At 37.3% G+C, this 72,089-nt stretch overlaps 3 protein-coding genes and 1 long non-coding RNA gene across 6 annotated transcripts; 1 reads left to right on the top strand and 3 right to left on the bottom strand.

Moving 5' to 3' along the window:
* Positions 1 to 20,390: 20,390 nt before the first annotated feature.
* LOC110790722 (uncharacterized) lies at positions 20,391 to 24,852 on the bottom strand. Of its 3 annotated transcripts, XR_008924009.1 has the most exons (10): positions 23,404 to 24,852; positions 23,211 to 23,296; positions 22,697 to 22,786; positions 22,506 to 22,572; positions 22,041 to 22,096; positions 21,703 to 21,820; positions 21,454 to 21,577; positions 21,126 to 21,230; positions 20,587 to 20,689; positions 20,395 to 20,496 (listed from the first exon to the last, which is right to left on the bottom strand). It is a non-coding gene; the product is annotated as an uncharacterized lncRNA (long non-coding RNA). The 3 variants fall into 3 exon arrangements; XR_008924008.1 differs by lacking the exon at positions 20,587 to 20,689 and having other exon boundaries at positions 20,391 to 20,496; XR_008924007.1 differs by having other exon boundaries at positions 20,416 to 20,689.
* A 9,888-nt stretch (positions 24,853 to 34,740) lies between these two features.
* Positions 34,741 to 36,893, bottom strand: LOC110776243 (berberine bridge enzyme-like D-1). The gene has a single exon (XM_056833013.1). It carries the CDS (start codon positions 36,803 to 36,805, stop codon positions 35,183 to 35,185), a length of 1,623 nt encoding a protein of 540 aa, XP_056688991.1. The 5' UTR covers positions 36,806 to 36,893; the 3' UTR covers positions 34,741 to 35,182.
* Positions 36,894 to 38,506: 1,613 nt separating this feature from the next.
* Positions 38,507 to 40,265, bottom strand: LOC130463340 (berberine bridge enzyme-like D-2). Its single transcript, XM_056832435.1, has one exon. It carries the CDS (start codon positions 40,208 to 40,210, stop codon positions 38,588 to 38,590), a length of 1,623 nt encoding a protein of 540 aa, XP_056688413.1. The 5' UTR covers positions 40,211 to 40,265; the 3' UTR covers positions 38,507 to 38,587.
* An 11,915-nt stretch (positions 40,266 to 52,180) lies between these two features.
* On the top strand, positions 52,181 to 55,344 carry LOC110778068 (peroxidase 56). The gene is made up of 4 exons (XM_021982629.2): positions 52,181 to 52,450; positions 53,061 to 53,246; positions 53,862 to 54,027; positions 54,554 to 55,344. Exons 1-4 carry the CDS (start codon positions 52,220 to 52,222, stop codon positions 54,967 to 54,969), a joined length of 999 nt encoding a protein of 332 aa, XP_021838321.1. The 5' UTR covers positions 52,181 to 52,219; the 3' UTR covers positions 54,970 to 55,344.
* The last annotated feature ends 16,745 nt before the right edge of the window (positions 55,345 to 72,089 follow it).

Here is a 72,089-nt window from a genome sequence, read left to right as displayed (position 1 = left end):
TCATATGTATCATAACCTGACAGTGGTATCACAAGCCCCTTATTATTTTCATAATCTAAATTGAATGAACATGGTTAAATATTACAAATTTGCAAGAATTAAAAGGGGTGATTAATTTTCGTAATTGTTAATTAATTGCAAATTGCGTTTATTTAATTATACGTACGCAGTTTTTCGGCAGTTTCTTCGTTACTCATCCAAATCGAGTGATTTTTGTGACAATTCCGCATGTAAATGGCATTCTAAAATTTTGACAAAAATAATACTTTTCTGCCGAACCCAGAATTCTCAAATTCGAAGCAACTATGACTTTTCGAAGGTTTTAGTTTTTCGAATGCAAAATTTCGTAAATTTAAGATGTTAAATTAAATATTTGCGATTCTTGTTGATAAATCTTGAATTTTTGATTGACCTACTGTATATGTTTAACAAGTTTGAATGCCTAGCCTTGTTAATTATGCAATCTAATTTGTAATTATGATTAATTTGTTGAAAATTAGAATAATTTAGAATTAATTTGATTTTCATAATTAATTATAATTTAATTAGAAACCTATGATTAAAAACCACCATAAAAATTGTAAATTTATGATAAATTTTAAATTTTTATGACCTAGGCTTGAATCCATAATAATCGGAAATCAATTGAATAATAAATTTTCGATTTTTCGCCCTAAAATTATGAAATTAATATTATTTATTAATTTGTCATTAATTTTAAATATAAATTTTAAAATTTTATGCGATTCGTTCATATAACTTGCACGCACAAAGCAATGGACGCTTCGTGTTACCCTTAAGGGGTGTTGTATAGTGCGGGCATGCGACGACGAGCAAGGGAGCTCGTCGCCCGTGCGGCACGAATGCAATGAGCAAGGCATGGTGCACGAGCACAAGGCAGCAGCCCTGCCTTGTGTCGTGGGCCACGAGCTATGGACGAATGGGCATGGGCGAAAGGCGAGCCATGGCAGTCGCGTGTGGGCAGCAAGCGAGCTGCGCCACGACGCGCACTGCCTCGCGCAGCGAGCGCGCAGCGAGCGCAAGCTCGCGTGCCACGAGCGCTGCGCCCAGCGTTGATCGCGCGCGATGGCTCGCGCGCACAGCGAGCGATGTCGCGCGCACAGCGAGCAATGGCTCGCGCGCACAGCGAGCGATGTCGCGCGCACAGCGAGCAATGGCTCGCGCGCACAGCGAGCAATGGCTCGCGCGCACAGCGAGCGATGGAGCGCGCGCACAGCAAGCGATGGCTCGCGCGCACAGCGAGCAATGGCTCGCGCGCACAGCGAGCGATGGAGCGCGCGCACAGCAAGCACCACAGCGTGCGATGGCTTACGATGGAGATGCAGCAGCTATGCGACGAGCGCATGGGCTGCGCGCACATGGCCAGCGATGGCTGTGTGCGTGCGGCCCATGGGCGTGCGATGCGTAGGGTGTTTGCGTTGCGATTAGATCGTTTTGAATGTTTAATTTAAAAAAAATTCAGTTTACGTAATTTTAATTAATTTTAAAATTAATAATTTAAATTATTTTCTTGGATTTTGATTTTGAATATTGTAATTATAATAAATTTTATTTATTCTAATTATTTTACTAAAATTAAAATCATGAATTAATTTAAATACGACTGAAATTAAATTAAACTTTTGGATTCAATTATAAATTTATATGAGCTTTAAATTTTAATTAAATTTGTATGTTTCCGGTTAGACTAGAAATACATTTTTATGTTTAAAATTAGTAAAGCATATGAATTTATTGGTTTAAGTGGGAGCCCTTTTAGTCATAAACTCTTGATTAGGTCTACAAATCCTTAAGGTTAAAACAACTTGATTAGAATTAATAAGGACTGAATAATTGGTAGATTATTGGTGCCCTTGATTAATTGCTGCAAATGTTTACGTGATGCATAATGTGTTTTACTAACCAGCTATGTGGGCCATTCATGATAATGAATGGGTGAATGGTATATATTGTATATGTACTGTTTTGCAGGTTATGAAGTGACTAGTATGGCCCAAATAGGATAGAAAATATGGTCTGCGTACCATTAATTTGAATGTAATTGGTCTAAAGTACCAAAGTTATTTTTCAATTCAAATATGGTCTGCGTACCATCAAATAGTTGTAATTAGTTATAGCTTATCCTATTTGAAGAAAATGGTGCCTCCCACGGAGATTTTCAAGACGGACTTTGAAGTTAAAGCTTCAAGATGAAGTCGGGCCATACTAGATCACATTTATCTTATGCATGTTTTAAGTTATTTATTGATTTTAAATATGTCTTAAAATGCATGAGATCAAAAGCTTGATTATGTTGCATGATTAAGGATTTTAGTTCACTTAAAATCTAACCAACATAGTAAGAGCCTTAAGTTCCAAACTTAAAAATTGAGTTAAAAGGTGCCATGCCAAAATATACACTTGCTTGGATATCCTTTACATCAATCTAGTAATAGTTTTCGCTCAGCAAGGTGTTACTTATTGGTCCTAAAGGGGCAAGGTACACAAATAATTGTGAGTACATGTTAGTTTTGGTGAAACTCAACGATATAAGTAAGGAGTCCTTTTATGTCGTGGCAAAATCGATAGGTTTACCTAATAAGTTCTTAGACGTACCTATCAACCAAGAATAGTTTCTAGACTATTAGCAAAAGGCTTTTGCTTACCTAAGATGTTCTAGGATTAAGTCGACAAACTGTGCTTAGTTCTTCAATGATTTTAGGATCTTGGAATCATTTTATTCACACCTGCCGGAACACATAACTTGAATAAAATGCTTAATAAACATTGAATTATGCATGTATGCTAGAATTTAAGTTTATTAAGAGAAACTGTGAATGGTTATTTATTTGTTTATTCTTTTCAATTGTAGTTTTTAATATGGCAAACAACAATTCATTCAACATTCGATCAATTCTCGAAAAGGAGAAGTTGAACGGGAAAAACTTCCTTGACTGGCAAAGGAACTTGCAAATAGTTCTTATGCAGGAAGAAAAGGAGTATGTCCTAGATGAGGCGATGCCCGAAGCTGCAGGCGACGGGGTCACTCAAGCAGCCCTCAATCGTTGGATTGATGCCAACAAGGATGTGAAATGTCTAATGCTCGCCACCATGAGTGCGGATCTGCAGAAAACGTTCATCAACTCAGATGCTTTCACAATCATTAGTGAGTTGAAGAACATGTTCCAAGATCTGGCTCGAGTCGAAAGATTCGAGACTCATAGGCAAATTCTTGAGACCAAGCTTAAGAAAGGCGAGCCCGTAAGTCCACATGTTATCAAAATGATTGGACTCATTGAGAATATGAGTCGGCTGGATCAGCAATTTGCTCAGGAAATGGCTATAGACACCATCCTCCATTCTCTTCATAGCGGGTATGATCAGTTCAAACTGAACTACAGTATGAATAGTCTGGAAAAAAACGCTCACTGAGCTTCACGGTATGCTGAAGACCGCTGAAAAGACGCTCAAAAGTGATAAGCAGGATGTGCTTATGGTGCGTGGGGGCAAGTTCAAGAAATCTGGAAAGAAGAGGAATGCTAAGAAAGGTGGCAACAAGGCCAGCCCAACTAAGCAAACTGGCGCCAAATCTGTAAAGAGGAAGGTCAGTCAACCCACTTCTGAATCCGAATGCTTCTACTGCAAGAAGAAGGGGCATTGGAAGAGAGATTTCTTGAAGCTAAAGGAAGATCAGAAGAACGGAACAGTCGTTCCATCTTCAGGTATTTTCGTTATAGACTGTATACTTGCTAATTCAACTTCTTGGGTATTAGATACAGGTTGTGGCTCACACTTATGTTCCAATCCACAGGGACTAAGAAGAAGTAGAAAGTTAAGCAAGGGTGAAGTCGACCTACGAGTGGGAAATGGAGCACGGATTGCTGCATTAGCTGTAGGAACTTACTATTTGTCGTTTCCCTCCGGGCTAGTTTTGGAACTGGAAGATTGTTTCCATGTTCCAAGTCTTACTAAAAACATCATTTCAGTTTCTTGCTTAGATGCTAAGGGATTTTCCTTTTTAATAAAAGACAATAGTTGTTCGTTTTATTTTAAAGAGATGTTTTATGGATCTTCTAGATTAGTCAATGGACTTTATTTATTAGATCACGACAAACAAGTATATAACATAAATACCAAAAAGGCCAAAAAGGATGATTAAGATCTCACCTATCTGTGGCATTGTCGATTAGGCCATATAAACTTGAAACGCTTAGAAAGACTTCAAAAGGAAGGAATTCTAGAACCATTTGACTTAGAGGATTATGGTAAATGCGAATCATGTTTACTTGGCAAAATGACAAAGAAACCTTTCTCTAAAGTTGGAGAAAGAGCAAATGAACTATTGGGTTTAATCCATACAGATGTATGTGGACCAATGAGTACAAATGCTAGAGGTGGTTTCAGCTACTTTATCACTTTCACTGATGACTTCAGTAGGTATGGTTATGTCTACCTAATGAAGCATAAGTCTGAATCCTTTGACAAATTCAAGGAATTTCAGAGTGAAGTAGAGAATCAATTAGGCAAGAAGATTAAGGCACTGCGGTCTGATAGAGGCGGTGAATATCTGAGCTATGAATTTGATGACCATCTGAAAGAATGTGGAATTCTATCAGAATTGACTCCTCCTGGAACACCACAATGGAACGGTGTGTCGGAACGGAGGAACAGAACCTTGCTACACATGGTCAGGTCAATGATGGGTCAGGCCGAACTTCCATTAGAATTTTGGGGACATGCACTAAATACAGCTGCACTCACTATAAATAGAGCTCCGTCTAAAGCTGTCGAAAAGACTCCATACGAATTATGGTTTGGAAAGCCTCCAAATGGGTCTTTTCTTAAGATTTGGGGATGTGAAGTATACGTCAAACGATTAATTTCAGACAAACTTCATCCAAAATCTGACAAATGTATCCTTGTGGGCTATCCAAAGGAAACAAAGGGGTATTACTTCTACAATACATCTGAGAACAAGGTATTTGTTGCTCGAGATGGTGTCTTTTTGGAGAAAGATCACAATTCCAAAATGACAAGTGGGAGAAAAGTAGACCTCGAAGAAATTCGATTCGAACAACAAACTCTAGAGAATGCTCAAGATGACATTCAGGATGAAACTCAGAGATCTTTAGAAGAATCTGGTGAGAATCATGGTCAATCTAGAAATGTTACCCCGCGTAGATCGCAAAGATATAGATCTCAACCGGAAAGGTACTTAGGTATTTTGACGAACGAGAGCTATGACGTTCTATTACTTGAAAGTGATGAACCTGCGACTTACAAACAAGCTATGACGAGCCCTAGCTCCAAGCAATGGCAAGAAGCCATGCAATCTGAATTAGACTCCATGTCTGAAAACCAAGTATGGGATTTGGTCGATTTGCCAGATGGCTACCAAGCCATTGGAAGCAAATGGGTTTTCAAACTGAAAAAGGACAAGGATGGGAAACTTGAAGTTTTCAAAGCTAGATTGGTTGCAAAAGGTTACAGGCAAGTCCACGGTGTGGACTACGATGAAACCTTTTCACCAGTTGCAATGCTAAAGTCTATTCGGATAATGTTAGCAATCGCTGCATATTACGATTACGAAATATGGCAGATGGATGTCAAAACTGCTTTCTGAAACGGCGTTTTAACAGAAACTGTGTTTATGACACAGCCTGAAGGTTTTGAGGATCCAAAGAATGCTAAAAAGGTATGCAAGCTAAAGAAGTCAATCTACGGATTGAAGCAGGCATCCAGGAGCTGGAATATACGTTTTGATGAAGCAGTCAGTGACTTTGGTTTCATCAAGAACGCAGACGAATCTTGTGTATACAAGAAGGTCAGTGGGAGCAAAATTGCTTTCCTAGTATTATATGTCGACGACATATTACTTATCGGAAATGACATTCCTATGTTGAACTCTGTCAAGATTTGGCTTGGGAAATGTTTTTCGATGAAGGATCTAGGAGAAGCACAGTACATATTGGGCATCAAGATTTACAGAGATAGATCTAAAAGGATGATTGGACTTAGTCAAAGCACTTATATCAATAAGGTGCTTGATAGGTTCAAGATGGCGGACTCCAAGCGAGGCTACCTACCCATGTCTCATGGAATGACTCTAAGCAAGACTCAGTGCCCAAAAACACTTGATGAGCGTAGACGAATGAATGGGATTCCATATGCATCATTGATTGGTTCAATAATGTATGCTATGATATGTACACGCCCGGATGTTGCGTACGCACTCAGTGCTACGAGCAGATACCAGTCAGACCCAGGAGAGGCGCATTGGACTGCTGCCAAGAACATTCTGAAGTACCTGAAAAGGCACAAAAATGACTTCCTGGTCTATGGTGGAGATGATGAATTAATTGTTAAAGGCTATACGGACGCAAGTTTCCAAACCGACAAAGATGATTTCAGATCACAGTCTGGGTTTGTCTTCTGCCTCAACAGAGGAGCAGTAAGCTGGAAAAGTGCTAAGCAAAGCACCATTGCGGATTCTACAACTGAAGCGGAGTACATTGCTGCACATGAAGCAGCAAAGGAAGCTATATGGCTAAGGAAGTTCATAGGTGAACTTGGTGTAGTCCCCTCCATTAAAGGACCAATAGCCCTGTATTGTGACAATAACGGAGCTATTGCACAGGCAAAGGAGCCTAGACACCACCAGAGAGTCAAGCATGTACTTCGTAGATTTCACCTTCTACGAGAGTTCGTTGAAAGAAAAGAAGTCGAGATAAGCAAAATTGGAACTGATGACAACATATCAGATCCATTAACTAAACCTCTGCCGCAGGTGAAGCACAACTCGCACACTGCAGCTATGGGAATCAAGCATATTGGAGAATGGCTTTGATGTCTCTGTTTAATGTTTTGAAGTTTTAGAGTTTAAATCTTTGTAAAACATTATTGGTTAATCATTCACAATAAATGAAAAGAATTCATTTTTCCATTTAATTTGTGGTTTATTAAATGATGAGTCCCTTCAATTTGACGATATATTCAAGATAGACTGTCAGGACCAGTCCTGTGACTAAGAAATGTCTATCAAGTGAACTTGAATGTCAAAGGTTGAAAATGGTCCCTAGTCGAAGTTTTCTATAAAATTGGACGCATAGAAAACGTTAGACGACTAGAATGCAAGATGACTAGTAGTTCTGTTTCTTGAACTATGTGGACATGGCAATGTCATAATCATTTGCATAGATACTTACTTTGGGAAGACTAGTATCGGACAAGACCTATGAAACTTTACTGTAAGAGATGAAAGTCTGTCCTAAGTAAATTTCATTAAATTATTAGACACTAAATCCTCAATACCTGAGTGATTTGAGATTACTTGTTTGAGAACTGGTTGCTTTGACGTTGACCAACCGTCGCACCGTAAAAGGAGGCTATAAAGGCAACGCTCAGGTAATCACCTATCAAACGAAGTCTAATCTCAAGATCGCAAGATTGGGATTGTCCTCCCATAAATCGGGATGAGATGCTTAAAAGTTGTACAAGGCCACTCGGAGAGCTAGAAACTGTGAAATGCATGGCCGTGCTCGGATGAATCATAGGCTATGATTATCTGTTTATTTGATCAGTTGAACTCTGAAACCGAGAAACACCTCTGGACATAATAAGGATGACAACTCTTACCTTATGTTCAAGAGCAAGCATCGAGCGACAAAGGAATTAGGAAATGCACACTTGTCCCTAAGGACAAGTGGGAGACTGAAGGAAATAATGTCCTTGGTCCAAGTATGCATTCTATGTTAAGTCTAATAAATGCGGTTCAGTATTAATTAAACAAGTTAATAATTCAGTGAGATCAAGTGAGCTGAATGCCTAGCTAGAGGCCGCATCAGTTCAAGTGGAATTAATAATATTAATCCACAGCTTACTCTTGACTGAACCCGTAGGGTCACACAAATAGTACGTAAACGGATCAAGTATTTAATGGCATTAGATACTCCATCTATGGATATTCGGAATCGACGGATCTTGGTTTCAGTGGCAGCTGAGATCGTCAAAGGCAAGAAATGAATACTCCGGAAACGATGATATTGCCGGAAACGGAAATATGGATCGTATCGGAAATATAAATATTATCCAAGTCGTAGATGTTGCCGGAAACGGAAACATGGTACGTATCGGAAAATATTATCGGAAATGGAAATATTACCAGAATCGGAAATATTGCCGGAAACGGAAATATTGTCAGAATCGGAAATATTATCGGAATCGGAAAATAATTCCGGAAACGGAAATATTAAATATTTGTTCGAAACGGAAATTGATTCCGGAATCGGAAATATTAAATATTGTTCGTATCGGAAATGAATTCCGGAACCGGGAATTTAATCGGAAGCGTATCGTACGAATTAGCATCGGACGAGGCCTGCCGGACGAAGGCCCAGCACGAAGTCGGGCCATCGCCCAGCAAGCCAAACGCGCGCCCAGCCAAGGCAGCGCCCAGGCCCACCGCAAGGCAGGCCCAGCGCGCGCCTAAGGCCATGGGCCTCGCTGCGTGGGATGCTGCTCGCACGCACGCATGGGCGGCCCTCGTGGCTGCCGTGTGTGTGTGTGTGAGTTTGTGTTCATGCACGATTCCTAAAACTATTAGAATTAGTATATGATTAAATTCCTATTCCTAAAAGGATAAATTAATTAATTAGAGTTCTTGTAGGATTCTAAGTTTAATTAATTCGTATCCTACTAGGATTCCAATTCCCTTTCCATAACTCTATAAATACGTGCCTAGGGTCACATATTTTCAGATAGATTAATTCAAGTATTCAAAGTAAGTTTTGAGAGAAAAATTCAGCCACATTCCTTGCTCAATAGTGCCGAAAATTCTAGTACCTTAAAGGCGATTCTAGTTGGTCAATCTTAAGGCGGATCCGGACGTGCTGTGGACTATCTACGGAGGGACGACACTTGGAGTCCTAAAGACTTGTTCTTGTTCGGTTCGGGCGCAGCTAGGGAAGGCACGCAACAAAGAGTATGCATCTAAATTATGCTATATGATTATGTGTAAATAATATGTATTCCTGGCTTAATGGTTGTTTCCGCATGATTTATGTATTGTCATATGTATCATAACCTGACAAAAACAACCAAATAGCAAGAAAGTTAATATCTAGCAGTGATTTTACTTAAAAAGTGAAGCCAAGGAAAACTACACTAAAGCCTGAAGGTGTTTTCCCTTAACATAAACAAGTTGCTCAATCTGTTAAATAGCATAATAGCAGAAACTAAAAACTGGGTACAGATGGTGCAGTATAATACGAAGTATATTAAAACTTCTTGCTCAATCTCCAGGTGATTGCAGTTCGATATACCAATGGAATGGTAGATCATGTTTCAACAACATCAACTGCTAATCATATTCATTCTCTATAACACAAACTGCAAAGAGCTTTAACTAGCCAAGGTAATCTATATGATCTTTCAAAATTTCAGTAATTTGACAGGCAAAGGTAATCTATCTTCTTAAGTAAAATAGCAATTAATGCGTGTAAACCAATAAAAATTGCAAAAACATTGAAATTGTAGAAAACCGCCATACATCTCAAAAATTGCAGAAAATTGAAATTGAAATCGGAAAAAGTAGATGATACCAGTAAGCAGAAATCGGTCTCATCTCGAAAAAATCTCAGCAAAAATCGTTCTTCTCTTAAACAAATCTCAGCAGAAGATCACAAGTTCGAACAAAACCCCCGAGGTTATGAACTAAGCATAAACAAGTTGAGAAATTCAATCATTTTTTACTAAATTAGGATAATCTATGAAGAAATTAGGGAGAGAATTAGAAGCAACGAAATATCTTAGCATCTATTGATTTATTTTTTAGGGAAAACGAATTTGGGATTTTAGGGAAAACGAAGAACACTGGCTCCTGGAACGCATTTGGTGATTTAGGGGTTTATGTTTTGAAGTTTCTTTTTTATGTTTTCTTATTTTCGTATAGTTGAACACTGGCTTCTTTTTTATGTTTTGTTATTTTCGTATAGTTATTTGATCAACCAGGGCGACTTTTAAAACGCGTCCTTGTATTATTACCAAAAAGGGCAACCTCAAACAAGTTGCCCTATTTGTTCATATATAAGACAACGACAACAACTCGCCCTAGTTGCTTGTTCATTTAAAGGCGATTATACATTCTCCCTCTTTGCTCAAATAATATCGCCCTTGTTGATCTTTGTTTTTGTAGTGTTTTTCCAAAAAAAACTAGCAATTTGTTTTGAATAATATAGCCGTTGTTATCACTGATTTCCCTTACATATACCCCCCATTAACCCATTCCTCCCCTTGCAGAACAGCAACTTCAGCAACTAAACCCCCAACATTCCACCCCAATCCCCCACCTGCAACAACAATAATTATACAACAGCAACACCAACATCAACAAGATAGCAGCAACAACAACCAACGACAACACCAACATCAACAAGACAACAAGAACAACAACAACCAACAACAGCAACAACATCAATAAGAAAGCAACTAGAACTGCAACAACAACAAAAAACAACACCAACAATAACCAGACAGCAACTTCAACAACAACCACACAACAGCAGCACCTCCCCCTCCTCTCCATATTCAACATGAGTTCCTCATCCAATACATCATCATCCAATCTATTTTCCTACATCATTGTTCCAAAAAAATATTGTCCTGTTTGTGTAAAAAAAATGTGCAATAAAAAGCTCGGAGACATCAAAAAATCCACAGAGGCCATATTACAAGTGTGATCTTTGTAACTATTTACTGTGGTGCAAAGGCAATGTGCAGCAACCAAATCAACAACACCAGCAACAACAAAGAAACATGGAGTATGAAGGAACATTGGAAGACAACAACAATATGAGTGACGAACTGAAGAAACTGAAGAAGAGAGTGAAAGAGCTCAAAAAATTCCAAGCTAATGCAATTAAAATAGGAATTGCAATGTTTATGTTTCTAATGTTTGTAATCAGGAAGTAATGAAGCCAAACCATGATAGTTGTAATGGCACGAGAACCTAATTTCATTTATCAATAATAGAGTAACTGATTGTTTCCAAAATAAACCGAACATCAAGTTGTCGGGAACTTTACAAAAAATAACCAAAATGTGCCACAACTTAAGCTTGTTTCCAAAATGTGTCATAACTGAACATAAAAACAGAAATGGTAAACTAAAACCTAAGCTTACTAATAGTTATGCAGCTCTGGCCTTCTTTCCCTTTGATGCAGCAAATGTTGAGCCCTTCCTCTTTCCAGCAGTAGATGTTGATGCACCAGCAGCAGCAGCAGCATATTCCTTCCTCTGTTTGGCAGTGGAGCCTCCCGTAAAAGTTCTTGAGTTGTGCCCAACTTGCTTGCACTTCCCACACTTCACAGTAGTGCTTCTTTTCCCCTTTTTCTTCTCATGAGCACCCCTTCTGCTCTGCTTGGCTGGTCTGCCAGCTGCTCTTTTCATTATTGGGGGAAGAATCCTAGGTAGGTCAAATGTGGGCCACTATGTTGAGTCAGGCATTGGGTGAATGTGTTCTGAGTATGTGAGCTTATATGTTGCCCCTTTGAAGTATGGACTGACAAAGTCAGCAGGCTTGAATCTCTTATGGTATATGACCCTAAGAGCATGCTTGCAAGGTATGCCACACTCTTGCCATTTACCATAATCACACACCCCAGCAGTTAGCCTAATTGGGAACTTCACATGACCATCTGTAACCTCAACTCACCCCCCCAGCATTACTTGCAGAACAGAACCTTAAGTCAGAACTCCTCTCTTTCAACATCTTAATAGCATATGGTGTCAATTGATCGGGTCCATTGTCAACAGCTTTATCAAATCTGGTCCCTATTTTCTTCATGCACCAAGACCTTATTTCTAACATAAAAGAATAGAACAGCTGAAATTAGACACTTATATCCAAAAAAAACTCGACTCGGACACTTGAACACAAACCCGACTCAGACACTTAACAAAAACTCGATTCGGACACTTGAACACAAACCCGACTCAGACACTTAACAAAAACTCGATTCGGACACTTGAACACAAACCTGACTCAATCACTTAACAAAAGCTCGATTCGGACACTTGAGCACAAACCTAAGTAAATAAGTTCCAATTAAACAAAATTAGGATAAAATGAGAGTGATTACCTTCAAGAAGTGTCATAACAGGAAGATCCCTAAAGGGTTTGGTGCACGCGTTGAAGGATTCCACAAAGTTGGTGGTGTTGTGATCACAAGTGACCTCAACATCAAACTTGTGTCTGGACCACTGTTCAGGGACTTTGCCAAGATATGCCACTGCCTCTGGCATGATTTTTAGGGTCTTTTCCATGGCTTTGTTGTATACATATGGATTGTATGCATCAGCAGCAACCCATAACAAGTCATGGAAGGTTGTGCCATTGTATCCAGCTTGTCTGCAGTTCACATACAGATGCTGAGCACAGACCCTCCTGACTGCTCTTGGAAAAACTTCAAAGAGCAGCTTCAACACCCTGCAGAACACAATTGTATTTCAGTGAGCAGGGAATTGAACCAATAAACCAGAAAGCTGCAAAAAATGGGGGAAATGCAAAAAAAACAAGAAAAGGGAGGAGTAATTACCCTCATTCTATCACTAATAAAGGTCCAATCATCCCTTTGGCATCCATGTTGAACAAATAAAGCCCTCAAACTTCTGAAGAAATAGGACCATGTGTCCATACTCTCCGTACTCACAATGATATACGCAAATGGGAAAATCTCATTATTTCCATCAATAGCTACTGCAGTGAGAAGAATCCCCTTATAGTATCCACTCAAATGTGCACCATCAATGCCTATGATAGGCCTACAACCTCCTAAGAAACCCTTAACTTGTGCAGCAAAGGAGGAAAAACAAGCCTTGAAACGGGGTGTCACATTACCAGAATCTGCAGTGCAAGTGACCAAGGCATAGCTCCCGGGATCGGTAGACTTGATCATTTCTGCATAGGATGGTAAAAGGGCATGTGATTCATCAAACCCACCATAAATTTGCTGCCTCCCGAGGCTTCTGACCTTGTATATCAACAGTTTCTTCACCTCTATCCTATAAGTCTCCAATTCTTTTATCTGAAGTGTCTTAATCGGGATCTCTGGATTTGCTTCAATATCAGGTAATAACTTGTTGCATAGCCATTGAGATGTAACAATGGGATTCTCCTCAATCCTCCCGCATGGCTTGTGCTCACTGACTAGGGTTTTAATGGCCTAACTGACCCCATCCAACATTACACAAGCATGAATCCTCCAATTGCATGACTCAACCAGACATACTGAAGTGAATCTGGTTGTATCAGCCTTCTCTACACTCACAGCAAACCCCTCTTGAACACAGAAGTCTCTGAAAACCTCCGTGAAATGTGCCTTGCTTTGGAAAATCTTCCAAAGGTTGTAACTTGATAGTCCCGTATGGCATGTCTCCCACAACTTTCCCATTTGCATACAAGTTATCCATCTTGTTACTCCCATCCAAATAATCCTCAAAGGTCCTCCCAAAATTGACCTCCCCAAGAACATCAAGTTCTTCTTTATCTTCAATTTCTTCATCAATGTAATCATCGGAGTTGAAATCAGCACTGCCATTGTCACTTTGACTCTCCACAAAGTCTTCATCATCACTTAATTCATCATCCCACTGCTCTTCTTCCTCATCATTGTATGCAGTGGGTGTTCTCACCCTAGAACCAGCAGACCTTACCCCCCTCTTACTAGGAACAAACGTACCCGTCTTCTTAGAATGACTTCTTGAAATTCTGAATCCCCTCGCTTTGTTTAACTCGGCCCTATTAGGTTGTTGTGGTGGTGTCTAATTTGGTTGATGATCTGGTTGCTGAGGTGTTTGTTGAGGTGTCTCGTAAGGTGGTTGATGTGTTTGTTGTGGTTGTGTTTGTGGTGAGACTGGTGGTGGTGATGGAGATCTTGGTGGGGGTGATGGCTATCTTGGTGGGGGTGATGAAGCAGTTGGTGGTGGTGAGGCAGCATGTTGTGGTTTTTTTGTGTACTAGGTGGTTGGGAACTTCTCGAGGAGAAGCAATAAGCAATTTTTGAAGTGAAAACCCGTACGTACTCCACACTTATGTCCTCAACAGAATAAACAGGCACCTCAAATGCCACTGTGTCTTTCAATTGCTCCTCCAATTCCCTTTGAATCTCAGCCTCCCTTTCTAACCTTCTCCTTTCCTCTTCCCTCTCCTTCTCAAACTCCTCAGCTTTCCTTCTAAGTTATGCAGCCTCCCTTTCCTTGCCATCCTTCCTTTTCTTAACCGCAAGCCTAAACTGAATTGAAGTTTCCTTCTCATTTGCCTTCTCTATCCATATTTCCACATTATCCTTACGCAAAAAAAACCCCCACATTCCCATCAAACCAACATCATTTACCAATTCCACTCTCTTCTTCGTGTTAGGATTTACATAAAACAATCTAAAAACCTAGGGAATAAAAACATCTTTCTTAACAGAATCATCAAACAGATCATCAACCAAATCCATGTAGTTGGTTTCATCAGTATCAGTCACCCTCACATCAAAACTACGATCATTGTAATGACATAACAACCAAATTGCACCCATCCTATACAAACAGTAAACACAACATAAAACTTAAAATTCATGAACTAAAGCATAAGGAAAACAACAAAGCACAACCACATACTATGTTCTACCATTAACACCCCAAAATAGAAGTCGTGTATATATATATATATATATATATATATATATATATATATATAATCAGGATCTGGTGAGAACCACCCCTTAAGATGAGAACTGAGAACTAATCTTAGCCCTCGGATCAAATTAATCCGACGTTCTTCATTTCACCCGACCAAATCAAAAACTAAGGGTAAAATTGTAATTTTAAGGCTTTGAATGACCGCCCCTTATTTCCCCAATTTTCTTATTTTTTTCTCTCTCATCCTTCCGTTTTCTCTCTCCTTCCGTTTTTTCTCTGCGATGTTTTCACCTTCTTCAAGTTTATCCTTCTGAATCTTCTCAGTTTCAATATTCGCCAAGTAAGTAAATTAATTTGATTTAAAATTGTTGTCTTTTATTCTGTTAGATCTTTAGTTCAATTATTTCGATTTTGATTGTTGAATTCTGGGTTTCAAAATGTTTTATGTTTTGCGATTTCGGTGGATAAAATTAGGGCTTTTAAATTTGCAGTTTCATTGTTGTTTTTGCGGCTTTGATTGCTAATATTAGGGCTTTTATATTGCAATTTTTTTGTTGTTTTATTTTGATTTGCTTTATTTAGATTACAATTGAATTTTTTGCATTTTATTTAATTTGCTTTGATGAGGTTCTCAATTATAGAACCTATGAGTTGTTATTTGGAACATTAACCCATTTAATTTTGCATCTTGTTATTTAGTCAAGAATTAGCGTAATGGTGGAATTAGCTATAAAGTTCCTTTGATTTTCTGTTATGCTGTAATTCGTTTTTCGGCTACTTTATCACCTTTAATCTCTCACAAACTGACATGATTTTAATATAGGTTTGAAAGCGTATTTGTTCCTATTGTTATTGTTCTTGCATTGTTTACACTATTGGGTTTGGTAAGTCAATGCTGATTGCTGGCACTTTTGCATTTAGTTCATAATGGTACTTTCAAAGCATTCTTGGTTCCAATTATTATTTCTTTTCGCTACTAATAATTCTAGGTACATTGGTGGAGTGATCGGAGCTTATCCACAAAACTGGTTGCCAGAGAATGGCAATTATTTTGTGTTTGTCTTAATGTTTGCAATATCAGTTGTATTGATTGCTTATCCATGTGCTCTGGATTTGCCTACACCTAAAGCTATCATGGTTGCAAGTTTGCAACTAGGTTGGTGCAAAAACATGGCGTGCTTATAAAAGTAGGAGATGCATTGGAAATGGCTCAAAAGGTCAGGTATATCATCATCTATAAAACGGGGACTCTTACGCAGGGAAAAGCCACAGTGACAACTGCTAAATATCGAGGAGAATTTCTTAGATTGGTTGCTTCAACTGAGGTGAATTTTCCGCAGTTACGACTGCCAGACTGACAATTTTCTATTATAGGTGCATTTGTAGGTTTTTAGTTTGATCTAACTGCCTTAAAGTCATACTTTTGTTGTTGTTTTGTTCACCTATTAGAATAAAATCCTTTTTATTAAAGCATCAAAATTTGACATTGAGTCAAATCTTCTTGTTTGTATGTTGATCTAGTATTTAGTTGTAAGCTGGTGGATGTGTGTCTGACCAGTTTTCTATTATATTGTGGCTAATGAAGGCTTGATATGATATGTATTGCTGCAGTATGTTCAAGTATCATCCATGTTGTCCATGACATGTTTAAATTATGCATGTGTCGACATCTGATTACTATGAGATTGTTTGCAAATTGCAACCAACTCCATGGAAGTCTTTCTGGAAAAATAAGAAGCCATACCATGTTCACAGTGTTTAATTTTCATTTAGGTTGTTCAAATGATATTGACGTACTTTCAATCATCTTGAAAACATTAGGGTTCTGTTTCAACCTAACATATCGGGTTGGCTATTTTAAGGGCCCTGACTGTATAATTAGATATCTTACTCTAGTCATGTTGTTTGGCACCAATAGCTGTCATGACAAACACACACACACACACACACACACACCTTTTAGAGCATGCTTCATCTCTAAATAAGCTGAATAAATTCTCATTTTTGATGATCTTTACTTTTTAATCGATTCTATTTACTTTTACGGGTTTTCTATCTACTTTTAAATTACACAGGAGGAAAAATATGTGAATGCATTCTAATTACCCCGACTCTATGTTTAGATAATAGCCTACTAGCTCAATTGGAAGAGCATTGTGCAAATGCACAAAAGACGTGGGTTCGAATCCCACGTAGGTTCATGTTTACTTTTTGTGTTATGGTATTTACTTTTAGTTTGAAAACCTTTACTTTAACATATACGGAGTATACTCCAATAATTAGTGTTTAGGTTCATTAGAGTTTAGCTAATTAGTTTTCTATTTTTATTTTTTACTTTTTATATTGTTTTATTTACTTTAAATTTAAAACCTTAACTTTTTTATTTATTTAATTTACTTTTTGTACATATAATTCAGAGATATATTTACTTTGTAGTTATTATGATTTACTTTTGAGGTACTTTGATTTACTTTTTAGTTATTTTGTTTACTTTTTAGAGGGATTTAGTTTACTTTTGATTAATTTTATTGTCTTCATTTCCTCTTGTAAATCAAGTGGATATCCATGTATCTTGATATGTCTCTCCATACTATGACCTGACACTTATTATAAAAGCTAAAATGCAAGTTCTCATTCACAACATCCCAATGAATCAGTCTCCCTTTATACCTTAAAACAACATATTTCATCCTCTTTTCCGCTGCATCTTTCAACTTTTGTGGACTGGTTTCGCTATTTATCCATGTGGGTTGGCACGTTGGATCATCCCATATAATGTTGTGACCTCGAACATCAATGTTGTTCTGCACACAAAGTTGTAGCATGGCATCGGGTATGGTATATGTTAGGTTATGATAAATATGACAATTCATAAATCATGCGGAAACAACCATTAAGCCAGGAATACATATTATTTACACATAATCATATAGCATAGTTTAGAAGCATACTCTTTGTTGCGTGCCTTCCCTAGCTGCGCCCGAACCGAACAAGAACAAGTCTTTAGGACTCCAAGTGTCGTCCCTCCGTAGATAGTCCACAGCACGTCCGGATCCGCCTTAAGATTGACCAACTAGAATCGCCCTTAAGGTACTAATAATTTCGGCACTTTTAGGCAAGGTATGTGACTAAATTTTTTCTCTCAAAAACTCACTTTGAATACTTGAAAACTCGTTATAAATTGTGAACCCAGGCCACATATTTATAGGGGTATGGAAAGAGAATTGGAATCCTACTAGGATATGAATTAATTAAATTAGAATCCTAGTGGAACTCTTATTTAATTAATTTATCTTTTAGGATTAGGAATTTAATCATTAAACGAATTCTATACGCTTTAGGATTCGAGTAACACACTTCGAGTAATACGCTAGCACCGCACGCAGGCCTTGCGGCCCACGCACAGCGCCAGCCCACTCGTCGCAGCCCCGCGTGCGCGCCCAAGCTTCGGCTGGGCCAGGCTTTTGCGCTGGGCCTGGTCGCATGTTTGGCGTGTGGTTGTTGCGCTTGGCTTGCTGGGCGATGGCCCCGGCTTTGTGCTGGGCCTTCGTCTGGCAGGCCTCGTCCGATGCTAATTCGTACGATGCGCTTCCGATTAAATTCTCGATTCCGGAATTCATTTCCGATACGAACAATATTTAATATTTCCAATTCCGGAATTAATTTCCGTTTCGAACAAATATTTAATATTTCCGTTTCCGGAATTATTTTCCGATTCCGATAATATTTCCGATTCAGACAATATTTCCATTTCCGGCAATATTTCTGATTCCGGCAATATTTCTATTTCCGATAATATTTTCCGATACGTACCATGTTTCCGTTTCCGGCAACATCTACGACTTGGATAATATTTATATTTCCGATACGATCCATATTTCCGTTTCCGGCAATATCATCGTTTCCGGAGTATTCATTTGCTTGCCTTTGACGATCTCAGCTCCCACTGGAACCAAGATCCGTCGATTCCGAATATCCATAGATGGAGTATTTAATGCCATTAAATACTTGATCCGTTTACGTACTATTTGTGTGACCCTACGGGTTCAGTCAAGAGTAAGCTGTGGATTAATATCATTAATTCCACTTGAACTGAAGCGGCCTCTAGCCAGGCATTCAGCTCACTTGATCTCACTGAATTATTAACTTGTTAATTAATACTGAACCGCATTTATTAGACTTAACATTGAATGCATACTTGGACCAAGGGCATTATTTCCTTCAGTCTCCCACTTGTCCTTAGGGACAAGTGTGCATTTCCTAATTCCTTTGTCGCTTGATGCTTGCTCTTGAACATAAGGTAAGAGTTGTCATCCTTATTATGTCCAGAGGTGTTCCTCGGTTTCAGAGTTCAACTGATCAACTAAACAGATAATCATAGCCTATGATTCATCCGAGCACGGCCATGCATTTCACAGTTTCTAGCTCTCCGAGTGGCCTTGTACAACTTTTAAGCATCTCATCCCGATTTATGGGAGGACAATCCCAATCTTGCGATCTTGAGATTAGACTTCGTTTGATAGGTGATTACCTGAGCGTTGCCTTTATAGCCTCCTTTTACGGTGCGACGGTTGGTCAACGTCAAAGCAACCAGTTCTCAAACAAGTAATCTCAAATCACTCAGGTATTGAGGATTTAGTGTCTAATAATTTTAATGAAATTTACTTATGACAGATTTTCATCTCTTACAGTAAAGTTTCATAGGTCTTGTCCGATACTAGTCTTCCCAAAGTAAGTATCTATGCAAATGATTATGACATTGCCATGTCCACATAGTTCAAGAAACAGAACTACTAGTCATCTTGCATTCTAGTCGTCTAACATTTTCTATGCGTCCAATTTTATAGAAAACATCGACTAGGGACCATTTTCAACCTTTGACATTCAAGTTCACTTGATAGACATTTCTTAGTCACAGGACTGGTCCTGACAGTCTATCTTGAATATATCGTCAAATTGAAGGGACTCATCATTTAATACTAAACCAAGATTAAATGGAATATGAAAAATACATTTCATATATGATAAATGTTCAACCCCTAATGTTTTACCACCATGGGCCTCAAACCCATCTTCTAAAACAGTTCATGGAATTCAAAGCTATGCTTGATTTCCAGTGCTACAATGTGAGTGTTGTTTCTCACTTGTTGCATAGGTTTAGTTATCATGCTTTGCCAATCACTAGTGGAAAAAACCCCTGTTGAGGGGGGCATTTCGGGCTTGTTGAGGCGAACATGGCCCGCTTCGACAGAGGAGGCTTCAACAGGTCAGAGATCTGTTGAGGCGGGCCAAGCCCGCCTCAAAAAGATATCTGTTGAGGCGGGCTTTTGAAAGCCCCCCTCAACAGACAACCCTATTGAGGCGAACAATAAATTGCCCCCCTCAACAGACAAGCCTGTTGAGGCGAACAATAAATTTCCCCCCTCAACAAACTAGCCTGTTGAGGCGAACATTAAATTGCCCCCCTCAACAAACAAGCCTGTTGAGGCAAAGATTGTGTTGCCCGCCCCAACAGCACATAAGCTGGCTACATATTCTGCTTTAATTTTCTTTGTTAGGTAATAGAAGAACTATAATACTCATTAAATAGACAATTATAAACAATAAATACTTCATTCACATTAATATTGAAATAATATTGTTTAATGTAATTTTACAATATAAATTCACACAAAAATAATCTTTGAATCTACAATTCGATTATTCGGCCTACGCTTCCCTTTACCATTACCAAAATTACGCCATGCCCATTTATCATTTCTTGACAAGTCTTCCATAGTAAATTTCACCACCCTTCTATCTTCAAACTTCCTGCAAAATAAAATAAAATAAAAATTAAAAAAGCAAATTAAGTAGCAGGTGAAGAATGCTGCATGTTTTGAGACAGTGGTCATGAGCTACCAGCTGACTCAGCTGATGGTGAATCAACTGATTGTTCTGAATAGCTCAATCTGTTCAACTGATTTTCTTCTAGACGGCGGTGATCAGTTGCTTCGTGGCTTCCCTATATCCACATGTTGCTGAAATCAGTATCTGTATTCAGTATTTTATTTCACTGATGATTTTGCAAGCACTAGAACCGATCTTATAAATCACAAGTAAAGCCGTAAAAGGCATGCTGCTGTTGAAATTTTTGTAAAATCATGTCATATTTGTTCCAAGTTTTGACAAGTTGGAATAATGCGACAACTGATTCTAGTCAGAGGGAAAACAATGTAATGCTTCTTTGAGATACAGGAAAATAATTAAAAACCTTTCTGCAAAAGAATACTTATTACCCTCCTTGATACAAAACTTGTGTCTAGTAATTTCTGATACCACACAAATTAATCAATTTAAGAGATATGAAGCTAGTAGACACAATAATTATCAATTTGAAGTAACACCAAGTCACCAAGAGAATGAACATGTATTGATTAAATTTAGCAAGCAAAATATACCTTGTATATATTAGACGACCCTTGTATACAAACCAGATATGACAGAAATCAGGAGCTTTATTAAGGACTTCATTAGACTGTTCTGAGGTGGGTTTTGGTTTTATCCTGCAATATCAAGGCAACAAAACAGGACATGTCATCCTATAGATTGAGGTGCGTTTTTATCAGAACATGTACGATATGATATTTGTCGTTGCTCAATATAATAATGCCTAGAACATGGTCACTAAAATCAGAAGTAGTTATAATAAAATCAATTACTGTAAAATTATAGAAACCGGAACAGAACAAAAAATGTGGAAGTGCATTTCAAAATTTGTATCTCCACCTCAAAAAAATCTGCTGTTAGATCCTGCACCCATCACCAATTTCTGTATCCCCAATTCAGATATGAGTTCCAAAATTCCATCAGTTATAGACTCTTTCTCAATGCATATTTTCTCAGAGGGAACCTGCAAGAAGGAGCTCAATCTTTATTCTAGTTTACATACCTATGATAACTCAATTTGTACTTGGTACTATTATGATCTGGGAAATAAACTGGTGTTGTTACAGACGGGGAAGAAAGAGATAGTACCTGTTTAAGGGCATACATTTTAATACAATCATCTAACATTTCTTCAACCTCTTGTCTTTCCAATTCTTGATTGACCTCGATTGTGTGACCGCCTTTAAAGGAGATCGAAAACCATACCCTATATATTCAAATTGGATTGTAAAACAAATGAGAATCCAGGCAAAAAGATGGAAAATAGAACATCAAATTGGAAAGTGGAAAACCATAAACAAAAGATTATACAAACAACCACAAGAAGGGTAAATCAATCTAGCAAACAGTGAGAGACATGTAGATATTAAATGGTCAACGTATGCACAACTTTGAACATCATTAGGGATCCTGACTTACAAACTAACCTTCCTTGAAACAAGAATGTCATGACTCCAATCCTTATAGCATCCATCATCAACGCCTAAGAGATATAACAACAACCAAACTCAGGATACCTCTACTTAAAACAAGACATCTAAAACAAGAAGTCAATATGTGTTTCGAAAGCGTACTTAGGGTGTAAACAAACTTAAATGTGTAGTTTATGCACTCGGACAAACACAAAAACAATCCAATATTTTGTTTTCACCACAAAAATAAAACTTTGAATTAACACTCCCTCCTATGCCAATTCAGACCCTAGGAAAACAATCTACAAGACCACAACTCTTCAATGTTATATAAGACACATATGAACAATAATTGAACATCACTGAAGCTGGAACATGCTGAAGCATATATACACTGGCACTGTAACATTAGGCTAAACTTAACTTAGAAAAGCTTATATCATCAAAAATACTTCTTAAGAATCAACATGGAGGGCTTACCACCCTAACTGTTGAAAGTCCAATCGATTCCAGCTACACTCTTCATGTTGTTCTTCCTTACGAGAAACTAGTTCAAAAGAGATGTTACCTAAAAATCATTGCTTAAAATCTAGGAATAATTATAAATGGAAGGAAAAGAAAACTCCTTGATAAAAAGTAATCAAGCTGTAAGGAGAAAGGATAAGACTCACAGTAGGTCTTGAATCACAAAACCAGGAATCATTCATACTCATTTCCACAACCCTAACATTTGGAGGCAATAGACTCCTTGCATTTTCCCACTGTACAGTTCATACAAAACAGCTCTCATTGGTAAGCTATTCAGTGTCTACTGTCAAATATTTCATCATTTACAAAAACAATTAAGTAGAATAACATGATATCCATACATTTAAATTATACTATAAAGTTTTCATTCCCAGAATTTCTGGAAAATCCACCGACTGATAGAAAATTTCAGTTCACCAAACACGAAAAGTTCATGTAGTATTCAAGAAAATGCCAAATCGACACTCCAGCGAAAAATTGAAAACGAACCCACAAAAATTCATAAATTGATATTATCCGGAAAATTAATTAAATAAAATAACCAATCTCTATTCCCAAGAAAAATAATTCAAAATTAACAGAAAAATTCAGTCGAAACCCAGAAAAGTTAAACAAAAACCCATGAAATTTAAAGAAAAATCCAGATAGGAATCAAACCTTCCAGTAGATGAAATAACAGGGTCCTTCACAATTTCTTTAGAAATGGGGCAACGATATTCATCAGGAACAATCAACTGATCAAACTGAACGAATTCAACACCCATAACATCAATTTTTCGCAATATCAGCATAAAATTAAGAAAAAAGAAAGCAGAAACGATAGATCTTGAGAGAAGAAGAGAGGTTATACCTGAATACCATGCTCGACAGAGTAAAGCTACCAGCTTGACCGATGCACTCCCTCGTTTTCGCTTGAAATATCTAGATCTAACACGAAATTTTTTTTGAAAGAGGAGAGAGAAAGAAAACGAAATCGAGGCCGTTTATGAAGACACCTTCTTTGAAATTATAGAGAATGGGGGAGAGGGAGAGAAGATAGACCTTCCATGGAAAGGGGTGGATGGTTTGAGGAGTTTTGAACCGGGAGAGAGGAGAGGGGAGAGAAGAGAGAGAAATGAATCTTTCAGGTTAACAGAAGAAATGAGGAGGAGAGAGAATCAAAAGTTGGAGTATATGCGACTGTTATTTGTTGAAGCGAACATTTAATCCCCCCTTCAACAACTGCTATTGAAGCGAACAACAAAAATGTTCGCTTCAACAACAGTTTATAATGTTTGACCCGCGTTGACCGATTGGTTGTTGAAGCGTACTTCTTTATGCCCCCTTCAATAAGGGGGCTGGAACAAGGGTTTTTTCTACTAGTGAATCTTAATATCCTTTTCATCGAATGTTCTTCGAGATATGATGATAAGAACTTTTGAGTATGTTTATTTTGTGATCTAGTCTTTCTTGCTACATTAGTGGTTCTAAGCATTTTGCAATGAAGAACCATTAAGTCAACAGACATGTGATCTTCCCAAGTTCAATGAAGAACTCATATAAACAACTCTATTTTATTGCTTCTTAGGCAATAAGTACTTTTACTTCAACTTTATAGGTTGCTAGTGATGCTTTGTTTGGAATTACTTATCCAAGCAGTTCACAGATATGTGGAAGACTTTCCAGCTGTATCTTAGAACATAGAAATTAATATTTTAATTTCCCACGCAACAACTCATGGTCTCCAATCCATGTTGCCATTTCGAAACACGATGCTCTTTAGCTCGTCCTTGTCAATGGTTAACTCCAAAGGGTCTTGCTTGATCCTTTGCCAGTGTTTATGCGTGTAGCATCAATATTTAGCATATCTTTATTTCCTTGAATCAAGAACTATTCCTATGTACCTTTTCAAGTACCATAAGTGTTCTTGATCTCAATCTAGTTGATCTTCACTTAGATCAATAGAGATTGGTATATGTTCGTCATGCCTAAAGTCATACGATACGTTTTTGGCGATCCTCATATTATATCATACATGATAAATTCTTTTGCAGAATAATTCTCAATTGAATTCTATTCATGTAACTTTAGCTCATTCAATTTCAGTAGATACTAAATCTAGCTAAATTCTTTGACATATAATATAGGTTAAGAATCTTACTTAGATCCTTTGATGTTTAACTTAGTAAATCCTTATACATAGTTCAAACATTCTTTACTTAGATTTATTCACATGGGTCGAATATCTCCAATGGAGTCTTTCGTGTTTGATTTAGTAAATGCCATTACTAAACAATATCATAAGATCTTTGTAAATAGATCTTAATACCCAGTATGTACTAAGTTTCGCCTTGGTCCATTATTGATGAATAATTTCAAACCTAAGTCATTAGCATTTGAATGTTATTTCACAATAGAGAGATATGTGTGATACACATAGGACCAAATAAGTTTTACGTACTCCCACTAAACTTCTTATATATCTATAAGAATCATGTATATTTTATGAAACTAAAATGCTTATTAGCTTCACTAAAATACAGTTCCAATTCCCAATTGCTTGCTTAAATCTGTACTTAGATTTTATAAGCTAGCTTTCTCTTTCAAGCATTTATTCGGATCTACAAATCCTATGACATACCATGTACATAGTTTATTCCAACATTTGATTGAGGAATACGTTTTGTCATCCAATTGCTATATGTACCAATATGCAATCATTGCTTAAATTATAGACTTGAGCATTACGATTATGCATGAGGTTTCAACACAATCCACACCGTGAATTTGCTTGTAACCTTTAGCAACTAATCTAGTTTTGTGTTGTGAACACAATTTCATGTTTGATGGTTTTTATCCTTAAAACAAACTTGCAACCAATAGGTGTGAACCTATTCTTGCAAATCAACAAAATTTCAATTTTGTCATCAAAACATTGAGTATGTTTTATGGCCTCTAACCATTTAAAACATTTGAGTCTATATATGGCCTCTAACCATTTTAGGGAATCTAGGTTTCGTCATAGCTTTCTTACAAGTCACAAACTCATTAATCTACATGATAATAGTTTGACTGCAAGTTGTAGGTTTCTTCACTATCTAATAGAAGAATTGCATAGTTTCAGTGACCTGAACTCCATGTTTCTTCACTATCTAATAGAAGAATCTCATAGTTTCAGTGATTTGAATTCTATGCCTACTTGGGTATAGAACATCAAACAATAGAATATCAATAGCCACTTGAAATTCCTTTGAATATTCTGTTCTCCTTGAAGCACTTGTAAAGTCTTCTAAGAGATGTCTATTCTTTAAAGCCACTTCTAAAGTCCTTAAAGAATAAGTTCGGTTTTTCTGAAGCACTTCGAAAAAGCCTCCGGAATGTCCGTTTATGTTTGTTGTTCGCCTCGAAGACTTTCGAGGTCTATTTTCTCCCACTTGTCATTTTGGAAACGAATCTCCAAAAGGACATTATTTCGAGCAAACAAACATTATGTTCTCAAAAATTCGTGGTAGAAACAATACCCTTGTGTCTCATTTGAATAAATCACAATGAAACATATATCTATACTTGGGCCTTAGTTTGTCGAATGACAAACACTAAGCTCCCACTGAGTTTTGCAACTCTCTAGATATATATTATCGAAAAGATATTCTGAAATTTCTTTTCTATAGCTTTGACGAATTTAGTTTAGTTTGGTGGTAGTTGACCATTTTGTTTTAGAAATTAAAGGAAAAGTCTTTATGATCCATCATTGATCGAATCAAGTACTAATCGACTTCGATCATTCCAACTTAGATATGCCATATCTTATGGAGCTAGATTGTGAATTTTACTACACAATCATTGATGATCATTCTTGATTTAAGTAATCATCAACATGATCTAACCTAGATCTTTATGATTTCTTACCAAGTGGGATTTATACTTCTGAATCTTTGAACTAGCCAAACAGATTCAAACTTATATCACATTGAGTAAATAAACCTATATTCACTCAAATCTGTGTGAAATAATAAAGTCATAAAACCTTTCTTTAGCTTTGAACTCTATTGTCTAGGCGTTCTAACAATAGTTCATATCTTTTGTTACTTTCAACAAGTAAGACTAGCTTGTCTTAAATTGATCTAGAAATCAATGTACTTTCAAAAGTCCATCAAAATAGAGCTTTTGAATGTTAACTTGTTGATATGGTCTAAGCAACAATGCCAAAGATTAGTGGAACTCAAATCAAGGGGTTGATTTGAACCTAGTAAAATTCTTTAAAGAGTTGTTTGTTTTAATCAAGCATATTGACTCAACATGTAATTGACCATTTCATTCGAATAAACAAACAAACATTGTTTTTGTTTTTCTTGAATGTGAGTCTTTCTGTGTTTGAAAACAGAAATTTAGGTATGTTGATTATGGAACAAAATAGCCATTAAGTTCCAGCCTTTGAAAGGACTTAAAACAAACTAGATGACCCTACAACTAATGTAGCATTGCTATGCTTCATTTCCCACTTGTAGGTCATTAGTGTATCCTAGCTTCCATTGTTTGAGTTATTATCGAAGTAAGAACCTCAAGCGCTATATGATACCAAGGAGGTTTGATTGCTAGGTCACTTCTCTTTAAACATAAACTTATAGGTAGAAACGGAATTGTAAATTCCTGTCATCTGTTCCTTTGTTTCCTATTTCTTGTACCCTTTCTTATAGTCTTAAGAATTGAATTCTTTAGTGTTGACTTTTATACTTTGTTAGACATGTCCAATGTCACCAACAAGGTTCTTTACCATTTTAATTTATGTTGAATATTTTGTTTCAACTAGATGATCTTACTAGAAGCTTCTAAAGTTCTCTAAGCATCGATCTATTCGAATGTCTAGGGACTAGACTCATTCGAGAATTAAATGGACAAAGATATTAGGTTGTTAACCATTGGTAAAGCTGAGCGTATTAAACTCAATGCTTTATGATCTCAAAACTACATTGTATTTTGAATTCACAAGCACCAATTGGTTTGCCATTCGATTTTGATATTCGAAAACAACCGTAAAAGTCGCTAAAAGAAACGTACATTTTAAATTGTTCATTTTCTCTCATTTCCGTGAATCGTTCTTGGATTCACTACCAATCGAGGAAATTTACTGTTACCTTTCTAAAAGGATTTATTGCAGTGCAAGATATTTAATTATAAACAATAATTAAAACATATATTGAAGCATGCAAAGTCTACACATTTATCATGAATAATAACTTGAAATTAAAGCAATCATGCAATTCAAATAAGTTATTAACATTTTATTCGAATTATGTGTTCCGGCAGGTGTGAATAAAATGATTCCAAAATCCTAAAATCATTGAAGAACTAAGCACAGTTTGTCGACTTAATCCTAAAACATCTTAGGTAAGCAAAAGCCTTTTGCTAATAGTCTAGAAACTATTCTTGGTTGATAGGTACGTCTAAGAACTTATTAGGTAAACCTATCGATTTTGCCACGACATAAAAGGACTCCTTACTTATATCGTTGAGTTTCACCAAAACTAACATGTACTCACAATTATTTGTGTACCTTCCCCCTTTAGGACCAATAAGTAACACCTCGCTGAGCGAAAACTATTACTAGATTGATGTAAAGGATATCCAAGCAAGTGTATATTTTGGCATGGCACCTTTTAACTCAATTTTTAAGTTTGGAACTTAAGGCTCTTACTATGTTGGTTAGATTTTAAGTGAACTAAAATCCTTAATCATGCAACATAATCAAGCTTTTGATCTCATGCATTTTAAGACATATTTAAAATCAATAAATAACTTAAAACATGCATAAGATAAATGTGATCTAGTATGGCCCGACTTCATCTTGAAGCTTTAACTTCAAAGTCCGTCTTGAAATTCTCCGTGGGAGGCACCATTTTCTTCAAATATGATAAGCTATAATTAAAACTAATTACAACTATTTGATGGTACGCAGACCATATTTGAATTGAAAAACAACTTTGGTACTATAGACCAATTACATTCAAATTAATGGTACGCAGACCATATTTTCTATCCTATTTGGGCCATACTAGTCACTTCATAACCTGCAAAACAGTACATATACAATATATACCATTCACCCATTCATTATCATGAATGGCCCACATAGCTGGTTAGTAAAACACATTATGCATCACGTAAACATTTGCAGCAATTAATCAAGGGCACCAATAATCTACCAATTATTCAGTCCTTATTAATTCTAATCAAGTTGTTTTAACCTTAAGGATTTGTAGACCTAATCAAGAGTTTATGACTAAAAGCGCTCCCACTTAAACCAATAAATTCATATGCTTTACTAATTTTAAACATAAAAATGTATTTCTAGTCTAACCGGAAACATACAAATTTAATTAAAATTTAAAGCTTATATAAATTTATAATTGAATCCAAAAAAAAAATTTAATTTAATTTCAGTCGTATTTAAATTAATTCATGATTTTAATTTTACTAAAATAATTAGAATAAATAAAATTTATTATAATTATAATATTCAAAACTAAAATCCAAGAAAATAATTTAAATTATTAATTTTAAAATTAATTAAAATTACGTAAACTGAAAATTTCAAATTAAAATTTCAAAACGATCTAATCGCAACGCAAACACCTCACGCATCACACGCCCATGGGCCACACGCACACAGCCATCGCTGGCCATGTGCGCGCAGCCCATGCGCTGCGTCGCATAGCTGCTGCTTCTACCCTTCGCAAGCCATCGCGCGAGCTTGTGCTCGCTGTGCGCGCGCCAGCGCTCGATGCACGCGAGCATGTGCTCGCTGCGCGCGCGCCAGCGCTCGATGCACGCGAGCCATCGCTCGCTGCGTTCGCTCGCTAGCGCTCGCTGCACGCGGGCCAGCGCTCGCTTCGTGCGCTCGCCAGCGCATGCTGTGCGCGCTCGCTAGCGCTCGCTGCGCGCGGCATCGACGCTGGGCGCAGCACTCGTGGCACGCGAGCTTGCGCTCGCTGCCCGCGAGGCTGCGCGCGTTGTGGCGCAGCTCGCTTGCTGCCCACACGCGACTGCCGTGCCTTGCCTTCGCCCATGCCCATTCGTCCATTGCTCATAGCCCACGACACAAGGCAGGGCTGCTGCCTTGTGCTCGTGCACCATGCCCTTGCTCATTGCATTCGTGCCGCATGGGCGACGAGCTCCCTTGCTCGTCGTCACATGCCCGCACTATACAACACCTCTTAAGGGTAACACGTAGCGTCCATTGCTTTGTGCGTGCAAGTTATATGAACGAATCGCATAAAATTTAAAAAATTTATATTTAAAATTAATGACAAATTAATAAAATAATATTAATTTCATAATTTTAGGGCGAAAAATCGAAAATTTATTATTCAATTGATGTCCGGTTAACATGGATTCAGGTCTAGGTCATAAAAATTTAAAATTTAACATAAATTTACAATTTTTATGGTGGTTTTTAATCATAGGTATCTAATTAAATTATAATTAATTATGAAAATCAAATTAATTCTAAATTATTCTAATTTTCAACAAATTAATCATAATTACAAATTAGATTGCATAATTAACAAGGCTAGGCATTCAAACTTGTTAAACATATACAGTAGGTCAATCAAAAATTCAAGATTTATCAACAAGAATCGCAAATATTTAATTTAACATCTTAAATTTACGAAATTTTGCATTCGAAAAACTAAAACCTCCGAAAAGTCATAGTTAGGCTTCGAATTTGAGAATTCTGGGTTCGGCAGAAAAATAATATTTTTGTCAAAATTTTAGAATGCCTTTTACATGCGGAATTGACACAAAAATCACTCGATTTGGATGAGTAACGAAGAAACTGCCGAAAAACTGCGTACGTATAATTAAATAAACGCAATTTGCAATTAATTAACAATTACGAAAATTAATCACCCCTTTTAATTCTTGCAAATTTGTAATATTTAACCATGTTCATGCAATTTAGATTATGAAAATAATAAGAGGCTCTGATACCACTGTTAGGTTATGATACATATGACAATTCATAAATCATGCGGAAACAACCATTAAGCCAGGAATACATATTATTTACACATAATCATATAGCATAGTTTAGAAGCATACTCTTTGTTGCGTGCCTTCCCTAGCTGCGCCCGAACCGAACAAGAACAAGTCTTTAGGACTCCAAGTGTCGTCCCTCCGTAGATAGTCCACAGCACGTCCGGATCCGCCTTAAGATTGACCAACTAGAATCGCCCTTAAGGTACTAATAATTTCGGCACTTTTAGGCAAGGTATGTGACTGAATTTTTTCTCTCAAAAACTCACTTTGAATACTTGAAAACTCGTTATAAATTGTGAACCCAGGCCACATATTTATAGGGGTATGGAAAGAGAATTGGAATCCTACTAGGATATGAAATAATTAAATTAGAATCCTAGTGGAACTCTTATTTAATTAATTTATCTTTTAGGATTAGGAATTTAATCATTAAACGAATTCTATACGCTTTAGGATTCGAGTAACACACTTCGAGTAATACGCTAGCACCGCACGCAGGCCTTGCGGCCCACGCACAGCGCCAGCCCACTCGTCGCAGCCCCGTGTGCGCGCCCAAGCTTCGGCTGGGCCTGGCTTTTGCGCTGGGCCTGGTCGCATGCTTGGCGTGTGGTTGTTGCGCTTGGCTTGCTGGGCGATGGCCCCGGCTTTGTGCTGGGCCTTCGTCTGGCAAGCCTCGTCCGATGCTAATTCGTACGATGCGCTTCCGATTAAATTCTCGATTCCAGAATTCATTTCCGATACGAAAAATATTTAATATTTCCGATTCCGGAATTAATTTCCGTTTCGAACAAATATTTAATATTTCCGTTTCCGAAATTATTTTCCGATTCCGATAATATTTCCGATTCAGACAATATTTCCGTTTCCGGCAATATTTCTGATTCCGGCAATATTTCTATTTCCGATAATATTTTCCGATACGTACCATGTTTCCGTTTCCGGCAACATCTACGACTTGGATAATATTTATATTTCCGATACGATCCATATTTCCGTTTCCGGCAATATAATCGTTTCCGGAGTATTCATTTGCTTGCCTTTGACGATCTCAGCTCCCACTGGAACCAAGATCCGTCGATTCCGAATATCCATAGATGGAGTATTTAATGCCATTAAATACTTGATCCGTTTACGTACTATTTGTGTGACCCTACGGGTTCAGTCAAGAGTAAGCTGTGGATTAATATCATTAATTCCACTTGAACTGAAGCGGCCTCTAGCCAGGCATTCAGCTCACTTGATCTCACTGAATTATTAACTTGTTAATTAATACTGAACCGCATTTATTAGACTTAACATTGAATGCATACTTGGACCAAGGGCATTATTTCCTTCAGTATAGTCTTCTTGCCCTCTTATTTTTTTTCCCTTAAGTACCATCTCATTTCGTTCCCAAAAGCAGTGACCGAAAATCTTGAGGCAAACCAATCTTGATACTTTCTATTGTTTAGGATATTCTGGTTTATTACACATCCTGTACTGATTTTATTTGCTTCAGAGTAACTTTTTCTCATGCTACTAGGGTGTTATCTTTATCTGTCACATTGAATTTCACCTTACTCTTTCTCACCTACATGAATGATGAACTTGTGCAATTATAGACCTACAACAATGTACCATATAACTGTAATATTGTTGGTGCTGCTACATTTTCTTACTTTCATTGTAGATATAGTAAAATTGTTCGTTACATTTGTTGTTACATTACCAACAAATCAAGGAACTGCTGTCGTCTTTTTATTTACTTTTCAGTTTCTTTAATTTACTTTTGAGTTTTTTAATTTACTTTTGGGTTTTTATTTACTTTTCAGTAAACCTATGTAGGATTTGAAGCTACATCCATGTGCAATGACACATTGCTCTACCATTTGAGCTAATAGGTTTTCTTTTTGAAAAAAAGTTAAGAAAAGATTACGATAGAACTCCATTATTATTAACTTTACTTTTAGAGAAATTTAGTTTACTTTTGCACAATTTTAGTTAACTTTAACATCTTCACGAATTTACTTCTGATCTTAATTGATTTACTTTTACCAAACTTCGATCTACTTTTGAAAGAAGAGGAAAAAAATACTTGATGCGAGACTCTAAAAACCTCAAAAGCACACCAGAAACAAAGCAAAGAAAAATCATGCTGCAAAACAGTCCCTAGCAGACCAAAATATACACCCAACAGGAAACAACTAAACAACTTACCCAACAATCAATGTCGATCTACTCAGGCATAATAAGAAGGAACTACAACTGCAACCTTATTGAACAAACCAGGTTGCTACACCACCAAACAACATTCAACAACCAAACCAAAAGAAGACCAGAAGCAACCATCCATCTCACACCCACACCAACCCAACACCTGAACTCCTTCAGGATAGAGAAAACAAGTTGCAGCACCTAACAAAGAGAACACAACTCTCTGACTATAAGCTAACAGCAATCAAAACGAATACACAAAGTTCCTTGATGATCAAGCAGCAAGGTTCGTATAACACAAGAAAACAGGTTGCAGAAGAACTCCAGTCCAAACGACATTAGGCCACAACAAGAACAGATCAACTATCCACCAAGAAACACAAGGCAACACTGGCATCAGTTTGTTATCATTGATTTACTTTTAGAGAGGTTTTGTTTACTTTCACAGAGATTTGTTTACTTTCTATATTGGCAGCCTTTACCTCTCTATATTTGAGAAATTTGGAATGGGGTCACGAAATTATACAACAATCTTGACGAATCCAAGGGTGAAAATCACAGAAACATTCACTAAAAAAATGTTCGTATCTACCCTCAAAATTAGAACAAAATCGAGCTCCAAAACTTATAAAAATATCAGGTAAAATAATTAAAATAAAAAACAGCCAATTCTTTCGCAACTAATTGTTCAATAGCTTCGAAATTTTTGCTAAAAACTCAATGAAACGTAGAAAAATCGATTAATACCTAACTTCGAGCTTGTATATGCAGCTGCGTGGGAGGAATTGAACATCGCAAATGAAATTGTAGTCAAACGTTTGATGGAACCCTAAAATTGCAGTAGGAAATTACAATAAAATGTGAGTAAAATTAATTTTGCTAAAAATCGAGTGAAATTGTACAATATACACCCTAATTCGATCAAATCAGAATCTAGAAATTTAAATCAACTAAATTCATATCTTTTACCTCTATCTTTGATAAATGTTGCAGAAAATTCATCAACTTATGCAAGAAGCGTCCGAATTTGTAGATAATTCTTAATGAACACACAAATTCGAAGAAAAATTGATGAAAATTAAGGTGAGGAATCTGAAAAATGTTTCGAAGGGAGAAAAGTTGGTTGGTTAGCTTTTCTGGGAAGTTGAGTGAGAAGGAGGTAGAGAGAGAAAGTTGACGTAAAAAGATTAGGATGGGAGAGGATTAATAACATCGGTTGATCTTCTCATGATCCGACGGTTCTCATAGGTTCTCATTTTAGGAGGGGTTCTTATCTTAAGAGAGGTTCTCACCTAAACCTGTTCCTATATATATATATATATATATATATATATATATATATATATATATATATATATATATATATAGTTTAGAGGGTAAACTACCTTTGTACATTATTAGATTCGAACTTGTAAAACTAGAGTGTCATTCAATTGAGCTCTGACATTTTACGTGTTATTTTAACAAAATTAATATTAATATAATATAGAAAATTCATCTTGTGAAAAAAAATATCAAACATAATTTCATTAAAGATTAATATTTAATCGGTGTTCATATAATAATCTGGGGCATTATCCATGCCCCAAGCACAAATACTAATTTTGACATTATAACGGGGTAAACATTATGACTTGATTTTTATTCTAATGTACAATATTAATTGCACCATCTTTAAGTACCCTCCACTCGGACCACTCAATTCCATTCCGCTTCGCTTTTTTTTGTGATGAGGAAAAAATATCATTATTAACAATTCATATGACATTCCTGTTCTTTTCTATGAAAAGTGAAAGCACCAATCAATTAATTAACCAGTATAGCTAAAGGTTTCTCAAAACTGGTTATATATAAAAAATGGTAAAATAATGATTTTAAAATATCCATGTACGGGATCTAATTTGGTTAAAAGTACTACAAGACACATGCTTGGGAAATACTTTGGATAAAGTTGTATTGGAAACAAATATACGATATAAGGAGTACTCCGTATTATACAAGTTCATTACTATTACCACACGTCACAACTCTCATAGTTAATTCATTACATAATACTAATAGTGTGAAATTACATCATTTACGTAAAATGTCTGGTACATATCGCGTGCATAAGTACTAGTATAACATATGTTAACTTCGTTTGTCTACATAATACCCTTTATTTTCTAATTAGTTGTTAATGTATTACATTGTACAAGTACTTCGTATATTAGTACTCCTTTTCGAGTTATAATCTTCTATCCCACAATTTGTGTACCACTAATGTACCATTCCTTTTTATTGGTTGATATTTGTAGTTAGTCAACCACTTTTATTTTCATTTCTATAATTACATAATTGGATATCAACAAATAAGAGAAAGTGATACACAGATTATGGGACATGAAATTCAGACTCGAAATTTTCAAGTTGAGGTCTCAAGGATTGTGACATTTCTTATTGATAGACATTGGTGGAATTCCTTGCGGATAACGAAAAAAGTTGCAAGGATCAAAGATTGTCTTGGCCTTGACTAATCTCTCATAGTTGTTAAGAAAATACTTCTCCCCCCAAACTCTACCATTCATTGAATCAACAACATTGTAGTCCAACTCTTCTCCAAGGTCGAAATCTAAGTAGTTAACGTAAGCCGCCCTCGGATTAGACGAAACAAAGGGCGCCATGTACTCGTAAAATCCCCTTATCCAACCTATGTATCTATCGTTGTTCGAAACATCCTCATTTTCCCACGACAACAAGTATTGGATGCTAAAAAGGTTTCCTTTTCGGTGAGGAAAGGCTATGGAGTCGTTGGCTATACGAGCCATCTTTCCTCCGTAAGGGTCCAATATGATATTACCCTTATGCTCCTTTGCGAGTATCTCCATGGCACCTCGTATGCCTTTGATTGGAATGGGCGTAGTTACATAATCGGACTTTGCTTTGTAATAGTTTTTACTTTGTAGATATCGATTTTTTAGATCATTTATCGTGGTTCCTTCACCTAGCCCAGAGAAGTACAAAACCGACTCTATCCAGCTCATATCCTGGCACTCATCCTCCCTTATCCTCAACTCGGGAAAAACATTGTTCAATATAGAAATTGCCTTGAGTTTGTCCCCGAGATATTGTCCACTAAATGTCGTAACAACATTAGTACCATTTTCGCCGTTATTAGCTCCAATAGATATTGAAAGGTAAAAATCATCATGTAGGTAAGGCCCAACTTCTTGCCAGTTGTGCACCAATTGAGAAATGCTATCAACATGACCATTTCTTGAGACTTGAAAGGCAGTCACCTTAGGAGGCACCTTCAACAACTTAATCTTCCAAGCATAGACAATTCCAAAACTACCCCCACCAACACCGCGAACAGCCCAAAAAACATCCTCCCCCATGGAAGCCCGGTCCAACACTTGGCCCGTTGGGCCCACGAGTAAAACATCCATCACATTATCTGCAGCCAGCCCATATTTCCTAGACAAAAACCCAAAACCACCCCCTAGAAAGTGGCCACCAACTCCAATTGTGGAGCATGACCCACCAGAGAACCCATACACCCCCTTAGATTGCTTTGCTATGGTGTAGTACACCTGACCTACGGTTGCGCCACCCTCAACCCATGCAGTTTTTAACCGTAAATCCACCACCACTTTATCCAAATTAATCATGTCAATGATCACAAATGGTTTCCCATCCCTAGAAACTGATGAAACTCCTTCATAGCTATGCCCACCACTCCTAACCCTAACCTCGTAAGCCGATTTCTTAGCGCAAAGAAAACTGCTTACAAGCTGTTCTTTGCTCTCCGGTAGTATGATTACATTAGGCTTCGGGTTTTCGAGGGTCGAAAACCGAAGATTTTGGAGGGAAAAGAGGAGGAGATTGTAGTAAGATGATGTGTTGAGATGATTTTGTGAAGTAGGGTGAAGGGTGAAATTGGTGACATGGTTATGAGTTAAACAAGAAGTGATCAAATGTGATGGTTGTGACAAGGAAACAATACATAAGGGAGCTAAGAGCATAAATATGAGATTAATTCGGTAAAAGAAATTAGCCATCTTAATTTGTGTTAATGAAATTTTATTAGTGATTTCAATTTAATGAACAACTATATATAATTTGTGAAGGAGCTTACAAGTTACAAGATGTGCATCATTGCTTAAACATGTTTATGTCATCACTTATGTTTATTTAACGTTGAATTTTCCAAAGGAATTTTATTAGGTTATGTGGAAAATGTCAAATAAAAATGTGTCTAATCCATTTGTTTCCTTATGGCTCCATTTGTTTCAACGAAAATTTGCATGGAAAACAGTAAGTTAATTAAGCTCAAATTAGATATCTAAAGATCACAAGTATATTAATCTATGTTCTATAAGAGAATTTCGGGGGTGTTTGACTTTTTGGGGTCCCATTGTGATATATCGATCTACTATACCCTTATAATTAAATTTGTTTAACCGGGAAAAAAAAATTATTAGAAACAAAAAATATAGAATACTTTCATTTATCGTATGCCATGTATAAACATTAGTACATTATGTTAGAAGTGTTAATATTTTTGTCTCATGTGTGCTTTCCTGTCGTTTATTGAGTCTCATTCCATTCACAAACCAGTCTCCTAACATATCGAATACTATATTTACTTAACTGTTAAACCATGCTAAATAGCATATTAGTTAGATAAAGGTGGGTGATATACTGTAGCATGTGACCTGGCAATTTACAAACTGTCACACTTTTACAAGAATTTGTCTTTTATTCATACACGTAAAAAAATACTTCGTATTAAAAGCATACGTCTTCAAGAGTTTGCCCTTGATATAAGTCTTGGATGTTGATCAAATGTGATTCTTGTATAAACTAAATCAACCTCATAACATTGTGTTTTAGTTGATAACTAAAACGTCTAAAAGCAAAAAAATCTCGTCCAGTGTTATCTAATAATTGAAAGTCTGCGCACAAGTAAAGTGATGAGCATGAGAACAGTAATTTCTACCTTATTTTGGTCAAAATTATCCCAAAAATGTAATGCTCTCACAATCTAGCATAAAGATGATTTGGGTCAAGCTGGTCATATCACAGAGTCGTTTACCACATACTATAATGCTTGGCACAATATGGCCATATGGGTAGGGATAGGCAATGGATGACACATATTTGTACGCATCAACTCGTGGGTTACGTGGGTCATATTTTTTTGACAAGGCAATGCACGGTGTGGTCCAACACGGAAAATTCAAGCTAAAACAAGTGAAATTTGGCTTAGACACGCAAGCACGACAGAAAATGAAACGGTGTCGATCATGGGTTCGTACCGTGTCTGCATGTTCCCCCTTTTGAAAATTTGGTCATGACTCGTATCTAATTGTTTGAGTTATGGGTCGTGCCAAGGCAGGCCCAACGCACACAAGCTTGTCACAATGCTCGACCTGATCCATCGTTACTCTCACCTACTAACTCTTATGTTTTAGATCGAGGCTCGCAACGGCTTAACAAATTAGATAAGACTATTCCATTTTTATCTATGGTAGGAGTAAGGTTACGTGCGTTCGATCCCCTTATCTCACTTGTTGCGGAGTCTCTTTAAGACAATGGGATAATGATAATGAAAATGATGACGACCACTCTATTTTGATTTCATTTCAAGGAGTATGCTTCAAGTGTAATTGACATAATTAAAGATGTCTTGACCTAGTAATAAACATTAATGGTCTGTGCACGACACTGCGTTAGGTAATTCAAACTGAACAAAAATATTGTTTGACAAAAAATACACGAAACCATGTATTTCAACAACATTGATTTTTTTTGTTTTACAATAATAGTGTACACGTGATTCACAACTCGTCATGAGTTTGTACACTAGAAGAGGGAATCCCTTGTTTATGACTAAATACATTTTGTTGATCAATAACGTTCTTAACTTTCACCAACCTATCATAGTTTCCTAAGAAATATTTCTCCCCCCAAACTCTAGCCTTTTCAACAACATTATCATCATTATTAACCGTAAAATCAATTGTTCCTAGATCAAGGTCTATGTAATTAACATAAGCCGCCCTCGGATTCGAGGTTACAAAAGGTGTCATATAATCATACAAACTCCTAACCCAGCTTAAACACCGATCTTCCTCCTCTTCCTCTTCCTCTCCCCAAAACGAAGCATACAAAATGTTGTACACGTTCCCTTTTCGGTGAGGAAATGCAATCGAGTCGTTACTAATCCGGTCCATAATTCCTCCATAAGGGTCCAATAACATAAGCCCCGTGGGCTCTGAGGCAATTATTTCAAGTGCACCCTCTAAACCCTCAATCGGGACGTGTTCCCTAACATAGTCGGACTTGGTCTTGAAGTACGACTTATTTGACCAATACCGCGATTTTAAATCTTGGGTCGTACTTCCTTTAGGAAGTCCCGAGAAATATAAAACTGACTCGATCCAACTCATTTCGAGGTACTCTTCTTTATCGATCTTCAATTCCGGATATTGTTCGTCTATTATATCGATCGCCTCCGTTTTCGGCCCTAGATAAAACCCTTTGAACGTAGCATACACTTCTTTACGTGTGCTACTAGTAATATAAACCGAGATGTGAAAACCATCATCCAAATACGGGGCAACAAATTGCCATTTGTGTATTAGTTTAGCTAACTCATGAATTGGGCCTTGTTTGGTAACACTAAAACCAGTGACCCTTTTAGGTACATGAACTAGTTGGACTTTCCACCCATAAACAACCCCCCAATTCCCGCCACCACCGCCTCGTAAAGCCCAAAACACCTCCTCCCCCATCTCAGCCCGGCCCATAACCCGACCCTCGGCATCAATCAGGCCCACATCCAACACATTATCAGCTGAAAGCCCATACTTCCGGGTCATAACCCCAATCCCACCACCAGAAATATGCCCACTAACACCCACAGTGGGCCCCACCCCAGCAGGAAACCCATAGTAACTACTCTGCACCGCAATAGCAGAGAATAACTCCCCCAAAGTCGCTCCTCCTTCCACCCAAGCAGTCTCAGATTCAAGATCAACCATCACACGGTTGAGATTCATCATATCGATGATAACAAATGGGGTGTTGCCACGTGGGATTGAGGACATACCCTCATAGCTGTGCCCGCCACACCGGATCCTGATCTCTTGGGCTGATCTCCTACAACAGAGCACAGAGGTGGATAGCTGCTCCTTAGTGTGTGGCAAGATTATAGCCGTTGGTTTGGGGGTTGATTCTTTGGCTACCCTTAGATTTTGGAGAGAGAATTTGAGGAGGTGGTTGTAGTGAATAGAAGAAGGGTGGTTTGAATTTGGGTGTAAACTGAAGTTGGTGATTTTGTGATTAGTAAGGCAATTAAGTATGGGATAATCTGTTGTTTGGGAAAGAAGAAGAGTTAGATGGTGGAAAAAGATGAGAATTTGAAGGGAAATTGTTGGGTTTTGGGGAAGTTTTGCCATTGATGATGACTTGAATAGTTGAAGTAGCAAAAAGACAGACAATTATGCACAGTGGTGATATAAAAAGGAAATTATTTTGGTGGTTTTGGATATCATATTTTACCAATATGTGGAAGGTACACCCGATTGCAAGTAGTTTTACGTGTAATCAGTTCATTTTATACTTTTAATTAATCAAAAGCATATTTTTATAGTTTAAAAGCACATATTTATAAATTAAAAGCACTTTTTACAGTTTTAAAGCACATTGTTACAGATGAAAAGCAAAATTTTGCAAGTAAAAGGAAATGAAAAATATATAAGTATGTGCTTTTAAATCGTTAATGTGCTTTTTAAGTATGTAAATGTGCTTTTTAGTCGTAAAGATATGTGCTTTTAACCCGGTTACATGTATAATTACCTATAACCGGGTGTACCTTATAATTTTGTGGTGTTTTACATGGTGAAAATTTCTGAATATTATTACGGAGTACTATCTCCACTTATGGTAATTCTCGTGTAACGTTATGCACAAAGTTTTCAGACATTTGTTTTTTTTGGTGTTAATACCCGGGTTCACCCTTAGGGGCTAATTCGTATTTGAGGCGAGTTTTGGGTGGTTAGTTTTCAGTCCTTCCCAATTGTTGTTGAAGGGGGTCCGACGCGAGTTCTTCCTACCAAGTTCAACCTCACCACTGAACCAACAAGCAATTGGTAGTTTTCTGACATTTGTAAGTAGTACTCTGTATGTTCTAGGTTTTTGGTGAAAATGATTACGTACAGTTATTTTTATGTCCATTGGCGGTCTCTATTATATTTTTCCGCACATGTACGGAGAAAATGTGAGAGGGTACACGTTGTATTTGGGTGCATCTAATATGTTTTAGGCTTCTAGTCTTTCAAGGTTTAGTTATGTTCACCTTATTTACATTTATTTCAGAAAAAAATAAGTTGAATTAAGTTTAGTTAAGTTCAGATAAATTCAGTTAAGTTTAGTTAAAGATGTGTTATATTCACTTGATTTTTACGTATTTTTACTGAACTTATCTTATCTGAACTTATCTGAATTTAACTGAATTTATCTGAATTTATTAGAACTTATCAAAACTAGAGAGTTAGATGGTGAAAAAAGACTAGAATTTGAAGGAAATTTGTTGGGTTTTTTTTTTTGGGAAGTTTTGCCATTGAAAATGATTTTGAAAAGTTGTTGTAGTAAAAATGACAAATATTTATGTTATCGTTTTTTTTTTAATGCAAATGAGTTTTAAAGTCAATATAAATTACAAATAGAGATGGGGAAATTTGAATTTTGGTAGATACCTGTGTTGACAGTTATGATTTGAAATGAAACTTATTTGGGAGTTTGTGGATAAATGTTTTTCATGGTGAAAATTTCTGAAAAATATTACTCCCTTGCTTTTATGGTAATTCTAATTTAAGGTTATTCACAAAGTTTTTGACGTCTGTAAATGGCAAGTTCTGGGTAATTAAGTGGAAAATCCTCTTGATAATAGAATTTTCTATGATCAATAAAACAAGCAATTACATTAACAATTTATTATGACTACAAGTCGTGTAATGTACATTCAACTAAACATCACTCATATTTTTGCTCATTTGCACATTACGTCATTATAAATTGAGATCGTTAATAAAAAGTCCTCATTCCAGTTTTCTCCTAAAAAAAATTTTGAGACAACTTCATGCAAAATAAGTTGAATTAATAAGTTCCTCTATTTGAATTTCCCAATGTGTTAAAAATCCGAATTATAAAATTTTACTCCGTTAAATTCGTTTTGAAAAGTATCTTTGATATTGTATTCATTTATAATTGTGTGATTAAATTAGATCCCATAATGCATTATTGAGGCTGAGATACACCAAACACAGTCTATTTTTTATTATTTAACAGAAAAGATGCCCACGATTCCACGAACAAGGCTTATTTATCATAATGGGCCAAAGAAAAAATATATATAATCCCCACAAAATCACCTAATATGGTCCAACATCAATAATTGGCAAAATTTTTAAAAGAAAATAAGATACTAAAAAAAAGCACTAGAAAACACAATTTTTTTTTTTTTTTTGACATAGGCTCAAACATACATAATTAATTGAAAAGGTTCACATACTACAACAAACTACGGAGTACTACTAGAGCTTTACTAGCTCTTACAAATCAAATTAAACAGTAAACTTTACAAATCGCAAAGGTAGTGAACACTTTGATTGTCATCCCTTGACTGATGAAACCCCATAACATTTCTACATTTTCATTTTCACTTGGCTCAAAGCAAGCTTGTAGTCGAAAGGAAGCTCTTGAAACCCTGTGATACTTGAACGACAAAGAGAGGCACCAAAGGATAGATAAAGCACTCATTGATATATTCAACCAACTTTGTAAGCAGGGTGAAATGCTCACAAACAAAATGAGACACTGATCTTATACCTTTTTGAAAAGGTACATGGAGTCTTTCCTTGGAATAGAAGAGACTTAACCTAGTTGACAAGCTATGAACCCCCAAACTTTGGGGAGCTGTCTTCGGATAAAAAAAAATTTGAATGCAATGAGATCACCTCTCATCGCAAACCTAAACCGAACAACCCAACTTTGTGGACACCAACACCCCCTTCCATAATCACCCCATCTTCTCCCTTCGCCTTATAACCCGACATACCACCCCTAGAGGTAGTGTGAACACCCAGGAAAAAATTATTTCTTATATGCACCCATAAGTATTTATGCTGCATCCTATCGTAAATTGATTGATCATCCACCTTTTTTAAGGACTTTATTTGGCTGAACTGAATGGAGCTGAACTGAACTTAACTGAACTGAATGAACATGAACTGAACTGAAGTGAACTGAACTGAGCTGAGCTGAACTGAACTGAACTGAATGAATAGTAAATAATAATAATAAATAATAATAAATAATAAATAATGAATAATGAATAATTAATAATGAATAATTAATAATTAACAATGAATAATTAATAATTAATAACTAATAACTAATAACTAATAACTAATACTCCGTAACTAATAACTAATAACTAATAACTAATAAGTAATAAGTAATAATTATTAACTACTCCCTCCTTTCCATAATGTTCCTCACTTTTGCATTATGCTCGGTCTCCAATGCACTACTTTGACCGTTAATAATTTTAATTTCGTATTAGTAAAAGTTATAAAAAATTGATATTTAGAAAATTTATATTGAAACGAATCCAATGATATCACACAAGTTAACATTTATACTTTTAATCATACTATTAATTACGGTCAAAGTTTTTAAACTTTGACCATATGAATAGTAAACATGAGGAACATTATGGAACGGAGGGAGTAAGTAATAATTACTCCGTAATAATTAATAATTAATAATAAATATAATGTTAATATTTATAACAATACTAATAATAATAAATAATAACTACAATATTCATAATTATTTATTAATAACAATAATTACATATAATATTAATATAATAATAGTAACATTTAAGAAATAATAACGATACTGATAATTTATATATACATATATAAGTAATAATTGTGAATTTTAGTTGCAATATCAAGAATAAAAATAATTACAAAGAAAGATGAACCCGTTCTTTTGAACTGAACTGAATTGAACTTAATGACGCTGAACTGAACTAAACTGAACTGAATGGAGTTGAACTGAACTGAACTGAAATGGACTGAACTGAACTGAACTGAACTGAATTGAATGAAACTGCAAAAAAGTCTAAAAGAACAGAGCCATAGCTAGCAATTACAACTATCATAAGGTGATGGTAGTAAAGCGCGAAGATCCATTTGAAGAGACGATGGACTCGATGGTACATCAAAAAAATCGGATGATTACAAAATGTAGGGAGATTGTACTGATGTAATTACACATCCTTCCTTTGATAAACATCACTTGGTCAATCAATTAATTAACCTTAGGCTACTTCCCTTATTGTTATGTGGTTTTAAAGTGGAACCTCACTTGATCTTGCAATATGTACTCTCTTTATTGATGACAGATTTATGGGTGCGACTCAGACAGGTATTTAACATGGTATCAGAGTCTGGGCCACAACTTTGACACTGGACTTTTAATACTCTTGGTCAAATTGAAAATGACACGTGTAAGAAGGTGTATCAAGAAACACACTCTAACCCATGAAACATCACATATGACCGAATTAAAAAGGGATCTCGCATGTAAAGTGGAGTGTTGAAGCATAACCTAGCTTCCAAGGTTTTATTTGACACACTATTTCAAGCGTATTAAATGATAAGGTGCTGAACTTTTAAGTTACCTTAAATGACTAGAGTGGTTTATCAAGTACCTTAAATAGAATATAAGGCCTTGAAATTGCCTTAAATTGAGATGTTACTTTGAGTAACGTTTCAATTTAAGGTTCTTAAATTTTCGTATTTTACCTTTGATTTTTTTTATTTAAGACAATTGTTTTACAAATTTCAGCTCCTTAAACCATTCATTTTACCAAACAACTCATGTAATGATCTAGTCTGATACCTTATTAGTTTCAGCACCTTATCTGTTTCAGCTACAACTTTCCAGTTTTTTTTTTTTTTGATAAGCAAGTTAAGGTATTTATATTGCATCAAAAAACCAACACCAATACAGTGCCTGGGAGACAAACCTCCAAGAACACACAAAAGACAGCAGGCTTAAACAAAGCCAAACAGACCAAGAAAACTAAGCCTTAATCAAGGCATTAAACCAAGTAATATCCCCAGCACTAGTTTTTTTAGGGATTACAAATTGAATTCTGTTATGAACACATTGCTGTATATTATGTACAACTTTATCTACAGTTCTGACTTGTTGATTCCACAATGCATTGTTTCTTTCCTGTCAGATGAAATACACAGTACACAGAATAGTAGCAGCAATAACACCCCTTCTGAACCTGCTAGTTTTCCTTCTAAGCAACCATTTGATTGCTGCAGTCAAAAGTTTAGGAAGATGATCAATCTGCAACCATCTGCCAGCTGTAGTCCAGCACCTAGAACTGTACTGACACTCAAAGAAAAGATGAGAATGACTCTCCATCTCATCCCCACATAGCAGGCAAGTGTTATCAGTTATAACCCCAAATCTCATCATCCTATCTTTAGTTGTCAATCTCTCAAGCATAGCAAGCCAAGAGATGAATCTATGTTTAGGATGACTAAGTCTGCTCCAAACAATAGAGGCTCAAGGAGATCTTTGAGCTGCAGGACAAAGGGAACAATAGGCCTGTTTTATAGAATAAGAGTGTAAACCCCTCAATTGCTCAACAGTGATAAACTCCTTCATTTTCTCTTTTACTTGACAGATAGCCTTCCAATACCAGCTATCTCTAGTTTTGGGAGAATACTCCCACTAGCTCTTATCTTTAATGTATACTGAGTGAACCCACCTGCCCAAACATTATCTTTTTTTGTGATTATCATCCACACATGTTTCCCCATATCTGCAACATTCCACAGTTTTAGGTTAATAAGGCCAAGGCCCCCCTCTTTCTTTGGTTTACACATCTCCTTCCAAGCCACTTTGCCTGTTTTTTGAGAATCAGTTGCACCACTCCAAAGGAAGTTCCTGTAAATCTTATTAACTGTGTTGTAGACAGTTTTAGGAAGAATCATGATTTGGGACCAGTAGGAGTGTAAAGTCATCAGGACAGAATTAACCAGAGTTAGTCTGCCAGCAAAGGAAAGATTTCTTGTGCTCCAAATTTTGATTCTGGCACACATCCTTTCTACTATTTTCTCACAATCAGCAACACAAATTCTTTTAGAGCAAATTGGGATTCCCAGGTATCTGAAGGGGAAGCTTCCTTTTGTGAATCCAGTCATGTTTAAACCTCTTTGCACCTCCCCATCATCCATACCAGAGCAGTACACAGAAGTTTTGGCAGGACTAGATTTCAACCCTGTGGTGTTAGAGAATAACTTAAACCCCTGCATCAAGAGATGAACTGATCTAAACTCCCCTTTACAGCAAAGTATGATGTCATCAGCAAAACAAAGATGGTTCAGCTTAGTGTCTCCACACCTAGGATGATGCTTGAATCCATCCTTCTCTCCCACCAGTATTAAGATCCTTGAAAGATACTCAATACATAGAACAAAAAGCAAGGGAGAAAGAGGATCTCCTTGCCTCAAACCCCTCTTCCCTTCAAAGAAACCATGTAAAGAGCCATTTATATGCAGAGAGTACTTAGGGGTTCTGATGCATCTCATTACAAGGAAGATGAAATGTTCAGGAAAGCCTAAACCCACCATCATTTCTTCCACAAAATCCCACTCAACTGTGTCATAAGCTTTTTGAAGGTCCAGTTTGATGAGACACCCTGCTTGGCCATTTTTCCTTTCATATCCTTTTACCAAATCTTGGCAAACCATGATGTTGTGGGCTATAAATCTACTATGAACAAATGCCCCTTGATTCTGAGCAATTAGATCAGGAAGCACTTTCCTAAGTCTATTACACAAAACTTTGGAAATACACTTGTACACCACATTGCAACAAGAGATAGGTATATACTCTTGAACACTCACAGGGTTCTTCCCTTTAGGGATGAGAGTAATGCTTGTTGCATTGATCTCCTTTAACAAGTTACATGTGTGCAGAAAATCCAGGATTGCATTACTAATATCACCCCCAAACTCATCCCAAGCACCTTTGAAAAAGGCACTACCAAAGCCATCAGGCCCAGGGGCTTTGTCTCCATCAATATCCCACATGGCACTCTTTACTTCATCCACTGTAAAACCAGAAGAGAGCAGGCCACTCATGGTTGGAGTCACAGTGGGCCCTTTGTTGATAACAATTTGCTTGACTGAAGTTCTATTGCAGGAACTACCCAATAAAACCTTATAGTATTCCAGAAATGCATTTGGAACTTGAGCAGGATCAGTTGTCCAAACTCCATGCATATCTTTGATGGAGAAAATAGTATTGTGGATTTGTCTCTGTCTGATAGCCCTATGAAACATAGCAGTATTATCATCCCCCCCAGCCAACCAAGCCATTTTTGACTTTTGAGCCAAAAAACTTAAGTAAGCAGAGTGAGCTTGAATATAAGCCAGTTGAGCATTCTTCTCTTTATCAGCAATCTCATGATTTGAAGGGTTCAGATGCAGCTCATTTTGCAGAACATTAAGGTATTGTCTAGCTTTCAAATCTTGGATCTCAATATCTCCAAAACCTTCCTTATTTAAGAGCTTCAAAGCCCCTTTGACTTTCTTCAACTTCTGCACTACTTGAAACATTTTTGTACCCTGAACCTGATCCTCCCATGCCTTTTTCACTAACTCACTGTACTGTGGATGAGATTGCCACATTTTGAAAAATCTAAAAGGTTTTCTACCACTAGCAACAGTAGGATAAACAGAAATCACACCTGGGCAATGATCAAAATAACCCTCATTCCTGAAACTGACCTCAGTATTTGGGTATTGATCAAGCCAAAGAGAGTTCACCATCACCCTGTCCAATTTAGAGAACACCCTATTGGATCCTTGTTGTTTATTATTCCATGTATAAAAATTGCCACTAAACTTTGCATCCTCAATCCCACAGTGACTGACACAATTCTGGAAATCCTGAGTTTCACTCAACCTCACATCACTACCCACCCTTTCACCAGTGTTTAGAACACAGTTGAAATCCCCCATCAAGATCCAAGGGTCCTTTATTTTGTCACCAAATCTACAAAGATCACCCCACAGGGCAGTCCTCTCCATTTGAGAGTTATGAGCATAAATGAAAGAGCACTCAAACTGCTTCCCATTTTTAGGAACAATTGAACACTGAATCAACTGACTGGAGGAAAAATGAGGATTTACTTGAAACTCACAAGGGTCCCAAGCTAGAACAATTCTCCCCCCAGGGTGACTCATGTTATTAGAAGTGAAAGCCCAACCAGAAAACAAATTGAGGTACAAAGCTCCTAGATTATGAGCTTTGACCTTTGTTTCAAGGAGACAAACCAAGCTGCACTAGTTATTCTGCAGAAACATCTTCACATCTTTCTGCTTGGTGAGCTTGTTTATCCCCCTGACATTCCAGAAAAGAACTCTATCCATGAGTGCCAAGAGGCTGTCCACCTCCATTTGCACCTACATGGATATTAGCACTAACAAAATCAACATCAGTGTCAATCTGGGCTTCCTGTTCCAGCATATGGAAAGAGTTCCTCACAGCTACAGGAACACTATTCTCCTCCCTTCTAACTTGAGCAGTTTTGTTTGCCTGAACAAATCCATCCTCTGTGGCAGCTACTTGAGTTCCCACAGTGATGGGTTTTGATTTTGCAACCCAAATCTTCTTATGCCCCTTCTTCTTCTTGCATGCTGTTACTGTATGGCCCAAGAGTTTACAGTGATCACATACAACTGGTCTCCATTCGTACCCTATTTGCACATTTTTCATTTGCCCATGCTCATCATGAAACTTGACACAAGCAGGTAAATGTTGGTCAATGGCTATCTCAATTTGTACTCTGGCAAAGGAAAGCTTATCCCTACGGGTAGTAGCATGATCAGCTTGAATGAACCTCCCTACAGAGCTCACAATTTTCCCCAAACTCCTGTTTCCCCAAAATTTCAATTCAAGATTCTTCAATTGAATCCAGATTGGGACAACCTTAACCTCCTCTCTGAAATTCGTAATATCCTTATGCCAGGGCTTGCACACAACAGGTTTCTTATCAAACGTAGGCCTATTTTCAGCAAGAACTTTATCGCGGTTCTCCATAGTAATAAATCTCACCAAGAAAACCCCATGTTCAATAGCCACGACCTTGTCTACCCCCAAATCTTTCCAAATTCTCCTAAAAAAACCCTCAATAACAAATATAGGTGGATTAGCCCCCAAAACCGCATAAACAATTGCTGAATTCCAGTAATCTACTTCATCTTGTATATCATCTAGATCAATGCTGACTACATTCTCAAATTCGAAATCAGGTTGAAGAACAGGGGTAGGGTTTACCTGATGAACAACATTTCGCGATTCGCTCGACTTCATGACTGTCACCCAGGAAGAAAGAGTCCTACGTATCTCCGGTCTAGATCTCAAAAGAGAATTTGCAGCAATTGGTGATAAAAGAGCCCCATCCTCATCGTCATCATCAGTTTTGTTCGTATCCAAACTTTCAACTGATTCTACCTCCATCGCAGAGTAACCTAAAATCTCATCCATTGCCTTCGTCTTCTTCGCCTTTGAATCCGACGAAGGGCCTGCCGGTTTCCGTTGGGTTCTTCGAGCTTTTGATTTGCCTGCCATGGCGCCAGCGCATGTTAGAGCAGAACGCTTAACCTACGCCGAGAGAAAATCTTGGGCGCGAAGAAACCTTTAAGTTCCCTTTTTGTGGTCGTGATATTGTTTTTTTTTACCAAGATCAACTTTCCAGTTTCAGCTCTATTTCGGTTATTTTTGTCAAACGTAGCCCAAAATAACACATGGGAGTGTACGTCTCACATTGATTTCAAGGGGAATATCTTTTGATCTTGTAATCTCGATTCTCTCTCTTAATAACGGATGCCGGCCCATCATGTATTAACATAAATTAAGCGATCACCACCATTGTTAGTTACCTGATTTTCCGAGATGTTGCTTAAATAGTAAGCTAGGACGTTTACATTTGATTACCCAATGTCTTGTAATAGAACTACTTCTACTACGAAGTATTAAATTATAATTGACACCGTTAATATAATTCCCCACATGCATGTGTTAGATGAGCAGCACTTTACCCAACTTGATTGCCATGATTGGGGCTGTAGTGGTTAACGTAATGCCTGTAGACTGTAGTAGTTAACACTTCTTAGGTGAATGATTTCTGTAATATAAGTTGATATACTTCATCCGTTCCGGAAATATCGTATCATGGTTGACTTTAATTTCTTAATCATTACTTTGACTCTTAATATCTCAAACTGTATGCAAGTAAAAATTATAAAAAAATTAATTTAGAAAGTATATATCGATACGAATTTAACATGTCCTCACATAACTAAAATTTTCTTACGTACGAATCACAAAAAATGGCCAAAGATGTAGTGTGAATAGTGTAAAAAACAAATGGTGCGACATTTCCGGAACGGAGGAAATAGTATATTCCGTACTACCTTTATCCACGTTATTCTAACCCTTGATACAAGAGTTTTACTTTGTTATTTTTTATTCAACTAGTTGTTGGACCGCGCGCGTTAGCGCGCGGTCCCCCAAGATATTGAAATCCATTAGCAAAAATAATAGTGTAAATATGTTGAATAATTAGACGAGAAGTAAATTATTTACCAAATGTTAAGTAAATATGTTATGATTTCTAATAATACCTTGCAAATGAAATAGTCCGATATTTTATTTATAAATATATAATTTACGCATATAAAGATAAATAAATTATGAAAAAGAACGTAAGAGGAAAAAAATGATAAAAGGGATCTAGTCATCAGATATAAGGTGAAAGAAAGAAAAAAGAAGAAATAAAATAAAAGGAAATGTTGATGGTAAGATTTGAACCTTAGAACAAAGGAAACAAGCATGTAGAGCTTACAAAGGGAAGGTTTGAAAATTTTACTCCTTATAAATAGTGAATTTCAAGGAATCCTCACTCATATTACTATTGATAAGCATAGTACTCAAAACACATGCATTTTAAAGGTTTGGGAAGTAGTGTCGCCGTTGAAACTAGGGGTGTAAGTGGATTGAGAAAAGTCCAAAGTCCAATCCAGTCCAGTCCAAACTTGTCGGACTGGATCGGACTTGAAAATTTTTGGATCGGAATTGGACTGAAATTACCAAGTCCAATTATTTTTGGACTGGACTTGGACTCAACCTTTTGGAGTCCAAAAATCCAATTAAGTCCAAAGTTTTAAGATTTATTTATAGATAAACATATGTAATTTGAAAACTATTGTGAAATATGTGATTTTTAGGCCTTTATATACTATGTGCAACAAAAAACAATCAAATATTACCCTATATATAAAACCCATAACCCAAAAATATTCTATCAACCTCTTTCTCTTTCCCTTTCTCTCGTCGGTTGTGATGGTCCATTATTGAGCTTCAATATTTTAAAATTTTATTTTTTTAAGAACTGGAACCTCTTTTGGCTAAGTATTTAGATGTGTAAGACATAATGTTACTTGCAATTATATTATTTATTAATGGATAATTTTTTTTCTCTTTATGCAAAAGTGACATGTAGTTATAGGTGTTAAAGTATTTCATACCCAATTTTTAATACTCGTAAATTCTATTTTATGTGTATTATTTGCATTCTTTTTTGAATTTAGTATTATTTTCATTTATGTTCAAACCAGTTGAGTTTAACTTTTTAGAAAAAAAAATTAAAATAAAATTTTTTTTCAAAAAAAAAAATCGGATCGGATTGGACTGGATTCGGACTCAAGATTTTTTTTATAGATCGGACTGGATCGGACTTGAAAAAAGTTTGGATCGGACTCGGACTCAAATATCCAAGTCCAAAAAATTTTGGATTGGATTTGGACTTGGCAAAGTCCAATCCAGTCCATCCAATTTACACCCCTAGTTGAAGCATAGTCTTCCCAAACAACACATGTAACTGAAGTAAGTGTTCGACATTAACAACAGAAACGAGAAGTGTTTCCTTAATAAGGCTAAAATGTTGCTCTATTTATTGCCATATGATTTTAAGTTGAAACATCTTTAAACTTGTAAAAGTGAACTCTCTCTCTTACTGACGGGGCGGTCAAGACCAGTAATAGTTTCGTAAGATATGAATATAATTTTTGTTTGTGCTCAAGTAATTTAAAAATGATCATCAACCATCAAGTTCGAGTAGATCAACAAAACAATCTAACAAAAATCCATAACAGCATTGTAACAGCATTGCACCTTTTACGACGAGTACGTATGTTCATATCCAAGAAGTATATATATATGTAACATCAAATTCATCTAACAGCAACACAATTCACAAAGCTACTTAATTAATTATCAAACAAAGCAAAACCTAAGAAATGGCTAACAGTCTAAGAGTCATTTTTACTCTCTTCCTTCACTTGCTTATGATTACGCCCTTCATCATCCATGGTGTAAGTGGGCATTATGCCCTAAATATAGGGTTTTACTCAGAATTATGTCCACAAGCCGAGTCCATAACAAAGAGGGTTATCAATGAAGTAATCGCGATTGCACCTTCTCTTTCAGGGCCTTTGTTAAGAATGTTCTTTCATGATTGCTTTGTGAGGGTATGTATCTATCATTCATACTACCTCCGTTTTAAAATGATATTTAATTACATTTTTCGTTTTAGCCTGTTTTATAATGTTCTTTACACTTTCCTTTATTCTATCTTTAGATATAAAAAATTATTTTCGTGTTAGTCCGTTTTATAATGTTCTTTACATTTTCCGTTTTAGTCCGTTTTATAATGTTCTTTACACTTTATGTTCAGTTCAGTTCAATTCGGTTCAATTCAGTCCAGTTCAGCTCTAAAGAACAGAGCCTTACCCTACAATATTTACAAATTTTCACTCATTTTCTCTTACTTTCTTCATTTTTTACACTCATCCACTTTTTTACACATTTATCTTACTTTACCCAAATTTTATTATATTCAACCAAATTTTCGATTTTTGTCTTAATATTTGTGCAAATAGTAACTGAATGAAATGAAGGTAGTATATATATTTGGAAGTATGTTCATTTTCCAGAATTGATATCCTTATTCATGAAACTGATTTTGGCACACCCATTATCATAACACAGTTTTTTGTGCTCTAGATGATGTGCAAAAATCAATTTTCCCTTTTTCAGGTAAATTACGTGTTTCTAATGTTATAGAGATTTGTTTTACAGGGGTGTGATGCGTCCATTCTTTTGAACTCCCCAATCAAACAAGCTGAAAAGGATGCAACTCCAAATCTTACCCTAAGAGGGTTTCAAATTATCGACAGAGTTAAAGATGCGTTAGAGCAAGCTTGTCCTGGAATTGTTTCATGTGCCGATATAGTAGCTTTAGTAGCTAGAGATGCTGTGGCAGCAGTAATTACTTTACTTCCCTTGCTTTTAAAACTATTGCATACATCATTTTATGTTAAAGAACATAACCTACATATGAGTATTAGACATTTATCCCGCAAAAGAAAAATAGAGATGGATTGACTAACATATAAGATTGGTAGGCTACTTCAACTATCACCAATTGCTTGTAGAATAGAATCTCGTCAGACATATATGTGGTCACACTACAAGAAATTGTACCATTAGCGACGGGATTATCGTTGATTAATGACGGGATTTTCTGTCGCGAACCCGTCATGAAAGGAAGCCGTCGTTTATAGAAATCACGTCGTTAACCCGTTGTAAAAGCGGTTGTTCCCGTCTTTGTTTGGTTGTTACCCCCGCGCAAAAGGTTTTTGCGGCGGGATTTTTAATACGTCGTAATTAGGTTGTCATTAAATATACAAATTCTTGTAGTGTCAATATTTTCTCTTGTAAGTTTATCATGGTATCATAATATAGTCAACAATCTTGACTCATTGTTTGTCCCTAAAAGAGAGATGATCCCGTAAGAACGTTATGTGATCTATCCAGATCGCAAGCTTAACCATAATATATACTTTGTAACATGTTGTAATATTTGTGTTTGTACTATAGGTGGGTGGACCGCATTGGGAGGTCGAAACCGGAAGAAGAGACGGTATCATATCATCCCTCAATGAGGCACTAACTACTCTTCCATCATCATCATTGAACATAAACTCTCTTATAACAATGTTTCAACAAAAAGGACTTACTCATAAAGATCTTGTTGTCCTTTCAGGTATGTACTTTATTTACAATTAATAAGTTCATTATAGTACTATTGAGGTATATATTGGCTTGGTGCTTACCCTAGTAAAAAAAATCCTTGTTGCAGCGGATTTTTAGACCCTTGTTACAGTGTACATTGTATGCTGCAATAAGTCTTAACCTGTTGCAGCGTACATTGTTCGCTGGAAAAAGTATATATATATATATATATATATATATATATATATATATATATATATATATATATATATATATATATATATATATATATATATATAAAATCAAGGCCTGTTGCAGCGTACAAATTGGTGTACGCTACAACAGACGGGTTTATGACTGAGGGTATGTGTATGATAAATCTCAATTTTGAATCTCCCACCTCTATTTGTAATTTGTATTGTTTTTTTTTTCTCATTCGCACCAAAAAAATGATTATATTACCTTTATGGCTCATTCGTACGCAAAAAAAAATTGTTGGCATGGATCACACAAAATTTCCATCTTTTTATGATCATGTTATTGTGTACTTGTTGCAGCTGGACACACAATCGGAATATCTCATTGCTCGTCTTTCATAAATCGTCTATACAATTTTTCCGTCATAGATAACACCTCCGATCCAACCCTAGATTCCGAGTACATGGACAAGTTAAAAACGAGGTGCACGAAAGACGGTCCTAATGTGTTAGTGGAAATGGACCCTGGAAGCTTCAGGACTTTCGACGAGCATTACTACGAGCTTGTGTCGAAGAGAAGAGGGTTATTCCGATCTGACGCTGCTTTACTTGATAATCCCGAAACCAAAGCTTATGTTGAGACCCATAGATATGGGAATCGAGAAGCTTTCTTTCGAGATTTTGGAGTGTCAATGGTAAATATGGGTAGGATAGAGGTCCTAACTGGTAATTTTGGTGAAGTTAGGAAAATTTGCTCCAAGGTTAACTCACTATAACTAAAATGCATAGGCAAATGCATTTTGGTTTCCTGCATCTTTTTGGAACTTTGAGAGTTATTTGACCGCTACCTCTGCCGCTCTGAACTTGTAATATTAGACGCTAAAAGGTCGAGAATCATTTTGAAAAGACTTCCTCTAAAATGGAATTATACTTTACTTATAGAAAGATGATAATTGATACTTTCTCTGTTCTTATTTACATAACATAATTGGGTTTTTGACACTATTTACACAAGCTACTTTAACTTCCTTTTGTGATTTATATTTAACAAAAAAAAAAAAATTAGTCGTGTGTCTCAATAAATATGTTTTAAATATCAAATTCTTATAATTTTTTCTTATCCATAATGGAAAAATATTAACGTTTGAAATCGTGCCTAAATAATTGTGTCATTTAAAAAAGATCGGATGAAGTATTTTTTAAGCAGGTAGCCAAAAGATTAAATAATTTAAATAATTTTTTTATTATTAGCTAGCTAATTGCGGAGTTGTGGCTTAATGAATTGCACAATAGTTTGGTAAAGCACAAAAACTGGGCTCTATAGTCGGACACATTGGTCTGGGAAATTGGGCTCAAACTTACAAATCATATATTTCAATAATTGGGTCAAACTATTGGCCCTTCAGTTGATAGGGCCGTTGTAGTTATTGTCTTAAACAGTAGTGGATTAAAGTCAATTTGAACAGACGTTTACAATAGCTACTGAAGCTAGCACTCAATCAGTCCATAAGCCTTGGCTATGGTCAAATTATCTTGTACTCCTAACTGCTAAGTAAAGTTGTAAAAGACTAATCCGATTCAACCGAATCCAATAGTAATCGATCTGTAGAGCTGACAAACGTGTCGTATTGGGTTGTGTTCGTGCCGAATATAAACGGGTTGGAAAAGTCTCAACACTAACCCGCCCATTTAATAAACGTGTCGTGTCGTGTTGACCCGTTTAACTAATCATGTCATAATATCTTGACACTAACCCGTTTCTTTTTGTGTCCGGTTTAATTTGTGTCGTGTTGTCGTATTTTCGATAAACTTGGCTTTATCATAAGGTGTGTAACCGAATACATTAAATTATTGGTTGATTTTTCTTAATCGGTTTAAGTCGTGTCAGTTTCGTGTTGAGAATCTCAACACTAACTCGACCCATTTAATTAAACATGTCGTATCGTGTTTACCCATTTAATTAAACGGGTCGTAAACCTTGACACTAACCCGTTTTTTCGTGTCTGGTTCGTGTCGTGTTATCGTGTCGTGTCAGATTTTGCCAGCTCTAGATCGAAGTGATCGATCATAAAATATTAGGCATTCGATCTGTATTAACACACGAACCTCTCATAAATCAATGTATGTGTTAGGAATAGTACGAGATAACAATCTAGACAAAGCACACACAATATTAATAACGTGGTATACCCACGTCCCAACTTGTATTATTAATCAAAACCGTTATTAATAATACAATAAATCAATCTCACTGGTGTTTCTCTTAAACTATACTCAAGCTCAGGATCTCAAACATGTCAATCATAATGGTATATAAATCCCTATTTATATACTCAAACTTCCTAACCCTAGTCCTAGTATTAGGAAACACAATATTACTAGAATATTACAATTTAGGAGAAAGCAATATACTAACAAATCTATCCCTAAACTACAACTCGTAAAAAGGAATACAATTACATAATATATCTCCTAAATAAATATCTAGTAATATACCATAACTAAAACTCATTGCCATATTGGATTTCATATTAACAATTCCTCCCCTTCAACCCAATATGGTTTCACAAACGATTTAACGATCACCATTGAAACATCGTCGTCCATCCGACAATGCCTCCCCTCGAACAAGAACATCTCCATCTAACACAAATAAATTTGTTTTATTCTTCCAACCTTTGAGTATCACCAAACCCTTTTTAGTGACCTCCAAACTACTGTTGTTCACCGAAACAGTATAACCCAAACCATCTAATCTACCCAATGAAATTAGATTCCGTTCTAACTTTGGTACATACCTCACTTCCGCTAACTTCCGAACACGACCATTGCAAAGTTTTACCGCAACCTCACCAATGCCGTCAACTTTTACCTTCTTACCATCCGGTAAAGTAACCATCCTCCCTTCACACTTTTCATAGGATGAGAACCTTCCCTCCTAGCACATATATGAAGAGATCTTTCCGAGTCAAGCACCCAACCGTCTTTTGGCCCCTTATCTTCTTGAAGCAAAAGAGCATCACCAACATCATCATCATCTCCTTCCGCATACGAAACACGTCCCTTCTCGCGAGTTTTCTTCAACTCCTTCAAGTCTTCTTTTGCTTTGGGACACATAGTTTGTATATGACCCAACTCTCCACAGTAAAAACACTTAATATTAGGGTTATGTTTCTTACCAAATTCATTTCTCTTGTCACGTGCATCTACTACGAATGCTCCTCCATCTGATGAGTCACCCGATCCTTGCTTCATGAATTTTTCATTCTCTAGAAGAACAACAATAGTCTCTTCCAAAGCCAACTTCGTTTTCCCCACCAACAAAGAAGTAATCGCAGTATTATACTTCTTTGGTAGAGACACAGGTAGAAGAATAGCTTTGTCCCCATCCTTTAATTTTTCATCCAAATTATTCAATTGGTTGATCAAGCCATTGAAACGATTCAGATGATCTCTCAAATCTCCATCTTCTTCCATCTCGAGTCCGAACAAATCTTTCTTGAGAAATAACTTGTTGGCCAAAGGCTTGGACTGGTATGTCTTTGTCAACTTCTCCCATAAACTTTTAGGGTTATCTTCCTCAAGAACATCATACTTAATTTTCGATGCAAGGGTCAACCGGATTGTCGATGCCGCACGTAACTTTATGTCTTCTCACTTTGCCTTTTCTACTTCGGTGGGCTTCTTGTCTTCAAGGGTCCCATACAACCCTTGTTGGATTAGGAGATCTTTCACCGTGCTCTGCCATAAGGAAAAATTGTTCCTACCATTGAACAATTGAATTAATCTCGAACCTTCCACCAAATTTCTCCATCACGAACCTTAGCTCTTGATACCACTTGTTAGATTAGTACGAGATAACAATCTAGACAAAGCACACACAATATTAATAACGTGGTATACCCACGTCCCAACTTGTATTATTAATCAAAACCGTTATTAATAATACAATCAATCAACCTCACATGTGTTTCTCTCAAACTATGCTCAAGCTCAGGATCTCAAACATGTTAATCATAATGGTATATAATCCCTATTTATATACCCTAACTTCCTAACCCTAGTCCTAGTATTAGGAAACACAATATTACTAGAATATTACAAGTTAGGAGAAAGCAATATACTAACAAATCTATCCCTAAACTACAACTCGTAAAATAGGAATACAATTACATAATATATCTCCTAAATAAATATCTAGTAATATACCATAATTAAAACACATTGTCATATTGGGTTTAATATTAACAGTATGATATGACCTGAACCTGGTATGAAACAAAGGTCGTACCCAATTTGACCGCTCTACTCCTAAGAGATTAGGGATCACAATTACAAGCAAAATTGGCATTCCCTTGAAATTGTGGGGAAAAGGGGTTTTTTTTTTTTTTTTTGACAAGTGCTAACTAAAACAAGATTACGGGAAATTAGAAAAACAAATTAAATCTCAAGATGCTCCAGTTGCGAGATCATGCGCTTGATCCACCAGCTCCCGCTCCACCTTGAGAACAATGCACCAAGAGAAAACATTGCCTAGGTTCCTAATTTCTTCTAAGGTACAACGAATCTGCATGTCCTGAGTGTCTTCCTTCACAAGCATTTGCACCAACTGCTGAGAATCTGTAAGAATTGTAACATTCTCCAAACTAGCCAGTTGAGTCCACTTCATACCGTAGAGGCAGGCCAATGCTTTAGCATGTAAAGGATTGTTCGTCGTCCCTGAAGAAGCTCCGCCCATTATTAAATCATCAGCCCTTAGGCTATTCTCCCAAACCCAACCAATACCTGCATTGTGGTTATTCTTATGCCAAGACCCATCCACTTGAATATTCGATGTTGAACCCTCAACAGCAGTAGGGTTAAAGACAATTCTAAAAAAACCCGGTGGAATGAGTTGCGCATCTTCTGGAGGGTGAAGAAACTGCAGAGATGTAACGTGATTAGAAATAAATACCTTGTGCTTATCCAGGCCATCGTTAATCAAAGCAAACACATAAGCCAATGTATCCTCCTAAACGTGATTAAACGTGATTAAAATCCTTTATCCCATCGCAACCGAGTTTTCACGAATGGGATAAAGGATTTTAATCACGTTTAATATGGTATTGTGACTTGATTCTTCTAGTTAAGCTGATTCTAACATTCTTTTTTAGTACTAATGTATCCTCCTATTTTCTTTTACTTGTACCATACCTCCCGACATGAAACTTGATTTATTATTTGATCCTTTCCCTTGAAATATATTGTCATGTTCTGTTATAAGAAGTTGTTAGCCAGTTGTAATAGCATGTTTGACTGTTTAATTGAATAGTTAGTTGTATTAGCTGTTTGTGTAAAAGTGTGTTGTAAATAATTGTTACATTTTAGCTTTTTAATGTATGAAATAATCAATAAGTTTAAAGCTTTTCTAAAAAGCTTCTCTCGTGAGCGTTTTCTAAAATAGCTTTTTAGACCCGAAAAACTTTATCTACAACTCCTAAATAGCTTTTTGAAATGGTCAACGAGCTAATTTACTTCAAATATCTCGTTATGCTCCAGAAATCTTCTTACCAAACATGTCATATCTCTGGCAAAAAAATAATGTCCTTGAAAACAATCTTGCTAACTTAGGCCCGTTCAGTATCATTTTTTGTTTTCAATTTTCTGTTTTTTACAAAATTAAAAACCAAAATATGAAAACCACAAAAAGTAGTTTTCAATTTTGTGTTGTGATCATTTTTCAAAATCAACATGATTATTATAGGTATAACTATTTTTTGGTTTAAGATTCAATCTAAATTTTATGACTTTCAAAACTAAAAAACCAAAAATTGAAAACTGACAGTAATACCGAGCGTGCCCTTAACTACACAAATATCATAACTTTTAATTTCTCACAACTTCAACATCTCTTCTTAAAAACAATTAGCTAGTCTCCTATTAAACCGTCTGATACGAGCTTATTATTACTAATTAAATATCAGATCACTCCTCCTAATAGTGTGCTAGCCAAATAGAAAATTAGTGAAATTTAATTAACGTACGTATAATCTGACAATTAAATATAATATATTGCCAGACATTCTCTTACAAAAATTTATAAAACAAATTAAAAATCTCTATCCACACTTTTTATACACGTATGAATGAATAGAAGTAGCATATGCTTTTGTATACTCATTTCAATTGTAAAGTTCCACGTATATACGGACCCTCACAACTCATAGATAATGACTAGTGATTAAGTATATATATCGCATTCAATCTACAAATAATACTTCGTAAGATTCAAATACCAATCAATATATCTTTCATGCATGTGGAATATTTGTGGACGTGATAACATTTCATGGAACTAACTGCTGTCAAAATCCCTACACTACGTGCGCCCTACCCTTAATTTCATGGGTGCTCATTACATAAGGAGTAACAAACAAAACTACCACTTGTTTTTTATATTTGGATTTTGGTTTTTTTTTGGATTTTTGGTTTTTTTTTTTTTAATGTATATTGATTATTCGATGTAGTCAGCCAGTGGCGGATCTTGAACAGTTTATATATGGAGTTCAGTTAAAATATTTAAGCAATCTATATTATTAAAGTAGAGTGATGAGTAATAAGAGGTTTTCAAAACCCCAATTCTCAAACCACAACTACTACACGTCATCACCCTTAATTCCCTTAAATTAAGCTGATCCAAATAGGAAACTACAAAAACATGAAATTAAAAAATCAACAAGAGGAAAAATAATACTAATAAAACATGAAAGTATTAAAAACTTTAAGGAAAAATTGATGGGAATAAGTCAACCTTTGCCCCATTTATTAAAAATAAGTCTAACTTTTGATTATATCTGATTAAGTCTACCTTTTATACCCATCTATTTCTAACAAGTTGCATTTATTTTTGACTGGTTATTGCGGGTGAGAGGTATGACATGGCAGTGGGCCAGTGGCACTTTAGGTTTTTTTTTTAAAAAAAAAAAAAAAATTAATTCCTTCCTCTTATACGGAGTAGGGAATTTCTTCTTTTAATTTCGTCGTTTTCTAATTTTTCAATATTTGTTTGTGCATCTTAATTTTTCAATATTGGTTTGTGCATCTTGAACTCGATATGGAATTCACCAAAGGACTCAGTTAACTCGGTCGTTTCTTTAGTGCCCAATCCTGAATCAAAAAGTCACACTCCGAGTTTCATTTTTCCATTTCTTCTCTTAAACTGATAACTTCCTCCTGTATAAGGTTAAAGTCCGCCATTCTTATTTCAAAGTGCCCAACACATTCTTCCAGATAAGTCATACGAAGTATATGATATATGCATTCCGTTCCATTTAACTTTATTTTTTGAGGGAATTCCTTTCCATTTAACAACCTAATCTAGTAACTAATTATGCAACTAATTCAATTCAAAAACTTCAAAAACTTCAAAAACCTCAATTGATCAATTAACATCAAAATAATTAGATTAACAAAAGAAATTACATAAAGTGTTACACTTTGTGTTCTTGAGTATGAAAACATTATACAGTATACTCCTCTTTGCCGGAAAAAGGATAAAAAGAAGTAAAAAGTAAGGCATGAATATGCCAAATCCTCCAAACTTTTATGCGCAATAGTATGGTTAATTACTTGGTTAGTGGAAATTGTAATTATCATCATCCTCACAAGCATAGGTTTTGTTGTCAATGGGATCCAATTATCCAAAAAGAGCCCCTTCGAAAGTGATGATTATCATTTTTCATATAGCTAATTTCAATTGAGCCCCAATTCAAACCAACGAACCCAAATCAATTATGAGATTTACGCACTAATTCATCCCACCATACCCAAAAATAAGATTTTAATCCTATACTTAACCAAATTGCCTTTTTAAGTAACAAAATAAACCCAAAATTCATGATCAATAAATATTAGGGTTAGCAACTTACACCTGCGAATTTTGCTTGGAGGATGAATTAATTACGCTTGATTCTATTTAGTGATGCATCTCTATCACTTCTGCTCGTTGATTTCATCAATGAAAACGGAGGTACGAAGGTGGGTGAAGCTCGTATATGGCAGAGAAAAGTAGGAAACAAAACAGAGAATGAGTTTAATTCAATACGGAGTAATTTTTATAAAAAAAAAACAAAAATTTCCCAATTTTTTTGTGAAATTTATGAGGTAGGTGGCTAGTTGTCCAAACTAAATGTCACGTTTACATTTTTTTTGATGGAATTATCAAACACTACCGGTTGACATATTAACTTACCGGTTACAGGTTAAAAAACTTGTTGAAAATAAATAGGTATAAAAGGTTGGCTTAATCGGATATAATTGAAAGATAGACTTATTTTTAATAAACAAGGTAAAGGTTGACTTATTCCCATCAATTTTTCCAAACTTTAATCAATTTAAATAATGAATAAATTAATAATATGAATAAAGAAGGAAACTAAAATTAATAGTCTATTTACTACTTTTATAGAAATTCTGTGCTAATGCACGGGTACAGACTAGTACAATATTATCGAAATATATACAATTATAATCAAAGTTAAGGGGATTCGGAACTAAACTTACACTATATATGGTTCCCCAGAAGCCAGTCCCACCCCAGCCATAGGAAGGTCGACCACCACTGGACGTAGCCAGAATTTCTTATATCATTTGGAAAAGGAAATAAGTAAACAATAATAAAAAAAAAGTTGACAGAAATAATTGAAACTTAACAGACACATATTAGAAAGATAAAAGAAAATCCAACTTCCACTTTTTGGAGCTATTACTATATATGCTTTGATATTTGATTAATCAAGAAGAAAATATGAACATCCATTTTTGGAACTATGTATTGATATTTGTTAAAGCAAATAAAGACAACTTTACGGCTATATTTGACCTTCATTTGTCCATTATGTTATGTTTTTGCCGTTCCTAATTTTTATTTTCGCAATTGAACCACAAGGTTAATACTAATTACAAATAGGGTTGTGAGATTCGAATTTAAAACATATCGTATATAGGTACTCGAAGTCTTAACCACTAGGTTAATTAAGATCTCATCGATCATTCCTAAATATACGTTCTACTCACTTACTATTCATTGATAAATATAAACAATAATCTATTACTATATACTAAAAGAGACACCAGGAATGACACGTGTCAATTTCTGGTGCGATTTTTTCCCGCCAAAAACCACTTTCCAAAAAATGAGTATCTGTTTTATTTTATTTTTATTCTCCACCTTTTTTTATAACTATTTATTTATGGTAACAAATTTTAGTTTATAAATTATGGAAATAATGGATACGACATACTAATAATTATTCTAAATTTGTAATATTTTAGTCAAATCGTTTTAATAATGGAAAATATATCACTCAATATTTTGGTCAAATTGTTATATTAGATTTTAAATATGCATATTAGATGAATAAATTTAAACGAGTATGTTAAAAATGTTATAACTATGCAGTATCTTGGGAGATATTCAGTTAAATATTTTTTGAAAAATATATCAAAATCCGTGCGTGCACGGGATCTAATCTAGTTGACCATAATTTGTGACTTATAAAAAAGAATTTATCATGTGTGATTTTGTTAACAAATGCATACTTCGTAGAATAGAAAGATAAAGGAAATCCAACGTTCCCTTTTTGGAGCTATACTATGCTTTGATATTTGATTAATCAGGAGAAAATATGATTAATATGAACATCCATTTTTGGAGGTGATATTTGTTAACGAAAATGATAAAGGTCGCAACATGCGACCTTTAAGCCGTGTCACAATGATGACATGCCATGCTTATGTGTCATGACTTAAATTGGAAATTAAAATATTTAACTTATATTATCTATTATATATGTTATAAAAAAAGGTAGGAAAACCTTATTATTCTAATTTGTTTCCTTATTCATATCGACTACCTTATTTACATATTTTCATAGTAGAAATATTGCATTTATAGTAAAAATATTATAATGACGTGTATCATACGTGGCGCCTATATGTACCAATTAAACTGCGACACGTAAGATTGCGACAACTAAATGTTGCCGCAACTTACGACCTTTATCATCGTCCATTTGTTAAAGCAAATACTGCGTGATAATGAAAATGTTACTTTTGCCGAAAAAAAAAATTGAAAATTTTACAACCTTCACCCTAAAAATTGTCTCAAGTCCCCTCAAAAAAAAAAAAAAAAAAAAAAAAAAAATTGTCTTAAGCCTTAGTTTGCAGCTTCCGCGTACTTGCTTACTAATCAAGTAACCATGGATCCATAATTTGTAACTTATACAATACATAAGAAAAAGCGTTACCATGTGAGATCTTGTTAGATATATATCTGCAATATATGGTTTCAAAATATAAATTTTTCATAATTTGTTTTATTATTGTACAATAGTCGTACATGATTTGATATAAAATTGCTCAACAATTGCATCTGAGACCGCGAAAACAAAATTGAGCAGAACATTAGCACCACAAGCATTTGTATCTTTAACGACAACCTAATTACGACGGGTCAAAAATTCCGTCGCAAAGCCCTTTTACGACGGGAATTTACATTAACGACGACCCCCTTTTATGACGGGTTCGCGACAGAAAATCCCGTCATTAATCAACGATTATTGGCCTTTAGCGACGGGATTTCCTGTTGTTAATTGTACAATTTCTTATAGTGTAGACATCTTTGATCGACAATATCGTTGATATTTTTTATTTTTTGGACATTAGATATCTTTGATCGATTGTATCTGTTTGGGCTCCCAATTGATTCTCAATTGGGCCACTAAGTCCAAAGCCCAATGGCTCTAAACAAACAGCATCAAACTTACCAATGGCTAATCAGCCATCCATCAGGGCCCAAGGCCCAATAGCAATAAATGACCTATGGGCATTTATTATGCAAACACTATAAATAGGCCGCCAAGGCTCACACCTCAAGGTACGTCAATTAATCGCCTTAAGACTACTCTTCTAGAGAACTTCTCTCTAGAATCCGAGCATCATTCTTACTTAGGCATCGGAGGGGCTTTCCTCGGAAACACCCCCGAGGCTAGTGACTTTGCTCTTGTGCAGGTGAATTCGGACTCTACTCATTCAAGCAAGCAAGATTTTCAACACATACAAAGGGGCCTTCATTCGAAGCCCATTGTTTCCATCTTTACAACACCGGAACAATTTGGCGCCGTCTGTGGGGAAGAACACTTCAAAGCCTTTTGAAAGACATTAACCACCTCTTTCTGCAAAATGGTTAATGATGTTATCAACAACGATGATGACGATATGATAGTGCGGTCAGATTCGGAATCTGGCGAAGAGGAGCACCCTCAATCGATGGCGAGGTCACAGCCAAGCAGAGCTACGACCGCCACAAACGCAGGACCTCCGATTCCAACTAGGGAAGAGCTCACTGCGGCCATGACCATCATGCAAAACTTCCTCTTCAATGAGAAGCAGCAAGGATTGGCAAAAGACCGCAGAGAGGAGAGGAGGACCAGGCGAAGGCTAAACGAGCAGCCCAGTGTAGAAGTGTCCAGACCCGAAAGAGAGCTCCTCCCCTTGACAGGAACACACCTGACGTCGAGATGGATAGAAAGCACGTGGGACACCCAAAAAAGGGCACAACAACAACCAGATTGGTTTGCAAAACCATCGCCTACTCCAACAGCTCTCCAAAGCGAATCAACTACTCGTAACACCCAGATCCGAAGCTCGGTGCTCAGCAGGTTGAGGCCATCGGTCCACTCAAGGTTAAGACCCTCGATCCATACGAGACTCGGGGTAGGCGAATCAAGCAGATCTGGCGAACGACCCGAGGTCAGTAGCCGAGAAAGAAGAAGAGACAGGAGGCATGATTGAACCCCTAGCCCCCATCGTACGCCCGAACGTTCTAACCACAGAACCTCGGCGAACGAGGGCATCAGGGCTAGACTCGGGAAAAGAATCATGACTCCCACGTCATCCCCTTTCTCGGACGAGCTGATCAGGGAAGAGATACCAAAGGTAAGACTGCCAGCACACCTGACGTATAGCGGAATCACGGATCCAAGGGATCATGTCATCTCCTACGAGCAGCAAATGTTCTTGAGTCCCTACTCCGAAGCATGTTGGTGTAAATATTTCCCAACCACGCTAACTGGAGTGGCGAGAGAATGGTTTAGATCGCTGCCGAAGGGATCGATCAAAAGCTGGAAGAAGCTGAAAAAGAGATTCTGCACACAATTCGTGAGCAACAATCGCCCCGAGCGAACCACGGCAGAACTGACCTCGATCCAACAAGAAAAAGACGAAAGTCTAAGAGAGTTCATGGCCAGATTCATGAAGGAATCAACAAACATACCAAACTTACAACCAGATGTGGCCATCTTCGCCTTGAAACACGCGCTCCATGAAGGGAAATTCCGTGATAAGCTCTCGATGAAAAACCCCTCCAAAATAGCCGACGTGCTCCAAATGGCTGATGCGTTCATCAGAACCGAAGAGTTCAACAAAGCCGCTGCAAGATTGAAAGGATCGTCGGATCCGAGAGAAACAAAGAATACCCAGAGCAAGCCCGAGGGCGGCTCAAGGAAAGGGAAGGAGAAAGTAGGAGCTAGAGAGATGAGCCCGAAGAAAGACGGGAGAAGGGGTGAACTTCAACCCAGATACACTAACTACACTCCACTGACTCTGCCCCGAAAAGAAATCTTTAGCCTCAACAGAAACGATGAAAAATGGAAACTACCTGGGAAGCTCAAGTCCAACCCAGCTCGGAGAAACAAGAACAAATGGTGCGAGTTTCATGATGACTTCGGTCACCACACCGAAGAATGCAACTCGCTGAAAGACAACATTGAGGACCTCGTTCGCCGAGGCTACCTGAAACAGTACTTGTTAGACCGAAGGGAGGAAAAAGAAAAGGCCGCAAGTGGCAAACAACACGAGCAACCCCAGAAAAGGGTCTACGAAGCAACAGGGCACAAGAAGAATGACATCCTAGTGGTGTTCGGGGGACAGAAGTCTGGCCAAGCCAGCAAGAAACACCTGAGAGCTCTCACCCATAGAGCCAACTTCAGCACAGTGGGAGACAACCAACCACACCCCCCGAACATGACCTTCACTGCCGATGATTGCTTCGGAGTCCAATACAAACATGACGATCCTCTAGTCATCTCCATGGACCTCAATAACTACAACGTACACCGAGTGTTGGTTGACGGAGGAAGTGCCGTCAATATCATCTTCAGAAACTGCTTCGAGCAACTGATCCTCGAAGAGTCAGAGGAAGCATTGACGAAAGTCAGTTACCCCCTGATCGGATTCAACGGATCCGCAGCTATCCCTCGAGGAAAGATCACCTTGCCAGTCACAGTGGGCGAAGGCCAAGCAGCGAAAACCCTTCGGGACGAATTTTTGGTGATGGACTGTGATTCCGTATACAACGTAATCATGGGAAGAACCATGATCCACAAGATGCAAGCAGTCCCCTCCACATACCATCAGCTGATGATATACGTCTCGGATGCAGGATTCGCCGAACGAATTAGAGGTGATCAAGAGGTCGCGAGAAGAACCTGCCACACCGCCGTCCGAAAGCCCAAATTAGGAGACAGTTCGGAGGCGGAGAAAGATGCTCCAGAAGAGCAGAGTGAGGCAAAAAGGAGGAAAGCAGGCATGAGCAGCTTATCTCCCGCAGAGGTCGATGCCCGCCCCGAAACCCTGTCTCCTGAACCAGATCAGGAAATGGAGGATATCTTCCTCGAAGAAGGTTCAGACAGGAGCATCCGAATAGGCAAGGGCCTAAGCTCGGGGCTCCGAATCGATTTGATCCAACTACTCAGGGATCACAAAGACATTTTTGCATGGTCGGCAGCAGATATGCCAGGGATAAATCCGAAGCTGATTTGTCACAAGCTGGACGTCAACGCCGAAGCTCTGCAAATCAAACAAAAGAAGAGGAATTACTCCTCGGAGAAAAACAGAGCCATCGCCGAAGAGGTGAAAAAGTTGCAAGAGGCCGGATTCATCGAGCCATGCATGTACCCAAAATGGTTGGCCAACGTGGTGATGGTAAAAAAAGCGAACGGCTCCTGGCGAATGTGCGTGGATTTCACAGATCTGAACCGAGCCTGCCCCAAAGACTGCTATCCCCTGCCAAGGATAGATCAATTGGTTGACTCCACCAGCAGCCATGCACTGCTCAGCTTCATGGATGCCTTTTCAGGCTACCACCAAGTATTCATGCACCCCGACGACAGAGCAAAGACAGCATTCATCACAAGCGCAGGAGTGTTCAACTACAAAATGATGCCTTTCGGCTTGAAAAATGCCGGAGCCACCTACCAGAGGCTAGTTGATCACGTCTTCGCCGACCAGAAAGGGAGGAATGTCGAGGTCTATGTGGATGACTCCATCGTAAAAAGCATCAAGGAGGAAGACCATGTTAAAGACTTGGCAGAGACCTTCGGAAATCTGAGGAAATACAGCATGAAGCTGAACCCAAAAAAATGTGTCTTCGGGGTGAAGTCAGGGAAGTTCCTCGGATTCATGGTGAGCGAAAGAGGAATCGATGCGAACCCAGACAAAGTCCAAGCGGCATTGGATTTACCCGAGCCGAAGACCAAAAGAGATGTGCAGAGGCTAACCGGCAGGTTAGCCGCACTAACAAGGTTCATATCAAAAGCCTCGGACAAGGGACCCCCCTTCTTCAAAGCACTGAAACCAAAGAACCTCCCCGGGGGAGAAGCAGAACCAGTCAAGAAAAAGGGGGTCCCGAGGAAGGTGGATCCCGAACTGATATGGGAACAGGAGCAAAAAGAAGCTTTTCAGCAACTGAGAGCCCACCTAGCTCAACTGCCGACACTGGCCAGACCAAAGGAGGGAGAAACCCTATACCTATTTGTCGCAGTCAGCCCTGGAACCGTCAGCGCAGTGCTTCTTCGGGAAGAAGAGAAGAAGCAACAGCCAATCTACTTCACCAGCCGAACACTCACAGGGGCCGAAACTCGGTACCCGCTCATCGAGAAAGTCGCATATGCAGTAGTGGTAGCTGCACGAAAACTGAGGCCATACTTCGACTCCCACCAGATCACAGTACTAACTGACCAACCGCTCGAGAAAGTACTCGACAAAATAGAGAGGTCAGGAAGATTGGCTGCCTGGGCCTTCGAACTATCAGAGTTCGGCATCAAATATCAACCGAGGACAGCAATCAAAGCACAAGCGTTGGCAGACTTCTTGGCCGAGTGCTCATACCAGGAAATGCTGGATGATACGAAAAGCACTTGGGAGGTCTTCACTGACGGATCTTCCACAATAAACGGCTCAGGAGCAGGAGTTGTACTAATCCCCCCGACGGGGAAAAGCATAGAGTATGCATTGAAGTTCGGCTTCAAAGCAACTAACAACGAGGCCGAATATGAGGCCGAATATGAGGCCGCAATCGCAGGGATAGAGCTTTGCTTATCCCTGGAGGCCGAGCATGTTTGCCTCAAAACTGATTCCCAGCTTGTAGCCAACCAGATCCGAGGGGAGTATGAGGCCAAGTGGCCCAGCATGACAGCTTACTTAGCAAAAATTAAATCCTTAACGTCAAAGTTAAGATCCTTTGAAGTCATTCTCATCCCCCGAGGACAAAACACGCAAGCAGACGCACTGTCAAAACTCGCAAGCTCAACACTCATCGACCTAAACAGGTCGGTCCATGTGGAAGTTCACCAAGAGAGAAGCATTGACTTGCTACCCACCACAGTATGCAGTTTACGTACCGAACCCAGCTGGATGGACGCAGTAGTTGCATACAAAGAAAGGGGAGAACTTCCCGAGGATAAGCTGCAGGCGAGAAAACTGAAAAGATTCAACAAGTGGTTCATCATCAGCGCCGAAGGAGAGCTCATGAGGAAATCATTCTCCGCTCCGCTGCTAAAATGCGTGGGTCCAACAGACGCTGACTATATCCTAAGAGAAATCCACCTCGGGATATGCGGAAACCACATCGGAGGCAGGACATTGGCACACAAAGCCCTTCGGGCCGGATACTGGTGGCCCACTATGGTTTCCGAGGCAAAGCAGATGGCAAGGAAATGCGAGAAATGCCAAAAGTTCGCACCAGCTATCCATCAACCAGCTCAAACCTTACAATCAACACTGTATCCCTTACCATTCGCACAGTGGGGGTTAGACATCATTGGTCCCTTCCCCTCAGCTACGAACCAGAAGAAGTGGTTGATTGTAGGAGTCGACTATTTTAGCAAATGGATCGAAGCCGAAGCTGTCTCCTCCATCACCGAACCTCAGGTCCGCAAGTTCATATGGCAGAACATCATCACAAGGTTCGGCATACCAAGACTGATGGTCTTCGACCACGGGAAGCAGTTCGACAACACCCCGTTGCAAAAATGGTGCAAACAGTTCGGCATACACCTAGCTTACTCGGCAGTTTGCCACCCACAAAGCAACGAGCAAGCCGAAGCTGCTAACAAACTCATCCTCAATGCACTCAAGAAAAGAGTCGAGGATGACAAAAACAAATGGTTAGAAGAGCTACCCGGAACGCTATGGTCCCTTCGGACCACTGAGAAGGAAGCTATAGGGCAAACACCGTTCCACCTTGTATATGGATCCGAAGCTGTCATCCCTGTGGAAATCGGAACAGAAAGCTTGAGGATCCAGGCATACAACAGGTATGATGGGCTCCAAGGAGAAAGCAACAACCAACTTCTGTTCGAAGCTCTCGATCTACTGGACGAAGCTCGGAACGATGCGAGGACACTCAACGCAGCTTATTTGCAGAGGGTCAACAAGCATTACAACCGAAGAGTCAACGCCAGACCCCTAAAAATCGGTGATCTAGTACTCAGAAACGCCGCCTCGGTTCAGAAAGGACGGATCCATGGCAAACTCTCAGCCACTTGGGAAGGACCATACATCATCCATTCCGAAAAAAGGCCAGGCACGTTTATGCTGAAACAGTTAGATGGAACAATTTTGAAGAACCATTGGAATACCGATGTTCTCAAGAAATATTTTGTATGATCTCTATCTGTAAACCAAGTAAGTTGTTTAATGAGAAGAGGAAAGCCATTGGCACCATGTGTTTCATTAAACTTATCTCTATACTTATTGTCCTTTTATATATACATGTAGCCTCGGATCTGATCAATCCGAGACTAAAAACTGGTTGACTTTGCCCATTCCTTGATAAAATGCAAGAAATGACCAAATCATATACTTCAGGGAATCGTCCAGAATCCTCGGATTCGCGATACCCAGATAAAATTTGTTCGCAACAAACAGTCGCTCAAATCAAGTTATAAAACTTCGGCTCAGATCCACGGATCGCCGAAGTCATAACTAAGAGGCATACTAGCGATCTCTTGCCCAGGTTTCCGAACCACAAGAGATCGGAAGAACAATCCAGATCTCTGAGCAGATCGACGGATTTGAAGAGTCTGGAAATTAAAGAGTCTCTTAGCAGATCTACGGATTTGAAGAACTCGCAAATTAAAGAGTCTCTTAGCAGATCTACGGATTTGAAGAACTCGCAAATTAAAGAGTCTCTTAGCAGATCTACGGATTTGAAGAACTCGCAAAATTAAAAAGACTCTTAACAGATCTACGGATTTGAAGAGCTCGCAAGATCAAAGGGTTTTTTAGCAAGTCTACAGAAAGAAGGGCTCGAAAAATCTACGGATTCAAAGACTTAAAATTGCGAAAGTACAAAAGTGAAAAGAAGCAGCCAAGTAACAAACATTCATTTTTCATTCAATATTTGGGGGAAGTACAAATACATCAAACAAACTCGGTACATACCCGAGGACCCTCAAAGATTGAAAACAAAATGAAACAGTTAAAATCGGCAGCCATCAACAGACAATACCGGCCTACCGAAGTACTAAGAAAGCAAAAAGAAACAGTACAACGCAGCGCCAAGGCAAAAGGGGGA

This window comes from Spinacia oleracea, chromosome 6 (genome assembly GCF_020520425.1).
Source record: "Spinacia oleracea cultivar Varoflay chromosome 6, BTI_SOV_V1, whole genome shotgun sequence".
NCBI classification, from domain to species: Eukaryota; Viridiplantae; Streptophyta; class Magnoliopsida; order Caryophyllales; family Amaranthaceae; genus Spinacia; species Spinacia oleracea.
The sequence above is the reverse complement of the archived record's forward strand: the minus strand, read 5'-3'. Positions and strand labels throughout refer to the sequence as shown.

Bases quoted from the DNA above. Each gene is read 5' to 3' on its own strand.
- LOC110776243 (XM_056833013.1), bottom strand. From the start codon at position 36,805: ATGGCTAATTTCTTTTACCGAATTAATCTCATATTTATGCTCTTAGCT.
- LOC110778068 (XM_021982629.2), top strand. From the start codon at position 52,220: ATGGCTAACAGTCTAAGAGTCATTTTTACTCTCTTCCTTCACTTGCTT. The intron at 52,451-53,060 runs GTATGTATCTAT...TTTGTTTTACAG, and splicing joins TTCATGATTGCTTTGTGAGG to GGGTGTGATGCGTCCATTCT. The intron at 53,247-53,861 runs GTAATTACTTTA...TTTGTACTATAG, and splicing joins CTAGAGATGCTGTGGCAGCA to GTGGGTGGACCGCATTGGGA.
- LOC130463340 (XM_056832435.1), bottom strand. From the start codon at position 40,210: ATGGCAAAACTTCCCCAAAACCCAACAATTTCCCTTCAAATTCTCATC.